Source organism: Pinus tabuliformis, chromosome 4_2, assembly GCF_031772625.1.
Source record: "Pinus tabuliformis cultivar Carrire ecotype Pingquan chromosome 4_2, CPIR1, whole genome shotgun sequence".
Taxonomy (NCBI): domain Eukaryota; kingdom Viridiplantae; phylum Streptophyta; class Pinopsida; order Pinales; family Pinaceae; genus Pinus; species Pinus tabuliformis.
This window is the reverse complement of record NC_142304.1, coordinates 17,266,844-17,338,932: the sequence shown is the minus strand read 5'-3', so window position 1 is coordinate 17,338,932 and position 72,089 is coordinate 17,266,844. Positions and strand designations below refer to the sequence as shown.

General features: G+C 40.2%; 1 protein-coding gene across 1 annotated transcript; it reads right to left on the bottom strand.

The window, feature by feature from the left end:
- Positions 1 to 40,875: 40,875 nt before the first annotated feature.
- LOC149168148 (uncharacterized) lies at positions 40,876 to 44,258 on the bottom strand. The gene is made up of 3 exons (XM_089424830.1): positions 44,151 to 44,258; positions 42,594 to 43,458; positions 40,876 to 41,084 (listed from the first exon to the last, which is right to left on the bottom strand). Exons 1-3 carry the CDS (start codon positions 44,256 to 44,258, stop codon positions 40,876 to 40,878), a joined length of 1,182 nt encoding a protein of 393 aa, XP_089280956.1.
- Between the last annotated feature and the right edge of the window lie 27,831 nt (positions 44,259 to 72,089).

Here is a 72,089-nt window from a genome sequence, read left to right as displayed (position 1 = left end):
ATTCCGCGAGGTGGAAAGACAATGGAAGCTTCCAGAATCTTCTCCAATGACATTTGCCTCACTGAATTCGACCAAGGATGAGTAAGAGGCTCTCAGTCTCCAAGTGGAAGCAAGAACTGATAGAGAGAAGACACTAGTCAAATCATAAGCTGACTCATCCTCCTTGCATACATCTATATATGGATCCCTCATCCCAGAGATCCAGAGGCTGGAATTTTGTATATTGTAAAGAATTGTTGTTGGTTTTGAGATAGATATCAGAGTATTGGGTGATTTATGCTTTGTTGGAGGTGAAGAGGGGCTTCTTTGCTGGGAGGTTGATGCTGGATCAGGAATCATCGGTTGTAACTCCTCCTGGATCTTCTTGTTATATCAATAAAACTATTTGAGTTTCTCCTACATGCTTGTGTATCATTGATGCTTGTTACATTTGTATGTTTAGCTTAAATCTGATCCTAAGCTGTTTATGAATATAGATCCATGTCTTTGTGTAGTTTTCTTCTTCTGTGATCTTACAGGAACTTGGTGAAGCTGGGCAAGTAAGGAAGCAGGTAGCTGGAAGCTGTCAAAGAAGAGAGGGATTGGATCAAAGGATTAGCGCAAGACACAGGTCGGTTCTTTCTATCCCCCTCTATATGTAATTCATAAAGGAAATACAAAAGTAGTTTTCTCTGTTTGTTTCTAAGGTAACTGTCACACCTTAGTGGGATAGAGTTGTTCTAAATAGATACTTTTCCCGGTAACACTAGGGATGCTAGAAGCCTCAACTGGCATTGGGATCCAGGAGGGACCATCTATCATTTCCCAGGTATACCAGTTGACTATGACTTAGAGGGTATAGTTGACTTAGAAATCGAGCGTGCACCTCCACTAGGAGAGTTTCAGTCAGCACCAGTGGCCAACCAGTTTATGGACAGGTTTCTTGGGTTGACTTGGTACAGTGTTTGTACACAGGATCACGAGGTGATCAGCACACTCTAGCAGGAGTTTGTTGGAGGAGGTGGCATTGGCAAGCCACCTGACGGCGCCTTGTATGGAGTTGGGGATTCTTCACTTTTATGTGGGACACAAAGGATGCAAAGGAGCAGTGCCGGGGTAGCATCACTGCTGACACATAGGGAGATTCACTTCTCGGATCTCTCAGGGAGTATTTGGAGTGAAGATCCATTCACTTGAGGGTATGATGATGTGACGATGGAGGTGATGATACCGATCAAGTGTGGACTGACGCATAGGGACACGGCTTTAGGCCACCTCATTCGGGGATGGGTATGAGCATCTAGCGTGGAGCATTGGTCTGCAGATGGGCATGGAGATGCATGGGGGAGTGCCTCACATCACATTGAGTACATGCGGGGAGTAATCGGTGCAGTGACATAGGATGGTACAGGATGGCATAGCTGTATTTGGGGGTATCCAGTGGTGTATAGGGACAAGTTGCGGCATACAGTGGCATGTCGAGGAATGTGGTGTTGCTTGGTGGTGTGCAGTGACACGTGGTGTGATGTAGTAGGCTCATGGAGCGTTGCCTCCAAGGAGGCGTATGGGTAGGGTCATTAGGTGTACCGTTGGATGCAACTCACCTAGGATCGATGAGGACATTATTAAGCATCTAGGGACACCATGCTTAGCGGAGACAGGGCTTCGAGGGAGTTATCAGCAAATCCGAGGTGGAGAGAGTGTCGTATGTAGGATCACCTCTTGCGCATTCTGGCATAATGTTGATCATACCGTTTGGGACATACTCGCCATCATCCTCCAGTGTTGCTTACAGTCACAGAGTGTTTGGTTGTCTCCCCTTGACACTCTCCATTTAGGTAGCAGGGTATGGTAGGCTCACCCTATATAGTTGGATGAGACACTGCGTGCCATTAGTTGGGAGGAGACTCTTTAGTTGAGACCCTTGGTAGGAGCACGAGTTATTGGATATAGACTTAGGGATGGCATGGTTGATAGTAGAGGTAGCATATATTCCACCCCTGAGCTCACACTTGAGGGACGGTGGATGGTAGACTTCGTCTATAGGAGGGTACCCAAACTCCGAACAGTGTCAAGGAGTATCATCAGGAGTTGGGATAGCGGATTTCACTGTGTGGTCTAGCAAGATCAAGGCAAGCTCACAGGAATGAGGCCTACTCCTGATACTTGGGGTCCACCCAGGGAATACATACAAGGATCAGAGATGAGGGCTAGATGGGTTCTAGCTGGTAACGACGTTACACAGCGACATCCTATGAGGAGTGGGAGTTATGAGCTCCCCATATGTTTGGGGAATCACGGGATCTAGTTGGCAGGAAGATCACTCCACTTTGTGACGAGTAGGGTCATAGCAGAGGATGATCCAGTTGACTTTGGGTTTGAAACATGGGGGATCACTGAAACCTCCACTGCATGGCGAGGCATATTTGTCCTTTTATGGTTCAGAGTTGAGATTGGCAATGGAGGGGTAAATATTGGCATCATGGAGATGCCCGGGCAAGATGAGATTAACTCTCATAGATTTTTCACCACTAGGCCTCAGGATGGGAGGATATTGTCTGCGCATGATGGGGAGTATGTCATAGTCAGAGCAGCACAGCATCAGCATGGTGGCACCATTCTAGGACTAGTGGGAAGCTGGGGCATCACAACTCTTCACAGCTCAATAACCTTTAGGGATGCATTAGCTACTACAGGGGGAAATCATACAAATCTTCCATTGGGCTTTAGCGAGTCACTGATGGAGCAGGGGACTTCTAGTACTTGCACAAGGCAAAATAATGAGTGGAGCAAGAGGAGCTTCATGTTGGACATGATGGCCTGGGATCCTGGTATTGAAGGATTCTTTCATATCATGACAGTGCAGAGGTCAGGCACGATCCAGTGGCACATTTGGGACCCTAACACATTTTACAGTGACAGTGGGGAGCAGCAATTAGAGAGGGTGCTTGCTCAAGCATTTCTTGAGGATAAGTAATTTTTTTGGTGCATTGGAGGAGCTTGTCGGATGAGGATGCTGCTTGGGAGGGCGAGCACATACTTGAGAATCCAACACTGAAGTTGCTTAGGGACAAGCAACATTTGGGAGAGGAGGACTGTAATGTCCCTTCTAAATTATTTTGGAACATGATTAATTTCTATATTTTGGGGCCGATTTTGGAGGTGATGGGGCCCATTCAATTTTTATTAGGAGATTAAACTTAGGATAAGTTATTTTGTTGTGGTTAAATTACACAGGGGAGCCACCCACACTAGGGGAAGAGACACTTCCTAGTTCAACTTGCATGAAGGTGGTTAAGTTTTTCATGTAGGTGGTTAAATGAGGGCCCACGATGGAGGTAAAATTGGATGGAAAAGTGATCCACGAAATCTATATAAGGAAGGTAGCTCTCCTCATTTTATTCATCTTATTGAAGTATATCGATTTTTCTTTGGTTGCTTGAGTTGCTTGGCCAAGTCACTAGTTGATTAGCACGAGTTCTTCAAGCAAAGAGCTCACACTTTCTTCAGGGGACTTTGAGTGCCACCCTAGGAAGGTTTTCTTCATTTCTTCAGAGGAGGATCACATTGTGATTCCCAGTAGTAGCATTCCCTTGCAGGTTGTGCATATTACTGGGGGACACAGTGGAGAGGAGGTTGAGTTCATTGGTGGTGCTTAGCAATGGATATTTGACGTGAGATTTTCCAGAGAGGAGGTTAGGGAGGATTGTCAGCATCTATGAGATTTTGGGAGCTCATTGAGCTTCTGGCTTGGCAGTGTGACTTTCGCACTACCTGGGCTAGCGTAGAGGTAGTGTGTGGGAGCTCATTTGGTGGGTAGAGTATCAATCCTTCACGTTGAGCTTTGTCATGGAGGTTAGAGGATATATTTGGAGTGGTGTTTTCTTCCATTTCAGAGCTTGGAGGAGGACTTTGTGGTCATTCTTTGCAGGTCGTATTTTTGGAGTTGTTTGGAGGGCATGAGCCATAGAAGAGGTCGAATTTGGGAGGTCAAAATCTGGCCAAACCATTTCTGGGTTTTTCTGGGTTTTTGACCAGCATCATAGATATAAAGTTTTAGAATTGTCTAAGCATCGAAAGTGGGATTTTCAGCCGTAACTTTGCAGCATAAAATGTAGAATTTTTCGGGATTGCACAGTGCCTTTGGGGGTCGATTTTGGGAGGTCAAAATCGGGCCAAACCATTTCTGGGTTTTTGTGGGTTTTGGCCAAGGAGTTTGTGGCTGAAGTTTCATCACTTTTTGAGCACCAGAGGTGGGGTTTCTTGCAGCTCCTTTCCAACGAGCAGTTGTAGTTATTGGGAGACAGCGCAGAGCATTAGAAGAGCAATTATTTCCAGCATTGAGATTACAGTTTGACACCTGAGTTCTGTCAAGCTTGCCCTTGAGGCAAGCCCAGGTGCATTTTCCACACTATTGTACTTGCTCCACTCCATTAATAAAATGGCGAAGTTGGTTCACATTTATGTTGTGTATTGAGCATTTGTTGTTCATTTAACTTTTGTGTATGAATCGCATTTGCTTTTGTATATCACTGTTTGTTCCAAATTTTCTGCATTTGGGACATTACAAAATCTACCTTTTGAGATATTACGGGTACAAATGTTAGATATCAAATCCAGCTTTTGATCTGCAAAATATTTCGGGTACAAATTTTGGATATCATATCTAGCTTTTTAGATCTGTAACTGATTCCCAGTACAAAGGTTGGATACCATATCTATCTTATTTGTCGAATCAGGAATAGGGGAGAAGGACCCATAGCTTTTGTAACTTCTCTATATAAGGGAAAGAGGACTCTTCCCTAACCACTTGTAATTTTCAGAGAATTTCTATAATAGAAAACTTGTCTGTGTGCATTGTTTTTATGAGATCTGTCTATGAGAAGTAAGTGTTTGTGATATATCTATCTTTGGGATGTTTTCGTTCTGAAATTGATATGAGAATTAAGTGTTTCTGAGAACCCTTCTTGGAGGAGTTCTTATAGCATCCAAACCTATAAGTCTCTGTAAAGGAGTCACAAAATACTGGGGTTAAAATGCAACTGCTTTTTCACATTCTTCTTTGTTTTATATGCAACACGTTCTTTTCTAAGAATAGTGAGTATATGTTGATGCAATTCAGCCAGTGAAAGTGTTTCCATAGAAATTCCTTAAGCAAAGAGAGACTGATGAACTAACTAGGGAATTTTCCCTGGCATAGAAGCAAGATAATGTCTTAGGTAGGCGACATTCTTGTAATCAGAAATCTTGTAGAAGAGAGTTTGCATGGTGCAATAGTAGTCTGAAAACAAGTCAAGACTACATAACATTTAGCTCATAAATAGCTTAACATAATGGTCTGCATCAGTTAATATGATCCCAAGAAATTCATGAAAGAAAGCCAAAATAAAATATATATATATATATATATATTAATTATATAATATAATGATAATAAATATATAAATTAATATGTAAATATATGGATAAATTACACTTAATTTAAATAATAATAACAAAGAAAATTTTATTGTTAAAAAATATCTTTCATTTTAAATATATTAAAATTTTAGGGAAAAATCAAAATAAAGTTGGTTTAAAAAAATATTCTCTTAAAAAAAATTAAATTGGTCCCATTATTAACACATTCCATCCATTCACAAAAGGGTAATGGCAATGTTGCAAAATCGTTATCATCCATTCACAAAAGGATAATCGCAATGTTGAAAAATCGTTATCATTGCCATTAAGGGTGGTTGGCCATATGCCCTTTTCTCATCACATGAAACCATATGAGAAAATGGACAATTTATTTCCAACTTATTTAGAATTCATAGCCGTAAATCATGTTTCCCATATATGGGGCCCGGATTTCACCCACGCAATTTCCAAAATTCATTCATCATTCCATAGCGTACCAATCTAATCTTTTCTGGGAAGAAGAGACCATGGAAATAAATTCAATCATTCGTTTTTTATCTTCACTTTAAAAAATAATGTCAATGAACAACAAGAACCAATTATTGTCACGTAAGATTCACGGAAGTAATGGTTATTACTGATAGGAAGGAAAGTGCATCCATCACAACAATGAATGATGACGGCCCCCTTCCCAAAAACAAATCAAAATCTACTTTAAACTTTATTGTTTTTACACTTAATTATACTTTTAATTAACGAAAATTAAATTCACATATTTAATTAGGATTTTTAAAAATTGATTAGCATATTTTTAAAAGTGAAAAAATTACCAAATCATATGATTCCTTGTCTTAATTATAATTCTTCATTATATAATTCTCTTTGATAATGGTGTTAATCATGGGTGGTAATGTGTTTTCTAGAAGTTGGGCCAAGGTTTCAAACTTCCTGCCTCCTAACATGTCAACTCATCAACAAAAGCAGTTAACACAATTTTGGTCGACTTGCCACCCTCCTCATGCAATGAACTTCATTAACTTCACTCATGTCAGTGCCTCCAAGGCCTTTGAATGGGGTGATATCTCCAAGTTGGCAGCTATGTTTCTCATTCTTACTCTATTTATCTCTTCCCAACTCTATCCTCCTCCCACCATGACTCTGAGTTGTAATTCCTTGTTCCTTGGTTCTCTGTCGGAAAATCTCTCCCTAGCTTTTCTCCTGCCATTGCCAACATTAATGGATAACGGAGGGCATGCACAAGTGATTGGAGACTCAACTTTTTTTATGTTCTTCGTCATGCGCTTCACTTGCCCCTCAACTATAAATCTCCTTGGTCCTAACGGGTTTTTCTTCCACCGGACATCAGTTTTCACGCAGCCGAAGGGGTGTTGGAGGTTGTGCGAATGTTGGAACCGCTCGAGCTTGATTCTAAGTTGATTCCTCTAGTCATAATTATCATATTCATACTCTTATAGAAATCCAAGCAGAAATCAATGCAGCTAAAGAAGAAGTACGCCATGAATGCCAAGGCATATTGGACTTTGAGGTGGTGGACGACATTGCAGCTTGGATCTCAAATACTAGGAATATGAAATACGATTAGAACCATTGTTTACATATTGTTAATCTTAAATTATTGACATGTTAAATTAGTATTGGGAAAGGTCTTGGTCGATGGAAGGGATGCCCGGGACAACTTCATGCACAAGTTGGCATAGTTGAAGTTGTTGTTGAAAGACATGGAAGGACATCAAGCATGCCTTGAAATGGGCTCGCCTCCTAACCCAACGACGATTCCACACTACAAGGATGCAATCCACCCCATCAACCTTGACACCTCTTTGTCTTCATGATTCACAAGTTCTTCTCAATGGTTGCTTTGTTCACTATATCTAGAATTTTGGCTTTTATCACTGAGGTTCTATATGTTGGCTTTCGCATTTATGGGATAACATTTTTCTTTCTTAAACCACTATTTCTAGTTCTTGGCATCCATTTTCAAACTCTAGACTATGCTTCTAGTTTTATTTTGGTTGGTTTACCCTCATAGGGACAACTAATCTTTATGTTTGTTGGCTACTCCTTTTTGCAACCTATATATGGACTTTGAATGACCAACAATTATTTTGTCTCTAGTCTAGTGTCCCATGTTGCAAACCAAAGACAAATAACAAAACATGATGGTTGCGATTTTCTAAATTGGCAATAGAAATTTAACTTATCAAGAAACAACTCTTCATTATATAATTCCACCACAACATTTTACTACTATTTTTATTTTATTTTAAACTAAAGGATTCCATAACTAGGTAGACTTATAGTTCCATGATATGAGGTTGACTCTGATTGCTACCACTATAACTACTAGGTGCCCAGAACTGCCACGGACACGAGTAAATCAGGGTTTGAACCTACGAACTTTACTCAAGGAGTGCCTTAATAGTACACCCTATCACCAACTAATCGACACCCCAAGGCATTGAACTTTTTATTAATATCAACATTTCACTATTATTACTAACAAAAAATACTTATGATATTTCATGATAAAAATCTTATTACCTAAAATTTAATATCACAAATTACTAAAATAGTATAGTGTTTCTTATTATTAAAATAACATTTCTATGTTCAAGCAATGCCTAATGTGAACTTTTATGTCATATTATATGAGTTAAGTAAGGGTGTCTCATGTCTCCTAATCTTCTTTTAGGTATATGCATCAACAAATTAAAAGGTCATTTGGAAGAAGTGAGTTGTGTAATTATTACTCTAACTAATGTAGCCATCATACCTATTATTTATGTTGATGACTTGTGGTGAAGAGTCCTTATGATCTCAACAAGCAACTAAAAATTCTCAAAAAAAAATTACTATACTGTGTTGACAAAAACAAAAATCATAATAATCAAATCTGAAAAACTAATTATACTAACTTTTTGTGTGCCCACAATAATTCAGACTACTAATATTTAACACAAACTTATCTAAAACTATAACATTAAAAATTGATAAATAAGAAGTTAAAAGTTATTAATCTAAAACTATAACATTGAAAAATTGATAAATAAGAGGTTAAAAATTATTATCAATCACAAATTGTAAATTAACAAAACACTCCAGTGTTAATAAAAAACCAAAAACCAAAAAAAAAACTACTCATATTTACCCTTATCACTTCTGATATTTTATAGAGTTATAAAATTTAGAATTATATCATCTTAAAAAATCATAAAAGATTAAAAAACATTCAAACACATTTTATAAAGTATTTTGTAATTTTTATGGCTATTCGAATCAACTACCAAAAAAATGGTGTGCCTCTGGAATGGAATTATGCATTCAATAACAATTGTGAAGGCATTATATGATGTGAAATAAACCACTTGAATAACCATTATTAAATCATTATATGATGTGATATAAACTCCATATTGTTCAAATGTGTATGACATTTTCGCGTAACAGATAATGAGGTGAAGGGTATATAGAAGAGTTCTTTCAACCTTCTTTGATCAGATAGAATGAAGGAAGTTTCACGTCACTCATATGTCCCCTTATTGTGATCGTTCACTTTTAACTAAGTCTTATTAAAAAACCAAGAAAACTTCAACCTTTTCACAATGGTAATTTTATCGACAACATTCCTCTCGGATAATATAAATCATGTATACTAATAGTGAAATTTAATCGTTAGTAGTTTAGGGATACTAATAGTGAAAATAGTTTTGGAATTAGTCACCGGAGAATCCACAGTAAGAATCATTTTCTGCCAACGTTTCAAATTCCAACCGGGATCCATTATCAGGACAACTTGAATGCTTGATAGAAGAAGAGCTGATTTTAGGGTTTAAATAGAAATGAGGAGAGAAAAAAAAGATGAATGTCGGCTCTCAAATTTTGAAAAAATAATTTTTGAGGAGAAGTTAGCTGTCTCTAATTTAATAAATTAATTTATTTATTTATTTATTTTTTATTTAATTATTTATTAATTAATTAATTTTTTTAAATTAATTAATAATAATAATAGTTAGTATTATAATAATTAATGATAATTAGAATTGATCATAGTTAATGTTAAAAAATATTAATTCTAGAAAATTGAATTAATATTTAATATTTATAAATGATTGATCATTAATATTTATTATTATTAAAATTAATTGAAATTATTATTATTATTTTAATTATTATTATTAATATACTACTTAGTAATTAGTAATAATAATTATAATGATCATAATTAATGATGAAAATATTAAACTTCGTATATTGAATTAGTTTTTATTTATTATAATATATGTTGGTATAATTTTTATTTATTTATTTATTAATTTTTAGAATAGGTTATAGTTTTAGAAAGGAAATTAATAAAGAAATAATTGTTAATAGAAAATATTATTGTTATTAATAATTATTATTTATTAATCTAATAAATAATAATAATAATTAGAATTAATAATATTTAATAATTTAGAATTGATTAAATAAATCCTAAAATTTTGTATTAAGAATAATATTGAAAATATTAATCCTAGCATATTGAATTCAGTATTTAATATTTTTTATTTTTTATTATTTATTATTTATTTAATTATATATAATAAATCTGTTAGTACAATGTTTTTTATATTCTTAATTAGAATTATTATTAATATAAATTGGGATAATATTAAAATTGGTTAAAATTTTATTATTATTTCAAAGAATAAATATTAATAATTATTATTATTATATTAAAATAGATATTTTCAATATTAAGAAACGAAGTAATTAATATGGGTGATTATTAAATTGATTAATTAATTAATTAATATTGTAAATGCTTAATTGTGAATTGTTATTATTATTATTATTATTATACTGATAGCGGGTTAATTTTTCTGATTAGGGGAAACCAGCTTCCACTAATCTCCATACCATTGTCTCTGTTGAGATTATGCGGGTGTTTGATAATTTCAAGAGCTTCTCTGATCTTTCGCCTATGGTGTTGCTCTTCCTTAGCGATAATAGAGGCGCTTTCCAAGCAGACATGGTGCTTAGTTTTTGACGAGTGTTCTGCGAGGGCGGAAGAACGAGACCTTTCATTCTTAATATCAGCTCCATGTTCCTTGAGTCTGGTCTGCAGGGAGCGACCTGTTTCACCAATGTAGCTTTTCCCACATGAGCAATCAATTTTATAGACCCCTTTAAGTTGATGTCTATCAATATTATCCTTGACAGATCTCATACCTTGCCTAATCGTTCCAGGGGCTGAGAATTGCGTGCTTATGTTTTTCCTTCTTAGGACTTTCGCAATCTTATCTGTAACTCCATGAATGTAAGGTAGAAAAACCCTACCACCCTCAGGTTGATCTCGGGCCAATAGTTCTTATTATGAGTTTTTTTTTTATTTTTTCTTTTTTGGTAAATTAGAGGAATTGATAATTAGGCATTTTATACTCATGTGACACAGTGTTGATTCTGATCATTATTACTATAATCTCTAGGTGAAACGGATTGCCCCATTATGTGGCCATGGGTTATACATTCCATGTACTCACATTTACTTTAATTTTCATTGGCTTGCCAAATGAGCTCTCCAAGGGAGACTTCAAACTATACTAAGTTATAATCATTTTACCATCATGGTTTTATAAAACGATGTAGTATATTTGCTATCATGTATTCTTGGTATTTACTTTTATGTGTGTGCGCGCGCACATGTGTTTTTTTTTCATATAACATACTTTGAAGGTAGTTTTAAATTTCAAATATATTCAATTAAAATTAAGGAAAGTGACAAAATAGTTGTTTAAGGAGATGATTTGTGTAGTTTGATATTTATGACATATGAATATATATGAAAAGATGTATGTTAACATAATTTTCAATCTTACATGTTAATGGAATTTCCAATCTTACATGGATGAGATTGCTTTCTAAATTTTGATTTTTAATGCTAATACAGAACTACCAAATGATAAGAGGTGAGAACTACCGAATGATAAGAGGTGGTAGGTAGAGGAATCATTATAGATCAAAGAGGAAATTAAGAAAATTGCTTTGAATCAGGTATGGGTAGAGCATCAAACAACTATGTGGAGACATTAGCTCTATTCCAGGGGCGAAGGCTCATCAATAAAAGTTACATCAACAAACTTATTGTAATTGGGGATTCAATATTAATTATCAATTTGATGCTTAGGGCTTCCTCATTGTGTGATGATTAGCTTGTAAGAACTATTAAGAAAATAAGAAAGGAAGTTGTTAGTTTTGAAAATGTTGAATACTTTCATATCCTACAAGAGCTCAACCAGAAATAAAACTATACAAGGTCATAATAAACTACAACATTTAAGAACAAAATTAAGCTTTCATTCTTCCCCAACCTTACGTTGTAATCCAAAATCATGAATTGGACTTGCATGAATTAAAAATGACATATTAATCCACAAGGGTGGGTTAACAATGTAACACAATGACCAAGGAGCAATATACTTGTCATACCTTCACACAATGAATGTTTAATGTGAGAGTAGGCTCATTAATTTTTTTCAGCTTTGAATTTTATTACAAGTGGGACAATGGATTGGGTTTTAGGTTTGATCTTTGGGGATTTTCTTTGATTTCTAATCTTCTGGTACCTTGCTCTCTTCCATCTTGGTTCAAATTGAGGCTTGAAAATCATTATGATTCCCTTTTCTAGGTTTTTGTATTACCTTCATGGGAACCTAGATCTAGTTGGCATGGCACAATCTGGAAGTTCCATGGGTCTAGTATGCTAAGCCTGTAATGCTCCCTCCCACTCCTTAGACATCCCAATACAAGTGGTAACCCAACTTCCATGGATTCCTTATGGAGATGTTGTTACAAAGATTTCCTTCCTTCTTGAAGTTGGCGGAATCAACTTTGGATGAAATCAACATGTCCATCTCATCAAGAGATTTTTGGCGATATAAATTTTATCACGATCTGACTCCTAGATCAAAATTTATGGTCATTTGAACTTGACCCTCTTAAACCCCTTGCCACATCAACAAGTCACCTGCCATCTAGTACCCGCATGACATTACCACCTCACACGAGGCCCATAGTGGCACTAGACACATCATGGCATTACAATACTATTGTGCCACTACTCCAAGCTGTAGGAGTGTTCTGCTCCCAAACATCTGTGGCGCGACAAAAAATTTCACGTTAAACGATGGGACAACATCCATCATGTAGCTTTTGTCTCCTCTGCAACATATGAAAACCATGCCCCGCCTATGAAGTGCACTACAAGCATCTTTGGGGACCTGAGCTCCGACATAATGTGGCTTTGTGAAATGTCAACACCATGTAGCACCCCCCATGCCAAGTCCCACCACTAACCACCACCATATGTCACCTAGGTGCCATGTTAGCACAAGCTTCCAGGTAATTTGCTTACGTTAACCTGATGATTTCATGATGATGTCATGGTGACATCGTCCTACCAAGTCACGTGTCTACACCATCCAGAACCTTATGTGGCATCCATGTAGTCTCACCCACCTACGTGGCCTCTAACACATCAGCTTAAGTTAAGGGTCCTACCGGGTCTCGAACCTTCATGCAAAACAATACCTTCTCAACTAGATATAGAGAGGGTGTCCTAGCATTCCCTCCATCAACAGTGTCTATGTGTCCACATTCATAGAAACATCTACCACACATCTGTGGCACAACGTGAATAAACCATGGTAGGTAACAGGGATTTTCCCATCACATGGGCTCGTTAACTCCACACCCTTTGCAAAATTCCCAATTTTTCTTTATCATTTCATCAAGCTCATTCAACCCAAACACAAGCCTATCACCCTACAATGCACCGCTTAGGAACTTAAGGATTTCAAGGAGTTTCCCAAGCATCCTTAAAGGCTCTAGTGTTGCTCATAACATTGTTCCTTACATATATGAATCCTCCATTTCCACATTAGCATTCAACATCACCATGGACATAATGCAACACAATAAAGCTATGAACCTGCATTTTTCCAGGCATAGAAACAAGCCAAGTCGTGGTTAATATTGCTCTGCATTTTAAGCATAGTAACAACATTCCACACCCTAGGATGGGTGCAACACAATACCATCAAACCCAATGATAAAACATGCAATGTAGCATAAAAATAGTCAAAGGTATTAATCAGTTGGCCATGCCAACAATGAAATCCACACATTATAATTTATCTCTGTAACCAGAAAAGTATCAACAAACCTAGGAGTCTCCAAGCCCTTCAAACCATGAGAACAATCACATATACATCTCATTAAGACAACCAGGAATAACACAATTCTTCCATAAACAATGTTAATACAACCATTGTTATGGCCCATAACAACATCATTCAACATTTTTAACGCAACAGAAATATCGATGAATAAACTAATCTATATAGCTTAATGACTGGAAACTGAGTAAGAGAATTCAACTCACCACCCAACCATAGGCCAACTGCATTGCAATATTTATTACAATTGGCCACCTTCGATACAGATTGAGAGTATGAGGAGTAATTTCTTAAGGATATTTAAACCAATGTCAATTAATCTAATCACATAGGAATCCAAAAACCATGTCGTCTACACCTACATAGTACATGATCATTTCCCACAGTGTCTCCACATGTTCAACCAAGGATCTATAGCACACTAACCTCCATTTGCTAACCCCGCAGATATCAAAACACACAGAGTCTTCCCTTTGTTAACCAAGAATCTAGAGCACATTGTGTTCTACCTGCTCAACTTGAAGGATTCTAGAACGCACAATGTCTCCACCTGATTCTTCTCTTCACCCACGCTCCTCGGCATGCTCCCACAGTTGTGCCAACGCTTGTGCCCAATGCTCTTCTTCTACCCCATGAGTTCACTTGCAATTCTCGTATGCTTATCTCTACATGCGCGCGTCTATAGCACACAAGTCATGCCTATGAATCATTGTTAATCACAACCACTCCTTTTTTGGAAAAGCAACTAAGTTCGGTCATCATATTTATTTTTTTACTTGTATCACTTTGTATTATATATACATATAAGCATGGGTTTCATGCTTAAGTCTAGTTCAAGCATGTTCTTCATGCTTTTAGGATTTGTTGAGTCAAAGAAGTCAAAGTCCTATTTGGACCTCTTGAAAAGAAAAGGAAAAAATGAATTTTTAGTATGTAATTTTGGTCAAAAATGCCTCTAGATGTCAAGTCGGCCCTGCCCTAAAGGACACTTCTGTTCAAACCCCTCTTGACAAGTATAAATAGAGGTAAGTTGGAGCTCATTTAGACATAAGAATTTTGATGGATTTGATCTAAAAGTTTGCAGAATTATGGAGGGCCAAAGTTTTAATATGAAGAAAGGTTTTCTCTTGAAGTTAAGAGTTTAGAAGCTCTGCCATATTACAACTTTTGTTGAAGATATTTTGTTGGTCTCTTGCTGATGGATTTGTTGTGAATAAGGAAGGTTTGACTTGGCTTCTAGAGGGATAGTTATTGGTCTTGGATATCTTTCTTTGATCTAATTCTATATGAAGAGAATATTATGGGTTTTCCCCTTGGAGGGGTTTTTCCCTGGCTTGGAGCCTATATCTTGTGTTCCTTGTTTTCTTGTGATCTTCATGTTTACGTTTTACTAATTTTTTGATGAAGAAGAACATAATTAAATAAATAGAAGCCAACAAATTTCACAAGCAGTTATCAAAGAAAGAAAAATTTATTATAATCATAAAGCCTCCCTATTTTCCAACATGGTATCACAGCTTTGGTTTGGTAAGAGGAGGCCTGAAGATAATGAGATTATATGGCTTTTATACTACTATGAATTGAATAAAATTCTAGGCTCAACTTTGGTGTGGTTTTGAGACTCTAAAACTACTTTGTGACAACACATAACCCTACAACTCTGATGATCTTCTAAAGGACTTTGGATCTCTAATAGGATTGCTTTATAGATACCTTATATGATGAACAATTTTTTTGTACATGAGACAGTTGAATCTCATATCTTAGTATATGGTTAATGGTATGAATGTGATTCTTAAATATAACCATGCTTATGTGTTTACAGTAGCTCATATACTGTGAACTGAAGAAGCTTGTACCATGGCTCATCACCTCAATAGTATGTTTTCTCTCCGAAGCACAATTCTGAAGCTCGCATCGAGTGACCAATCACTGAGGTTTGTAACTACATTAAGGATAGTGTGGATGAAATGGCTCTTTCTTACAATGGCATGCATGATTGTGCTAATGGGTTAGATCAATACCTATGATACAAATTCTTGTTTAAATAAGGACTCTCTCGCTTTGTTCCTAAGGCTCACTCTTATAATGGTTTTATAATGTAATAGCACACTGACACGCTAATATCTCACACTTATGCATAAAGTGACTATGGTTGCTATACTTTTTTCGATACATGTTGTGACCACCATATTCATGATCTCACAATGAACATAGTTTCATCTTAATATGCATATAGTACAACCTCATTCTAGCATGTGATCGCATGACAGTTATAAAGGCTCGATTCTCGTGAATGTACCATACACACTGTGGTAGTTCACATTACTCTAGCTCGCAATAGCTTACTCATAATGAATAGAATCTTGTGATTGTATGATTTGACATGTATGACACAATAAGACAGTAATGATATATGGCTCACATCGAACAACTTTCCATTACAAAGGTTTTCTATAATCTCTGTGATTCACTACGAAATTTGTCTTGGTTAAATCTTGATGCTCGCTATGGAAATTGAATTTGAATTGTTGGCTACGATTTATGATCTCACACATATTGTCACACTATTGCTATTAGTTATGGACTCACATGGATATCGCACGTGAAAAATGGATTTGGCATTTGTAGCATGACTTTCGATATATGGATGAACTCCTATAGTGGATGGTCTCGTTCTTCAAATGAGGTAAACAATGTATAATAAATACTCTTACACTACAATGTCAATAAAACACAATTGTGGAACTCGGAAAGCAATGATCGTTGAAACAATAACTCATTATTCATGTATGGAAGTGATATTCTACAAGACCTTTGACATTTTAGTAGTAGCCATTTATCAGAGAACCCGTGATAGAGGAAAATGATAGTATTGTTGATGACTTTAGTGATTGGGAATTGGACTAGGATGAGACTTATTAACTTCGGAGAAGTTCACATTGATTGTATTTTTCATGTAAACAAAATTCATTAATAGTCTTAAGAAGTCAAAATCTGAAGGCATCCCTGAAAATCCAAAGTTTGTGGAGCACAATAGAATCCTTAAAACTTGACAAAGAAACTTTGTTGAAGTGACCAAGGTAAAAAATTGTAAGAGGACAAAGAGAAACTAGATGGACAAGTTAGAAGGAAAAATTGGGCACGTGTTGAGGAGCAGACTCTCTGCTATAAAGACCAAGGATATTTGGCCATTGTAGGAAGGTCGAAAGACCTGTTACGGAGGCCGAGAAGCCTAGCAAAATGCTAGTGCAAGGCCACATCCTCCAAAATCAATGAGATCAGGGTCCAAGGAGAATATTGTTGCTAGTTTTTGGCTATCCAAGATTGGGTCAAGAACCTCATTAAGGAGAGTGCTCATATCCAAAGTAGTTTTGAGGCCTTGCGGGGAACTTTCATGGAGAAACTAATGCAAAGTAACATGGTTTATTGGTTTTAACATAGTTACCGATCAAACGAGAACTATTACCTCAAATGAGAACTCTAGCAAAAAAACCCCAAAAAACATGAAAAAACGACCCAAAAACAAAAAGTGTTGATTTTTCATCTTCACTTCTTCTTTTCTCAGAGTAAATTTTCAATATTTTTTAAAAATAACAGTAAAAAACAACGAAAATCCCTTTTGTTTGGAACAAAAAACACCTTGAAATTGAAAAGTGTTGGGCATGGAATCCCCCCAAGGCATGTTTTGGGGCTCAAAGCCCAAGTTTTGACTGAATCTTGTTGTAAAGCTTCGCGAATTGCGGGCGCGGGGCACAAAAGTATGATAGAGTCACAGGATTGTCCACCTTAGTTTTGTAATGTAATGTCCGCTGGATAGACCTACCCATGGTCCGTGGACCATGGGATTGTATAAATAAAGCGAGGCTCTAAGTGTAAAAGAAGAGGAAGAGGAAAAAGAGTCTGAGTGACTGTGTCATAAGTTGAAGTGTGTCTTCGGGTCATAGAATAGGACAAGGCTCTGCAGCTGAGTGCGAAGAGGCCTAATAGTCCGCAGTTGAGTGCTCGGACCCCTGCAGCTGAGTGCGCAGGGCGAGTCGAGTCTGTAACTGAGGAAGGAATTAATAAAGAGAAGTTTTTCCATAATTTTGTGTATCTATTCTTGGGTTAATGCATGTTTGATATAATTTGCAAATATACTATTTATTTACTGCGCGCACCTGTGTGAATGGTTTATGTTGTTAAGTATAACTTAAAGCACGCAAGTAGGCTAAGATCATCAACTAACATTGGAATACCAGTAAAGTCTTTGGGAATAATGCAGAGCGCGGCGTTCAGCCCCTGGATAGGGTTGCGCAAAGGAAATATATCAAGCTGTGAGGTACGGGAAAGTGCGTGAAGCAACCTGCACGCAGGGGAAAACCGCAGACCACTTGAACTCATCAGACATCTCCAGGGTGTGGAAACATGGTTCTAGCACCCTCCCATACTACTTCAGGTGAGACCTTAGTCCACGCTCCGCGGACTATTGCCGAAAGGGCCAGTAGTACCAGGATTTGTTTAGCTAACTTAACTTCGAACCTGGGTTAGGCCCCAATAAGAAAACAAATGGTTCCATTGCCAGGACCAGGATCTGCATAGAGATGTCTGATGTCATATCACTGGAATCTGACAAAGAAAGGAATTGAAGAGTGGTTGGACAGAAAGATTCACGAGTTCGCGGTGCAGGAAAACAAGAATCTGCAATTATCAAAGGAAGAGTGGTTAGATTTCTACTTATATATGGAAATCCACGAAATTTTCTTTGCATCCTTCCCCTCTAAGTTGTACGAGTGGAACGTGAAGCTAGCAAACAGTCAAGGAAGGTGTAGGCTCGACGAACCTATCGTATGGACTCCAGAGTTGGTGCACAGACTAGAAGCATCGGAATATAAGATCGCACGCACTGTGGATCATTGGCTCAACTGAATTATAGGAGGATTTATCACCAAGTTCGCGGTAGACACTTCAGTCAGCTATAGCAAGGCGGAACGATGTTTCCTCAAAGGACCGCGAGGTAAGTACGTTAAATCTTTGAACACTTTGATTAAAATGCTACTGTGTGAAAAGCGGGTTATGTGAATAAATTGATGTTTGGGGCTACACGAAGTGGGAGGATCTACAGAAACGAAGGTAGCGTAGAACTAGAAGCTAACCCCTTGATTTCACCTCCGCGAGAAAGCGAGGAAGAACTCGCGAAGGTTTCACCAAGAAGTTTGATCAGTTTGATAAAGCAGCAAATTCCGCGCATACCACTTCCACCTACACCACCACCAGTTTCACCATCTTCACCCCCATCTTCACCCACACCACCTTCTCCACCACCACAGTTCAATATGGAAAGCGTGATAAAGTTGTCGGTGTTCAAAGGAGTAGGGAATGAAGATCCAGACCAGTTTTGGTTCGTGGTAAGGGTTGTATGGGAAGTGCAGGGAGTCACAGATGAAAATATAAGGAAAGTAACGCTGGTCAGCACTCTGCAGGATCACGCACTGACTTGGTACATTAGGCATTCCAATGACAATCCGAATGCTGGGATTGCGAATATCCAAGCTGCGCTAAACAAGGAATTTAGCAGGCCAAAATTAAAGACACAATCGATCATTGGATTTAAGGAAATCACGATGCTTCCAGGAGAGACCCCCTGGGAGCTAGATTAGAGACTGAAGTGTACAATTCGTGAAGCCAATATGACCTTGATGGATGGGCAACACCGCACATGGTTTGTAGCATCGCTAACGACGCATCTAAGAAACGTTTTGTCACAATAGAAGCTAACCACTCAGGTCGAGGCCTTGGAGATCGCAATGAGACTGCACGAGACCCTGATACAAGATCCTAACCTAGGAGTTCAACAGATCCATGTGCAGTTGAAAAACTTGTGCCTTGAGATGCAGAGTTTGAAACAAGACAGAACGGCTCACCAAGAGGAGTGCAAGGAGCTATGGTGCATAAAATACAAAGGCCAAGGACATGACAAGGGCCATTGTCCAGTCTTCGCGAACTACCTGGCGAGAGGAGGACCAATGCCATTGAGACCATAGGCATAAGCAGGACCGAGCATGGCGCCTACATTATGGTGCGCGATTTGTCAGATAGGATGGAAGCATGCTACAGATAACTGCCATCTATTACAGAAGTATACGCGAAATTCCCAGCAATTTTTATGTAATTTCTGCAGGTCAGTAGGCCACGATGAGTGAGCTGCCATCTATTACAGAAGTATACGTAGAATTTCCAGCAGTTGTTCTATAATTTCTGCAGGTCAATAGGCCACGATGAGCACACCTGTAGAAGTTATGAACTGATGATGGATCAAACTCCTACCTATAGAGTTCAGACTGAAACACGGGCCCTCGATCAAAATGCAAGGATGGCGCACACTGGATTTCAGGGGCACGGATGAGGTCGAGGTGGAATGGGACCAGGAAGAGGTCGCGAACAACTGATATGTTACAATTGCGGAGGACCGGGGCATTATGCCCACGATTGTAAAAATCCGACGAGACCATCATGCTTATATTGTACCCAGTTTGATCATGAGATAGAGGATTGTCCCACACCAACAGCGAGGTTGCATGATAAAGGAACACTCCAACCTCCCACGACTCAGAACCTATGAATGATGAGGTTTGAGCCACGCGAGGAAGACCCGGATGTAAATATCATGCTCCGAAGTGGTATAACGACAGGAGATGACAAAGGCAAGCAACCCGAAGAGAGTGTCTAGGTTCGCAGGGCTCCAACAAAAGAACCAGAATTTGATTTAGAGTGCGCTAAGGAGACATCCATGGAAGCTAAGAAGAGCTTCGTGGATGCCTCTACTTTAGGAAGTAAAGACAAACTGGACCCAGAAATGGACCCATCGATGCTTACTACATTCTTAGAGACATGCATGAAGTTGTTGCGCGACAGCAAGGCTGTGAAGGGGCTACAAGAACTCATAACTAGATGTGCTGGGACCACTCCAGGAGAACCGCGCGTAGTTCAGAAGCTCGGAAAGCACATGATGTGAACAGGAAGGGAGATGAGATTAACCGCGCAGATCGGGGAATATGAGATGGATCAAGTGATTTTGGATATAGAATCAGACTTGAACGACCTGCCAAAGCAAACACGGGAGCACATGGGCAGGCATGCATTGCAATGGTCTCATATTCAATTGTGAATGGCAAACTAGCAAAAGATCCTACCTATGGGAAGATTGCAGGGAATAACAGTAGATATCGAAGGTGCGAGCGCGCTTGCAGATTTCGAAGTAATAGAGATTGTTGATGACAACAATCCCTATCCTGCACTACTGGGAATAGATTGGGCCACTGACATGAATGGAGTGATAAATATAAAGAAGCGCAAGATGATTTTTGAGAAAAAGTCACTACGCATAGTGGTACCTTTAGACCCTGCGGAAGGATCACGCTACACAGAGCCAGTGCGCGACTATGATAGCGACGATGATCTAGACTATATCTACAAGATAACCGCACGGGAGAAGGACTGGGTGAATCCAACAGCGGATGGCAGACTCTCGTGGGAGTGCGAAAGCTCCTGCACCTCAGATTCGGATGAGGAAATAGACGATGGCATAACTGGCTACACGAGGTGACCACGCTCAACTGTAACATGATGATAAGGTCACTGCACTGCGTAGCAATGGAAACAAGAGACCTGCCTACGTATGACAGGTTAAGTGAGGTAGAGGAGTTCCTGAATAAATTTGAAAAAGAAGTGTCAGAACAACAGCGGTTCGATGCTCTGAAATGGGTACTGCGTGCTACGCCTGCAAGGTGGTGGGGTACGCACCAGCAGAATTTTGAGGACTGGCATGAATGCAGAAGGATGATGCGCCTATGATTTGGGAAGCCCCTGATGTGGATAAAAGCCAAGTATGCCGGACAAAACAGCCCGCGCGTCCAAATTTCCAGATGGATACAGGCATATGATGCACAACCTGCACGAAGGCACACCATCCGCACGGTAGGAAACTCGACCGGCAAGCAGGAGCGGGAAAAATAGTGGCACGAACAACCCCTCTGTTTGGGACCAGGAGGTATGATAAGACCAAGCGCGCAGAAGGTTATCTGCATGGAAACCTTTGACAAAGTGTGCGAAGTACTGAACAAGGTCGACAACGCGAAACGGACTGACTAGGACCTACACGTACCAGCAGTTCTATGGGTGTATAGGACCACGTGCAAGAACCTGACCATGCAGGCACTGCCAAGGCTAGAATTAATAAAGGTTGTTATATAGAGTGAAGGGTTGAGTTATAAGTTTCTACGGCAAAGGATTACCAAAGGGTTAGACTGGGGTTAGTTAATAATTCGTTCCGCATGAGATTTAATTAAGGGGCTTTAAACCTTAATTTATGAAGGTTTGACTAGGCAGGTCAATGAAATTCCTGGGATATATGAGATTATGCATTTTATATGCATACTATGGGCATTGTAGGTTTTTCCTGCGTCATTTTGGTATCAGAGCTGAATTGTGGCTTAAACGTTTGATATTAAAGAAGCACAAAGAAATTATGTGTGAAAATTTCTTTGAAAAGAATTTAGAACAGGGTTATGTTTTGAAGGTGTGTATATAGGTGAATGGTGATGAAATCAAGCAAGAGGAGATCAGATTCTAATCTGAGAAATAGTAAGCACATGGAGATAAAGTATAGCAGAATGTTAGGAGAATTGCAGATGCAAGGGAACAGAGGACAATCCATTCAAAGTGCAGGTGAATGGTAGAGCAAGATCGTGCATAAGTCTTGAAGGTGAGATGGTATGTTTTTATTTTAATTTGATTTGAAGATTGGAGAGAGTGTGTTCTTTATATTGATACACAGGTAACAGCAAAAGAAGGTGAGAATATTGCAACGACCTAAAGCAAGAAGTTCTCAATTGGTTCCAGAGGAAAGAACCAGAGAGATGCTAAAAGACTGAGCTCAGAGGAGAGAAGCTTAATGAGGCATATGTAGCAAGAAGGAGACTTGTTACTGCAAAGGTATTTTTGCAACTCACAAGAAGATCATAAGGGTAATTCCACAGAGGATGTGGGTAGAATTTTTAAGTAATGAAGGAAGCTGATAAGACTTTCTAAGTGAAAGAAGAAGTGGTTAGAACCAAGTATTTCATTGCGATTGAAATACAAGAGGACAGTTGTGTTCTTAGAATATGTAGATGAGTTGAAGCCTAAAGGAGCAGAGAGAAGTGCTCAAAAGAGGTTCCAGAGATAGAGAACAAAGGGCTTGCCAAAAGACCAGGTACTAAGGAAAGCTTGGTGAGGTAAGTGGGAGTAGGGAGGACTTTTTGTTGCAGAGGATTTAATGCAGCTCATAGTGAGTGAGTGAGGAACTCATAGAGATGGAGGAGAAAATGACTACTAATAGTCATAGCAGAGGTTTTGAGGAAGACCACGGTAGAAGAAAAGTGAAGAAGGAGGATGCCAAGGCAAAAGGCAAGAGAATGAGTCAAGAGGAGTTTGACAAGGAGATGGCTGAGATAAGAGAAGAACTCGATGTGTTAACAATGTTGCTAGAAGAAAACCAGAGACTAGGTTGGTATTAAAGAAGAAACCAGTAAAGTGGCATAAGCTACAAAGAAGGCTACAGCAGAAGCCAGTAAAGTGGCTAATGGGAAAACTCAGAGAAGCTGAGTTGGAAATGGAAGTTTCCATTTGTGAACCAGAACAGGGTGAAATTCTGAGTGAAGATGAAGAATGGAGATTGGTGAGCTATTGGGATAGTTCAGAGCAGCATACTGAAGTGTTGCCAAAGGAAGAAGAGACACTAAGGTCTTTCGTTTTTAATTATAATGATTGTTTTGTGAGTGCAAGTTTTGCAGAGGATTGGCAACCTTATGAAGCTGTCATAAAACTTGATAAAAATTACCAGAGTTCAAAACAGAACTTGGATTAGCATACTGATGTACTGACCGAGGATGAAGAGTACCTTTCAAAGGATAAGTATTCTAGAGCAGAGTATGATGAAGAATGCCTCTTGAACGAGGAAAATATTGAATTTTTGTAGCATAAAGAAGTTATTGATGAATTGATATTTGGGACTGTTACAAAACAAGGACAATTCCTTATGAAGAAGGAGATGAGGACCAGCCTGAAAAGATGATATATGAAACGTTAGTTGAGGCTGCTGAGCCGTACATTTTTCAAACTGACAATTTTTGTGTGAATACAGGGATTATAAGTGTTGAATGGGAACCTATTTCTATGGAGATAAATGAGATAGAATTGTCTATGGAAGGCAATCCAATTAAATCATTGGGTAATAGTGACCATGTAAAGGATGAAGTTGGAAATGAAGAGCATTGTGATAAGACACTTGCTAAATGTAAGGAGGAAATTGAACTGTTAGAGAAGTTGCTAGGAGTAAATGGAAATAGAAAAGAAATGGTTATGGCAGTACTTAAGAGTAGCAGAGGGTCTTTAAAAGACATGGAGACAGAAGAGTGTTTTGATGCACAAGCCAATAGTTTGTTTGCAGGAACAATGCATAGAATGAATGAGTGCGATGCTGTGATCGAAGAAATTGAAAAGAAGTTATTTAGAGATGAAATGGAAGTTCGGAAGCAACAAGAGGGTAAGGATGTAAGGGTGGCAGTAAGGAACCAGCAATTACAAAGTGAAAGTAACCAGCAGAAGATTAAAGGAAAATTTAAAGAAGAGACTATGTTAGCTGAAAACATAGTAAAGGATCATCATTCCATCATGATGATAGGCATAGTGGAGATAACCAGGGAAGCTGTTGAGGCAGTCAATAAAGAAGAAGGACTAAACTCTCATCAAAGGATCAGTGAATGGGAGGAAGAATTGGAGCTACTGGAGAAATGGCTGAAAGGACCAGTAGTGAAGAAAGAACTTGATAAAGATTGCAAAGGATACGCAAGAGAGAAAGAGGGAAGAATCCAGTAAAGAAGTGAGTTGGACATAGAAATTGAATTGATGATGGATTTGATGAGAAAAGAGTCTCAAAGGGAGAAGACAACAAAAAGAAAGCAAAGAAGCAACAAGAAAAAGACAACAGTAGACTGTGAAAGCATAGCTAGTGGGGCAATGCAGCATAAAGTGTGGAGACCTGGAGAACAACAACAAACAACAGAAGCAACCAAGGACAGACTATAGAACAAAGTATGGGATCCAGGAGGACACAAATCAGAAGCACATGATCAGGAGACCATAATAATTTTAAACCTTGAGAGTCTGATACAGGAGCATTCAACTCAATAATATCATTATATCTTAGTAGACATAGGGGGTCTTTTGTTTTCAAGGAAGTTGGTTTCCTATTTTTTGAATTAATGTAATTATTAATGTTTTGAGTGATTTTAATGAGAGAAGCTAGAATAGGGATTTAATTTAGTGAGCCATATTAGTATATATTCTCGAATGTAGGAGAACATGAGAGAATTGGAATAGTTGAGAGATTGAAAGAATTGAGAATTAATTGTAAAACTTATATTAGGAGTTAGTTCATGATTTTGTGGATTAGAGAGGATCCTTGGAGATAAGGAAGAGATTTTAGGGTTTTGTTGAGAAGATTATGGATCTAAACCAGGAATTGGTTGTAGAATCCTTTTGTATAAATGTAAGCCTAAAAGGCATAGTCAGGGGTTAGCTAGTTAGTCAAGTTAAGTTACTAGTTAGAAGTTTGATTGTATGCCTAGGGGCATATTGTGAAACAGAGGCCACTGATATTGGAAATCAGGCCTGAGTGAAGAAACTGTGTAAATACCTGTTTATTAATACAAACAACTTGATTATGAGTTTATGTGTGTGTATGGAGTAATTTAGTTATAATCTATGCGTGAACTAGAATAATGTATATGTAACAGAAGTTGCATGTGTAGAATCAGAGGCGGAAAACAAAGAAGAATAACAGAGAGGTGTTACGGCTTTGTACACACTGAAAGTACAGGAGGAAGCCTTTAGTGTTACAGGGAAGGTGGAGGAGCATAAAGGCATGAGCGGAGCTAAGGAGGAAGTTATGTGGCAAAACAATGAAGGACCAGAACCCTGAAGAAAGCGAAACCACAGAAGTTCATTGAAGGAATGGCAAAAAAACAAAGTAAAGAGAAGGACGAAGGAAGTGAGGTAACGATGCATAGGATTCGTTGGATCTATAGATCAACGAACGAGGCTGAAGGCGATGGGCGACCAAATTTAAGTCATACAACATAAGAGGAAGAAATGAACAATGGAGACTAATTCCAAGTACTTGCGGAAGGTGAAAGGCGAGAATCGATTTGGATCATCAAATCGACAGTGATTAGTAACCATAGCAGGGGTAGAGAGTACGTGATGCCTTAACCGCGGTTGAAGGCCTGCAATTGTTCTTAACCGTCGACTGCAAAAGTTAATGCTTACATCACAGTCAACTACCATATTAGACCTGTAATTAACCTGTGTGCTAGTTGAAGGGTCGCAGACCGTCGGATCAATCGGGTTTTGATCTACGGCATAGGATCATCGAGCAACTCTATTGATCGGGGAAGACATCAACCGTCGGATTCAAGACAAGATTGATGGTGGATATTGAAGTGATAAGATTTGTGGAGAGCAGGCCCGAGAAGGTTATAGGCGCAATTTCATTTATTTGAAGTTTGGTTGTGTTATCGCATATCGCATGCGAGAGGAGGAGCCTTAAGAATGTGATGGAGTGTTATGCTCTTAACCTGCAAAATGATACCCAAATACAGAATATGCGAAGAAAATATACCCAAAACACAGAATAGCAATGATTTTATTATTCAGAGAGTAATGTTCACTTGCCTCTTCGAGGGGGCAACCTCCAATAGAGCAGAGCTCGATTACAAAATAAGACACGATGCTCCTCGCAGGGAGTCTCTATCCTTTATATATGACTCATACATGCAATACCACGGGCCAATACCGTGGGTTTTATTAATACCATCTATCTAATACTACGGCCCATTTGCAACTAATTGTGGTTCCGTCATTAAATGTGGATTAACCACTTACAATTATTAATATGGGCTTTATTGACTCTTGACTATGACGTGATCCCATTACATAAATAAGGGGGTTAGGGTGGGACCCTAACATGCCCTCCCCCTTAAGACTAGCCTTGTCCTCAAGGCTGAAGCTGCGGAAACTGCTGAAGAATAGTGGTTGGTTCCCAAGTTGCATCTTCCAGAGAGGTGTCTTTCCATTTGACGAGGACTTCCTTAATCATGCGGCCGCGCAGTTGCTTGTCTCGTGTGTCTAGGACCTATTCGGGTTGAAGCCAGATGGACCCTTCTTAGTCCAATTCAAGTAGACTGGTCTGAATTCTGCAATTGTTCCCAATCACTTTCTTGAGGCATGAGACATGGAAAACTGGATGGATTTTTATAGTAGGTGGCAAGGCCAACTTGTAGGCCACTTCTCCAATGCGCTGAAGTACTTGATATGGTCCGTAGAATTTGGGAGAGAGTTTCTGACACCCCTTGTCTTTGAGTGATGTTTGCTTATATGGTTGGAGCCGTAAAAAGACCTGATCCCCTTCTTGAAATTGGCGCTCTGAGTGATGCTGGTCTAACTGTTGCTTCATGCAGTTCTGAGCTTGATGAAGATTCTCTCGAAGATGGGCGAGCATGGTTGCGCGGTGTTGTAGGAGTTGATCCACTGCTTGTACTTTTGAGCATCCCTTGAGATACGAAGTAGGTGAAGGCGGGAGTTGACCATATACTGCTTCATAGGGAGTCATTTTGGTGGTGGCATGATAGTTGGTGTTATACCACCATTCAGCCAGAGGTAGCCACTGTACCCAAAGGTGTTGCTTTTCTGAAGTGAAACACCTAAGGTAGGTTTCTAGACATTTGTTGACGGCTTCGGTTTGACCATCTGTTTGCGGATGATAGGAAGTACTGAGTTTTAGTTGAGTGCCTTGTATTCTGAAGAGTTCCTGCCAAAAATTACTGGTGAAGATTGGGTCGCGGTCGGACACAATAGAAGTGGGCATGCCATGCAATTTGAAGATCTGATCCATGAAAGATTGAGCAATCAAAGTTGGTGTAAACGGGTGGGGTAGGGCGCAGAAATGAGCATACTTCGACAGTCGGTCCACAACCATCATGATGACTGACTTGTTCCCTGACTTTGGAAGACCTGTAATGAAATCCATAGAAACCTCCGTCCAAATTGATTCCGGAATGGGCAATGGTTGTAATGTGCCTGGTGTGTTGACGGTTTCCCCTTTGTGGCGTTAACAGACATCGCATTCTGCTACGAAAGTAAGGATGTTCTTTTTCATGCCTGTCCAAAAAAATGATCTTCTTGTGCGAGCATACGTCTTCTGAAAGCCCGAATGTCCTGCAATGGGAGATGAGTGCAATTCTGCCAAAATGTGACTTTTGAGGGTGGATGTTGGTGATATTACGACTCTGTCCTTGTAGCGAAGAATATCATCCTGCCACGAGTAGCCCTTGGTGGAATTTTTGATCTACCTGCAATTGAGAAATGAGTTGGGAGAGCCCGGGGTGTGAAAACCATTCCCTGCGAGCCTCTTCAATCCATTCTGGAATGGGGAGGGAAATTGCTAGCAGAGTACTTTCCTCCTCAAATTGGCAAGATAATGCATCTGCTACACTATTGTCTTTCCCTTTCTTGTAAATGATCTCATAATCATATCCCAGCATTTTGGCTAGCCATTTATTTTGTTGTGGGGAGGATAGGCGTTGCTCCAAAAAATATTTAAGACTGTGATGATCTGTGCGGATTTGGAAACGTCGCCCCAATAAGTAAGGTCGCCAGGTCTCGACTGCATGTAAGATGGCCATCATTTCCTTCTCATAGGTAGATTGGCCCAAATTCCTCCCACTGAGTTGTTGGCTTGTGAAGGCCAACGGTCGCCCTTCCTGCATTAAGACCGCCCCAATACCTGTACCCCAAGCATCACATTCAATGACAAAAGATTTGGTGAAGTCAGGTAGTGCTAAGACTGGAGTGGAACACATGGCATTTTTTAGAGCTGTAAAGGCCTGTTGTGCTTCCTCATTCCAGAAGAATGAATTTTTCTTTAGGAGTTGGGTGAGGGGCTTCGCTATGCGACCATAGTTGTGACAAATTTACGATAATAGCCTGTGAGACCCAAAAATCCTCTCAAGCTCTTCAAGGTCTTAGGTTGAGGCCATTCCTGCATTGCCTGGATCTTTTTGGGGTCCACCTTGACACCTTCACGCCCCACAATGTGGCCCAAATACTCTACTTCTGCCATGCCAAACGAACACTTGGACATCTTGAGAAATTATTTATGCTTGCGGAGCAGTTGCAAGAGTAGATCTACATGCTGAAGATGTGCGTCCCAAGTGCAACTATAGATGAGGATGTCATCGAAGAAGACAAGGACAAATTTCCTGAGATATGGTTTGAGAATGTGGTTCATAAGGCTCTGAAATGTAGAGGGGGCATTACAAAGACCAAATGGCATGACCAGGAATTCATAATGGCCTTCATGAGTTCTGAAAGCAGTCTTGGGGATGTCGACTTCCTTCATGCGAATTTGGTGGTAGCCTGAGCGAAGATCGAGCTTAGTGAAGAATTGAGCCCCATTGAGTTCATCCAACAAATCATCAACCACCGGGATGGGAAATTTATCTTTGACTGTCAACTTATTGAGGGCCCTGAAGTTGGGACACATCCACCACTCCCCATCTTTCTTGAGCACCATGACCACTGGGGATGAATAAGGACTAATGCTGGGACGAATGGCACCTGCTTCCAAAAGTTCCTTGATGATTTTTTCTATTTCATTCTTTTGGGTGAACGGATATCTATATGGGTGCATATTTGGGGGTTGGGCCCCTGGAACCAAGGTGATGCTATGATCATGTTCCCCTCGTGAGGGTGGAAGCTCATGAGGCTTGTCAAATACTGACAGATGGTTATTTAAAATCTGTTGCATCTCAGGATGAATTGGAAGAGGCTTGGTTTCGACTGCCTGGATGGCATTAAATTGAGCTACAACTCCATGATTGCCCTTTTTTAACAATTTTTCCATCCTATGCGAGCTGATGATAGAGGGGGCTCCCGCCTGGAGTCCATGGAAGGTATGTGTGTAGTTGTTCTGCTTAAAACTCATATATAACTCCTGGAAATCCATTGTGATTGGCCCAAGAGTGCGGAGCCATTCAGTGCCGAGGACAATGTCGCAACCCCCCATGTGTATGGCAAACATGTGGGTTTTCAACTAATAATCCCCCATTTGAAGTTTGACATTTTCACAGCGGCCTTCACATTTCATTGTGCCTCCATCCGCAATTTGAACTTGGAAGTTAGAAACTGCTCGTACAAAACAATGCACTGCTTCTGCAACTTTTTGATGGATGAAATTATGTGTACTTCCACTATCAATCAAGACTACTACTGGGCGATGTTTAATAAAACCTATGATTTTGAGAGTTTGAGGGGAATAAATACCCGCCAAAGCATGCAACGAAATAACTGGTTCGTCAGAGACATTGTCCTTTTGGTTGTCTTCTTCTAGCGGCTCATGTTCCTCCAGTGGTGGATCTTCCTCTGTTGAGCTGTAGTCAGTAGCATCAATTTGAAAAAATTTGGGCTCCTTGCATTTATGACCTGGGGAGTATTTTTCATCACAGTAGTAACATAGGCCTTGCTTTCTTCTTTCGACCATTTCCGCAAGTCACACCTTTTGGACCTTAAGTGTTTGAGTCGTGTTGTGAGCCTGTGGGGGGCGACCTTTAGCGGAGAAATTTGGGCGACTGTATTGGGCTGCTAATGCACGTTCCATGTTACGAGCTACCTTGCAAGCCTCCGTCCGTGTGGGAGGGTGGTGCAGTAGGACTTGGGCTTTGATAGCTTCTTTAAGACCGCTGATAAAACATTCCGTGTAGAACACATCTGAGAGACCCCAAGTGCGGAAGGCTAAGGCTTCAAAATCTGTAATATATTCATCCACTGTGTTAGAGTCGGTCTAGTAGCCCTCCATCAGCGATCAAAGCTCTTTGCATTTGCATAAGTAGGTGTCTCATCAGTGTCATCTTATTGCATTCCATTAGGCATGCCATAACCCTAATGGAGGGGCTTGTGTCATTTATTCCCCTCTTGGCATTGCTGGATCAAGTTTGTTTCAGTCAATAAATTCCTTACAGGGTCATTGGTCTTGTCTTGAAATCAAGGTCCTAGGTCTAGGGTTTAGTCCAATTTTGTCTTTTGAGGTCATGTCTTTTGAGGTCAATAAATTCCCAGTAGGCCAGAGGGATGTCCAGCAAAGCATCACTTCAAATGATTTCATATTGTACAGCTAATTTTTACCTTGAGTTCAAAAACCCTGTTTTTGAAGGCAAGGTCATTTTCTCGTTTTTTGTAAAAATGTGTAAAAAATTCAAACTCTCTAGAAGTTGGCATGCAGCCTTGGTCTCCTTTGCCAAGACTCTTCAGAAGCTATCCCTGCAAAAATTTGCAAGAAAAGCATCATTTCAACCAATTTCATGTCAAAAAGGAAACCACAAGTCAGCAGCAATTAGTTTCAAAAACTGTCATTTTATAAACATTATAAAGTGAGTTTGAGGGGAAATAAATTTAAATCAAGCTTATAAAAGCCCCTCTCTCTTCATTTTGTCATTCATTTGCCTCCAAGACTCCAAGAGAAAGTGTGAAAGGCAATTTAGTGTGCAACTGGGCGAATTGAGAAACAGAGCCTGCGTGCTACGCATCAGAGCCTGCGCGCTACGCGTCAGGGCACACTCTGCAGTGGAAGAATTGGTCGGGCACTACGCGTTGGGCGCGCGCTACGCGTCAGGGCCCGCGTGCTACGCGTTGGGTTTCACCCACAACAATTTGCCAACAAGCTTCAAAACGACCTCAAATCTCTTAAGTTTTACAGGTAGGCCTCAAATCATCAATGTTTTTTGCTTGCTAAAGAAAAATGAGCATGGAAAATGTGTCAAATTCCATCAAGTGTGAAGCATGAAATTCATATATATTATGTTTAAAAATTTCATATTGCAAGTGAAGCTAGGGTTTTGAGTTCGCTGCACAAGGTCATCTTTTTCACTCCCTCATTTCCCCACATTCCCATTATCACTTCCCTTGTCACTTTCACACAATTTCCTTAACAAAAATATCAAAAGCCCTAAAACCCTACCCCTATCCCTAAAATTCAATAAAATCTCCCTAAATCCTACCTCCTATCAAACCCCTACAAATTATGATTATGTGATGATGTATGTGTCATAATTCCTTCCCTAAATTCCCTTTTTTATATATTTTCCCTAAATCCCCTCAAAAGTCCCCCTCCCTAACATCTCCCTTGTGTTTTTTGTCCCCTTGGAGCAGCATTCAAACAGTCAAAACAGCAGGCCATTTGTGCAGAAGCAGCAGTACATTTCAGCCATTTTGCTCTTGAAACCATGTCAAAAACCGAAACAGACTATGAGCAAAGCGATGACCGTGAATCAACAACGGAGGTTGAGGTTCCAAGAAGGCCTCACAGGGGTGGTAAGGGTGGTCAGCATGTGAGAGAGGAGCCCATCTCTTTGGCCTATTTGCAAGCTTGTCCACTTGCAGTCACATGTTTCCGTCATCAATCATGCTATGGATATTGCGAGAGAATTTCCCAAATTCAACACCACAGGGAATTGGTCCGCTTGTTTGTTTTGCATTTGCACAACGGGCATGTGAATCTTGCAGGGGTGGATTTTACATTGTCACCTGAGATTGTTGATCAAGCAACAAGGATACCCAATGTTGGAGAAGAGTGGAACAAGCGCCAGCTGTTGGACAGATTCCAGTATGAGCCCTACATTAAACCTGTATATGTGAGGCACCTAACTGGTGTGTTTCCTTTCAGATTCTTGAGGGATGAGTATGCGCCCTTGATGAGGCTCATCATTCGCTATTTCACCTGTGAGGGCAGATTTTCACGTTTGTATTCGTATCATATCCGCTTGTTGATGCATTTCACACGCGTACGGATGATGAACATTCCTTTCTTCATGTGCCGGAATATTGAGAGGATGGTGCCCTTAGTGCAGAGAAAGAGCCCAGCACAGCAACACAAGAGCATCTACCATTATGCTTTGATCAAGATTGTGGTCATGCATCAGTTGGCCCAGCAGGGTATTCCATGGGAGGATTTCATCTCTCGAGATTTCTTCACAGCGCCACCACCCCCTGAGGTTGTTCATGAGGAGGGAGGACCTTCACAGCAGTATGACATCCCTGAGCCCAGACATGTCAGCTCCCCTCCATTGGTCACATATCAGAGAGGCCACAGGGCCTTATTTGCATCAGCTCAGCGAGTATTTTCTCCACATTAGGTGGAAGGGGTCTCGCCTTCTTCATCAGCCCATGATTGAGGAGGGATTGTCAGGTGATCCAGATATTGACATCATTGATCTTGACACCCGTTCTCCTAGCTCGGAGCTTAAGGAGATCATTCAGCAACGGGAGGCTGAAAATCGCTTGTTGCAAGAAAAATTAGAGAGGGCACAATGGACAATCACATATTTAGAGCAACGCAACAAGCAATTAGAGGATGAGCACACTCTCGATGAGTTGCGGAGGATCCATGAAGACCGCAACTTGGCTCGCAAGAGACCCGGTGATTTGATACCCATTGAGCGAGAGGCTATGATTCTCCGGATCAATGCTCATTTGGAGAGGTTTCTGGCCAAGGCTAACAAAGATAAGGACATGCTCCGAAACATGAAAAACCATTATTGGGCTCAAATGCACGTATGTAAGGCAAAAATGAAGGTGCTCAAAGGACGATTGGCAAAGGCACTAAAACGAAGAAAAAGGCCCGATCCCCTCCACATCTTGGCTGAGGCTTTCTTGAAGGAGCATGGTGCTAAATGACTTACCTTCTGCACAAATTTCAAAAAAATTTGAGCATTTTTGGTCATTTGTGAATTTCTTGGGCAAAAAAACTGGTTTTCTTCCCCAACGCGTAGCGCGCCGCGCGCTACCCTAAAGATGGGCAACTCCTTTTCATGAAAGCTCAGCATTTTTGGATTTTTCATTCAAAAACACATTTTCTCAGCAATTGCCAAGAAATTTCACCAAGTTTTGAGCCTCCAGAAGGTCAAAAAACATGCAAAAAATGACTTTCTGCCACTTTTTTGACACACAGGAAGCAGTCTTGGGAGATTGCAATTTTGGAGGGGCAAATGGTCAGAAAATTTAGAAATTCCACTTGGGTTGGAAAGTAGACATCCAGACCTTTCCAACAAGCCCACTTTTGCCTCATTTGGACTCCGGGAAGTGCCTCAAAAGCAGGCCCAAAGGCACGCTACGCGTTGAGATTCAGGGCGCTACGCATCAAGCTATTTTCACGGAAATGCACCTACAGCTCAGCAAAACGCAGTTTTGACTAGGTTTGACTTTTTGGAGTGGGTTTTGATCCTCCTTGATGTAAATGATGTAATTTTATGATACTTCGACACTTATTTATCTCTTCTAGAAGATTCATTCATGAACTAGGCAAAAATTTAATGAATGAATTGGTTTCCTAGCTTATAGAGGCAAGTTGTTTTGACTCCCTAGATTCTAGTGCTCAGTTTGGAGTTGGTTGAAATAGCTCCTAGGATAGTGAGCTAGACTCCTAGAGGCAAGGAAAGATGTTAGATTGCCTATATTATGTACTTTCTTGGTCATTTTCATGGTTGGACTCTTGAGGGAGAAAACTTCTATTGTATTACTCATTGTATCTCTGCAATTTTGGCAAAGGAAGAAATACCAGGGTTTTGCAGTCCTTTTTGGGATTCCTGTGGTTACATGTATTGATGGTGTGTTTCTCTTTGTACTTGTAAGTTTGTTATGTGAATCATCTTCTTACTTTTCCTTCTGCAAATTAGGCAAATGAAGTGTTAAAGTAGAATTCATGATTGTCATGCTCTACTTTTAAGTTTGCTTAATATCAATGTTTTCATCTGTTTAAGGGGAATTCAAGGTGATTGCTTGCTCTCCTTAGCTCCTCACCAGTCATTCTCATCCATCCAACTCTTTCAAAGGCATCAATACAGTCTCCTATCTTGCCCCAAAGAGCCCCCTGCAAAAACTGTGTCCAATCCCTGCACCCAAAATTGCCTTTCCCCGATTTTCCACCAAAATCCTAAAAATCTCAAACCAAACCTTTTATCAGTTTACTAGCCTAAAATCAGTGTTCTTTATTGGTTATCTCCACCCTTTGAAGATCTTTGCCGAGATATACCGGAGAGAGCTCTCTCCTGCCCCGTAGGGCTAGCTACGAGGCTAAGTGGTTTGATGTTGCCTTGGAGTTTGCCTTTCTCAGCCTGAGGTGAAATTTCATGCGCTAACACATTGTACCAGTCTATCGGAGCTTAGTAAGACGACTCAAAAAAGATGATTCCTGGTCAAAGCGGTCTTGAAGAGCTTTGGTGAATTTGGTCCAAGTCCTAAAAGGTCCAGTGCAACGTTGATGCCATTCCCACCATTTCCACCTTTCATTGTCCAAGTACATGCTCCCCAACATAAGCTGAGTCTCATCATCGAAGATGTGATTCAGTTTGAAATACTGCTCCATTTGTGCTATCCATGCTGACGGGTGAGAACCGTCAAATTTATGCATATCCAACTTGGGAGGTCGCTGACTCGGTGGTGGGTGGGTGTGCCAGACGTGAGGAGAGTGGCTAGACTCACCCTCATTGTGTTCATTGCCATTATACGCCTCCTCGTGGGCTTGCTCCTTGCCCTTCGTGACTATTTTCTCGACCATGCTACATAGTCCGGTAAGCTGAATGTGGAGGTTTTGCACTGATTCTTCAAGTTTGTCCATCCTTTCATTGGCCATCGCTTGAGCTCTAGTTTCTACCATACACCAACCGGATTTTTTTGAAAATTGGGACCGCCTAAAAAAAAATTTCACTAAGAAGTGAATGGTACCACCGTGCTCAGCTCGTCGTCCTGATTCTGATGGGCTAGATCACCAATAAGCGCCCCGAAAGACTTCCTTATCAATACTGCAGTGGCCAAATCCTCAAAATGTCAATGCGACCAAAAGTCCTGCGAAAATTATACCCCGGTATAGGAACCCTTCACAACGACTCCGATCTGGTGGATCTGAGAGATCTGAATGGCGGATCTGATAGCTTTGGGTGGCGGAACAGACTGCTTCTGCGGATGTAATGGATCTAATAGATCGGAATGGCTGATCTACGAACTCGAGACTGCGGGACTGATGTCTGCTGCTACTGCACCCCTTTGCACAAGCGGATCTGGAAGAGATGATGTGTGATCCCCCGATAGAAAAGGGAACTATGGTCTTGAGGAGTGTCAGGTGCTACAGATCGCAATATACATAAGGGTCTGGCAGTAGTACTCAACCCAATGTTTCAGGGCTCTAACTAAGGAGGATCGACCGTACCCTTAGCTGTACAACCCGACTACCCTATCGTACGGGCGAGTAATCTCTCCGAGTGCTGTTCTCGGTGTACTGTAGCCGCAAGGCGGCCAACGGTTTATCTATGGAGAGGTTTCAAGGGAGCCTAGGGGGCTTCCGATATACCCAGAGGGTACGTGGAAGACAGTCCGTGCGCAGTTCTGTCTAATGCGCTACTACTCGAAGGGGTACCCACAGGGGTTACAAGGGAGTCCAACAGACGTGACCACCTCTTGTATTTCCTGCGTGCATGCCTCCCCAAATCCGCAGGTTTATGCGCTCAACGACAGATCCCATGGTTTAAAGACGTCGGAACACGTCTCTAGCCAAAAAAAAATTTGCTAAGAAATGGAGATCCCACCGGCCCTGGAAAGTGCTCTGATACCACTTGTTATGCTCTTAACCTGCAAAATGATACCCAAATATAGAATATGCGAAGAAAATATACCCAGAACACAGAATAGCAATGATTTTATTATTCAGAGAGTAATGTTCACTTGCCTCTTCGAGGGGGCAACCTCCAATAGAGCAGAGCTCGATTACAAAATAAGACACGATGCTCCTCGCAGAGAGTCTCTATCCTTTATATATGACTCATACATGCAATACCACGGGCCAATACTGTGGGTTTTATTAATACCATATATCTAATACTACGGCCCATTTGCAACTAACTGTGGTTCCGTCATTAATTGCGGATTAACCACTTACAATTATTAATATGGGATTTATTGACTCTTGACTATGACGTGATCCCATTACATAAATAAGGGGGTTAGGGTGGGACCCTAAAATGGAGTCACATGTTGGTGTGATGCGATATTACGACAATCGTTGATCTGATGGATGAAATCAATGGTGGAAAGAGCAATCACATATCGCAAATTGGGAGTTTTGAATGCACATTCTATTGAGTCCTTTAAACTTCGCGATTGCAATAAAGGATGAGCTGGCACATAGAGCGGAGTTTGGTTAACATGCGCGGTTATAGAATTAACCAAGGTTATTATAAAGAGTGAAGGGTTGAGTTATAAGGTTTCGTGGCAAAGGATTACCAAAGGGTCAGACTGGGGTTAGTTAATAATTCGTTCCGCATGAGATTTAATTAAGGGGCTTTAAACCTTAATTTATGAAGGTTTGACTAGGTAGGTCAATGGAATTCCTGGGATAGATGAGATTATGCATTTTATATGCATACTGTGGGTATCGTAGGTTTTTCCTGCGTCATTGATGTAGAGAAGCACTCCCAACACAGAGGTCAAGGAACAGTGTATGCAGCAGATCCAACAAGCAGCAACTTAGTGTGTTGCTGACCTCCACGCAATTCGAGAACAGTTGAAGGGACTCCGCACAAAGATCGTCGTGTCGATAGAGTGACTCGACGACGAGTCACGATGTTTGCATTGGGGGCTTGTTGGGCATGGAATCCCCCCAAGGCATGTTTTGGGGCTCAAAGCCCAAGTTTTAACCGAATCTTGTTGTAAAGCTCCGCGAATTGCGGGCGTGGGGCGCGAAAGTATGATAGAGTCACAGGATTGTCCGCCCTAGTTTTGTAATGTAATGTCCACTGGATAGACCTACCCATGGTCCGTGGACCATGGGATTGTATAAATAGAGCGAGGCTCTAAGTGTAAAAGAAGAGGAAGAGGAAAAATAGTCTCAGTGACTGTGTCGTAAGTTGAAGTGTGTCTTTGGGTCATTGAATAGGAGAAGGCTCTGCAGCTGAGTGCGAAGAGGCCTAATAGTCCGTAGCTGAGTGCGCAGACCCCTGCAGCTGAGTGCGCGGGGCGAGTCGAGTCTGTAACCGAGGAAGGAATTAATAAAGAAAAGTTTTGTCATAATTTTGTGTATCTGTTCTTAGGTTAATGCATGATTGATATAATTTGCAAATATATTGTTTATTTACTGTGTGCACCTGTGTGAATGGTTTATGTTGTCAAGTATAACTTAAAGCACGCAAGTAGGCTAAGATAATCAACTAACATTGGAATACCAATAAAGTCTTGGGGAATAACGCAGAGCGCGGTGTTCAACCCCTGGATAGGGCTGCACAAAGGCAGTATATTAGGCTGCGAGTTACGGGAAAGTGCATGAAGCAACTTGCGCGCAAGGTCAAACCGCGGACCACTTGAACTCATCATATATCTATAGGGTGTGGAAACCTGGTTCTAGCACCCTCCCATACTACTTCGGGTGAGACCTCAGTCCGCGCTCCGCGGACTATTGCTGAAAGGGCCAGTAGTACTGGAATTTGTTTGGCTAACTTAACTCCAAACCTGGGTCAGGCCCCAATAAGCCAACAAAAAGTGTTGATGCTGGAATAATTTTTTTTGGGGGTAAATTTTCAACCATTTTTTAGCAATGGCATTAAAGATAAAATATCAATACTCCGAAAAACCTTAAAATTAAAACAATTTTCAAGCATGGCATTAAAGATAAAATATCATGTCTCTGAAAAGCCTTAAAATTCAAACAATTTTCAATCATCACGTTAAAGATAAAATACTTATAATTGTTTTCAACCATAGCATTAAAGATAAAATATCGTGACTTAGAAAAACCTTAAAATTTTGACAATTCTTCAACCATGGAATTAAAACCAAATATCACGACTGCAAAAAACCTTAAGTTTTCAATATATTTCAACCATGACATTATCGAAAAATTATATGACTAAAAAATATTTAAAAATGAACACCTGAATAAAGAGTCATTATACCAAGAGTAATTTCTTTTTTAAATGCTAAAAGTATAGCTATTTTAAAATCTTAGCCTAAGACAACTTGACACATTGCAACAAAAATTTAAAAATCAACCATCAAATTAACTTGTGGTGGAGGCGAACTCGACCTATCGCAATGAAATCTTAAAAATCAATCATGAAATTGATACACTATGGGGAAAGCTTGTCCATTAAAAATATAACTTTAAAATCAACTATCGAATTGACACATAATGATGTCGGGTTGCTAGTTGATGATCCACACGAACCCTACAAAAAAAATAAAATAAAACAAAATAATAAATAAGTAGATAAATAAATAAAAATGAAAAATACAAAACAGAGCAAAAATTAAAAGTAGAACAAAAAAACAAAGGGTTTTTTTTTATGTTAAGCTTGGTAGGTCCTCCTTTTTCATTAGTTTATGAAACAAATTTACACCATAGAGATTGGCTAGGTTGCCTCAACTTTCCCAGTGGGAAACCAAGTATGTTGGCCACCTATCTGCGTTGTATGCCATCCAGTAACAAAAGAGTTTTGGTCTTTCTATCCAAGCTATATAAGTCTCAGATTCATGTCCATACTCTAGATATCTACCTATACATATACTTGCATAAGGAAATGTAAAAGTTATCCGCATATATAAATAAAACTAACAAGAGAGTTTGTCTAGTCATGTTGCTTAGCAGAAGCCGATTCCATTGGCATTGGGTCTTTAGCGTTCATTCCCGGCATTTCGGTCGGTTCCAAGATACAAGGGATGTGCCTCTCAATTCTGCCCAAGTCTAACATCCTGCTTGTGCAGTTGAAACTGCACCTTCTAAAATTCCTGTTTATAATTTGGCATGCCTTGAACAGTGACAACCATGCCCACCGAAATATGCTCCATAGCCTTTCCTCGCAAGCTTTTCATCAGCCATTACAGGTATATGGTCTATTTTAATTGAGTGATCCTACCTTTAGTGTTGCCAGGGTCCAGGACAAGGGTCCTCCATTCCTCCATTTTCATGTATGTCTCGCTTCCCTATTTAACTTCATCTTCCCATTCCTCTAGAATTTTATGGATACCTTTATTCGTGCCTTCATGATATGCCTATGTCACCTCACTAATAAGTCTTTCCACAGATTTCCTACCTCTATGGACCTCCTATGTGCCTGGGCTCGTGTCCCTTATAATCGCTTGGGCCCGTCTCCCACGACCATGGATTTTTGTAGGATGAGTCATGGTTATGTTGTCCCAACCCTGTTCATTGAAACAATTCGTTAACTGGTGACAGTTAAACGAAATATAACATCAGTCTTGCCCCCAGGTCGTAGTATTACAACTTGCCAACCCGCCTTGTTCCTCCTCTTCCCCTTCAATTACAGTGTCGAGGTCGTCATGGTCGTCTGTCAATTCCCCGGACGGGGCCGACCCACTTCCATCCCCAGTGGTACCCCTTCGCCACAAACACCTCCTCTCGGCCTCAAGCAGGTTAGCTTCCACTCTTCAATTACAAGTTGGTGATCGCTACCACATTCCCTCGTTCAGCCAACCAAGGCATGCATACCCTTTCCCCTCTACTAGGACGCAATCAGAGAGCCCAACCATTCATCCCTTCATCCCTGTGCCCCGTGGCGCCGCCATTGCCTATCTGCCTGTCACAGCTAGCTTCATTCCCTTGTCAGACTTCCTGCCCATAATTCTTGACCTTTCCCCTTCTGCTAAGGTTTCTACCTATCTCCCAGTAGCTACACATGCCTCTAAAGCAAGGGCCATCTCCCAGACTGCAGGTGGATTGGCAAACTCTATCCCTAATGCTTGTCTCTCTACCTATACCCGCAGGACCCCTACGAGTTTCCCCACTCGACGCTCTTTCCAGTATTCCTAGGGTTCCCATGCGAGACAGAAGAATTTTGAAGCTAAGGGAAATGGATACAATACCAAACAGGTGCAAGAGACAGATGCAAGACCAGGCAAATGCTACTAGCCTCCACCCCCAATTCCTTGAGCGCTGCTTAATTTCATAGTTTTCACACATTTTACTCCCCCTCTCCATCAAGCGAAAATCAGAACAGGTCAACATTGAGAGGGTTGAGAGATATCGAAGTACATACCCGTTAACTCCTGTCGGCTGTAGATGTGCTTGGTGTTTTGGATGGCATCGCAGAACCCATCTGTAGCACCAGCCTCCTCGTCCACGAGCGCTCTAAACTACAACACCCAATTGCCTACCTTCACTATTATTAATGCCATCACTAACATAACTCTCATTGTCACCTTTCCCACCTTCCCTGCATGCCATCATGCAAAGGGCCACCGCACCCATCGCCTCGAGCGTGTGGGAAGCGGTGGTACTGTACTCGGAGGTACAGTCCATTAAACCTATATTCGACTTCCCAACTACCGGCTCGCACCCTGATCGGGGTAAAAAAACAAAATGTTTTAAAATAAAACTAATAAATAAAATAATATATTAAAACATTAAACAAAAGGTAAAAAATGACCAAAAAATCAAACATAAAAAAATAAATATAAAATATATTTTAGATCATTGTAGAATTTAGACTTTTGTGATCCATATTAATTGTAACAGCATTTTCGGTAAAAATCACATAAAATAGAATCCTGTTGACACGTTTTGAACCAACCAGTGTGGTTCATCTTCAAGACAAGATGAGGAATCAGATCTAGGAGATGGAATAATTAGATGATGAGAGCAGCTAAATAGCCGTTAGAAATAACAGCTAGTTTGACTAAAAAATTGAAATAACTAATTAAGCCTTTGACCTAGAATTAAAAAGAATTTTAAATTAATAGTTAATATTATTTTTGAATTAATAAATAAATAAGATCATAAATAATTTCATTTTAATATTAAATAATATCAGTATTATTATATTACATATATAATATCAATCAATAAGAATTTTGAGATACAAAAAAAAAATTATTTAATTAATTAAATAAATAAATAAAACTATATATATATATATATATATATATATATATATATATATATATATAGATATAGATATATAGATAGATAGATATATATATATATATATATAGATATCAATAACAATAATAATAATAATAATAGTAATAAAACCTGAATAAATAATAATAAAAATAATAATAAGACTAAAAAAGTAATGAATAGGAAGAAAACAAGGAAAACAAGAAAAATCTAGAAAGAAAGAGCAGGGATCCAACACCTGCTAATACTCCAACCATCATCTCTATTCATAATGACGGGCCTTCGTTCGATCTCTAAGGCCTCTCTAAATTTCCGATGATGAAAGTGGTCAATCCTAGCAATGACCTTCGCCTCTTCTATGCAAATGTGATGATTGGTTTTTTCCACATGTTCAACCGATGCGGAGGAGTGATACCTTCCATGCTTTGTGTCTGCAGCATGCTCACAAATCCTTTGATTGATTGACCGACCAGTCTCACCAATATAAGGAGTCCCACATGAACAAGGAACCATATAAACACCCTTCCCATCCTTAAGGTTAATAGGGTCCTTGGCCGACCGAAGAGAACTTCAAATAGTGCGAAGGGGTCTAAAATAACAATGAATATTATGCTTTTTCAGGATCCTCGCGATTTTATCCGTGGTCCCTTGAATAAAAGGAAGATGAAGCCTGGAAGATCGATCCTTGGGATCAATCCTCTTCTTAGGACCTCTTTCTGCATTAAGCAAAGCTTTACGACCCCAGGACTTACTATAGCCATTATTAATGAAGACCTTAAGGAGGTGAGCTTTTTCATCATCAAGATGATATTCATCAGAAACTCTCAATGCCCAAGTGGCTAAGGTGTTGAGAACACCTAGCTTCTGAGCAAGGAAATGATGGGAATTAGCATGAAGGTATTGCTCTATGTGAGTTTTCTTTCGAAAAACTTGATGAGAGAAAGAACTGTCATCCTTTTTTGAAATGTGAACATCGAGGAAAGGAAGGTTGCCATTAACTTCAACTTCCATGGTGAACTTTATGGAATTTGATTGATTATTAAGATGCTGGTAAAACAACTCTAACTTCTCTTTCCCATGAGACCAGACGGCACAAGTGTCGTCTGCAAACCTTTTCCACAGCTTAGATTGAAAAACAGCTGATGATAAAGCCTTAGATTCAAAGAACTCCATAAAGAGATTGGCAACAACGGGGGAAAGGGGAGAACCCATGGCAACACCACAGGTTTGCTCATAAAATTCACCTTCGAAACTAAAGAAAGTGGAGGTGAGGCAAATCTTAACCAAGAGAGCAGTATCAGGATCCATAATACGATTAATAACATCAATGGCCTCATTAATCGGGATATTCGTGAATAATGAGACCACATCAAAACTAACCAGCATGTCTTTTGGATCAATTCTGATATCCTTTAACTCATTAACAAAGGAGGATGAATCTTTAACAAAGGATTCAGTTCGACCAACAAGAGGCTTGAGCTTGTTAGCAAGATATTTAGCAAGAAGATAAGTCGGCCCTCCTATAGTGTTGACTATGGGGCGAAGGGGTGCCCCTTCCTTATGGATCTTAGGGAGACCATAAATCCTAGGAGTGAGAGGGTTGCTCTCAATAAGCTTCTTACTCAGGGAGCTAACAGTGCTACTAGATTTTATGGCTAGCGCAACTATTTTAGAAATCTTTTTTAAGGGATTCTTATCAAGCTTTCTGTAGCTTCCACTATTACAAAGGTGATCCAACATCTTATTCTGGTAATCCTCCCTATTAAGAATAACAGCTGCACCTCCTTTATCATCTTTAAGAACAATAATGTCCTTGTTATTGTTCAAGGATTTTAGAGCTTCGAACTCAAGTAGTTTTTAGAGTTGAGATGCTTCAAACCACTTACTATGACATCAAGCAGTTGAGCTACCCATGTTGTCCAACTAAGTAGACCCATCACAATAATCATCCATCCTCATCCAAGTTTGCAATCCGGTCTAGTGAACTCGGTCACCCAAACCATATCATCGTCACATGAGCCTCTCCCACCATGGCTCCCCCACTGAAGGTTCCACCAAGACTTCCTCATGGTCTCGGCATGAGAAGTCCACCCAAGTGTCATCAAACTCCAGTGTGTGCCCTTCTCCAATCTGTCCATGAGTCATGCCACGCACTTAGCCAATTTTTCCATATGGCTAAAGCATGACCCATTCCCCCGCAATGATCATCATGTTCCTCCCTTGTTACAGGCATTTGCACCTTCTTCCATAAGGTCACAAACAACCCAAAAAATTTATGCAATAGCCAATGGTACTTGCCTTTCCATACAAGGCTTCATCACAGATATCCATGGTATGATCCTCCATCTCATCGGTAAACTGATTTTTCCCTTCCCTGCATATGTCCCATCTACCAAAAGCTCGAATGAAACACAAGTATAAGTAGTACTTGCTTCATCATGAGGCTCCTTCATGTGAGTATCCTCATCCACCAATGTTTGCAAACTACACGATCCTGGTCCAACTTGAACAATTTCAAGTTCATCCTCCTTCACTCTCATATCTGCAACATCATCAAACATCACGGCGTCTTCTTCTTCATCATCGCAATCTACAGCTACAACTTGCTCCATTTCCCAACCAAGTCGAAGAAGTTCGTCTTCAACATTCCTTTCCAAGACTTCAAGTTCATCTCGAATCCGTGAGTTCTCCTCTTTCATCAGCTTCAACCTGTACAAGGTCAGCAAGAGCTTCCCTTCGCATTCTTCCAAACCTACCATGTCTTATCATTCAGCTTGGCCTAAGCACGATACTTCACCCCTGCTAAACCTGTCACGAAGTATTACACTTCCTTCGATATGCCTGGTTTGACTAAATCAACCTTTGATACCATCTATCATGCAATGAAGTTGTGCTTCAACTCGTTCTCTAGATCCACCTATCACACCCCTACCCTGGTGGTATTCTTCCAACTGCACGATCGGGGATGCGGCACCACCAACCACTTTATTTTTAACAATACTTGTGATTGTGGACTACGCCTACTTTCTATACTTAGTTTATTTTTCAACTTTCCTAAGTATAACATTCATATACACAGCGGAAACATTCAATTATTCATATTCATCGTTATTACCATTTACGCATATCAAATTAGAACCTGGTGATTTGTTAGTTAGTTTTGACATCGTATCCCTATACACCAAAATCCCCATCCAAGAGGCCATTGATATCATTAATTGCATCACCGATGAAAAAACTTCCAAGCTTGTCAGCCTCTGCCTCACCTCAACTTTCTTCAGTTTCCAGGGTGAGTTCTATGAGCAAACTTGCGGTGTTGCGATGGGCTCCCCTCTTTCCCCTATCGTAGCAAACTTGTTTATGGAAGATTTTGAGACCAAGGCCTTAGCCTCCGCTCAATTTCTCCCTAAAAAATGGAAGAGATTTGTTGATGACACTTGTGTCATCTGGCCTCATGGTCGTGAGAAACTTGATCTATTTCTTAACCACCTTAATTCTCAATTAAAATCCATCAAGTTCACAATGGAAATTGAGGAGAATGGTCGCCTTCCCTTTCTCGACATTCTCCTTTCTAGAAAGGAAGATGGTTCCGTTTGTCACCAAGTTTTTTGGAAGAAGACCCACATGGAACAGTATCTCCATGCCAGTTCTCATCACTTCCCTGCTCAGAAATTCGGGGTTCTCAGCACTCTTGCTACCCGTGCTCTAATCTGATGATATCTACCCTAATGGGTATAGCAGGCCCAAGAGCCTCAAGGCCTTTCACCAAGCCAGCAAAGAGCCTAGAGTAAAGCCCGCATGTGTTGATCCTATCGCTAAAGTTCATCTCCCCTATATCCAGGGGACCACAGATAAGATTTCATTCTTAAAAAGATGAATGTATCTTCTTCTTTCAAACCTCTCAAAACCATTAAAAATTCCCTTAGATCTGTTAAAGACCCTATTGACCCCAAATACACGAAAGGGGTCTACCTTACTCCTTGCTCCTGTGGTACCCCCTACATTGGAGAGACAGGTAGGTCTATTAAGCAGAGAATCAGTGAACATGCGGCTAACATTAGACACAGTCGCTCTCGCACATTAGCCCTTGCCGAGCATTCTGTGAAATCGAAACACCATGTCTACATTGAAGATTCCAAAGTCATTGCTAGGATTGATCATTTCCACCACAAGAAGCTCAGAGAAGCGATTGAGATTGAGAGGCATCCCAAAAACCTCAATAAGGATGATGGTTGGAAATTAAGTAAAAGTTGGATTCCAGCTCTCTCCTCTTGACCCTTCGTCCCCTCCCTCTGCTTTTCCCTTTCCATTCTTGTTGGATCTCCCTTCTCGCCTTCTGGTTTTCCCCCTCGATCCTGCATTAGTTCTCTTTAATTTCTTTGTGTGCTGTCGAAGTATATCTCTGATCTAATATTATCTTTTCCCTTCCTCCTTTTTAATCTGATTAGTTTTCCTCCTGCATATTATAGTATTTTATTTTTAGTCATTAAAGTAATAGATTAAAATTACTTCTTATTAATCAATATATTGTATTATAAGTGAATTTAGATATTAAGATAAGAATTTTTTACTAATCTCTATAATATCTATAATAATAGAAATACCATCTTCAGCGATCATCCATTATTTTTCCTCCTTCCATTCTTAGTCTTTTTATGTTATTGATTCTAAATTAAAATTATTATCATAAAATTTTAATATTAAAATAATGTATTTAATATCATTATTAATCTTTATAATAATATTAATCTCTATAATAGGTGATTATTTAACTAAAAATGTCGATCTATGCTCTGCAAATGCTCTGTTAGGTCATGCCACTGTTGAATGCTCTTTCGGCCTCGGCCCTTAGCCATGGCCCCTCCGGATGCAACCCTGGAGGAAGCTGCCGCCCAACAGGCCTTCTCTGCCCTTGTCAAATCCTTACCCCCTCAGCGCCCTCGCCCAGAGATCTCTAAGTTTGTGAAGAAGCTAGATGTTCTGCAAGAAGTGATCCTTCCTCCAGCTCTTCTTGGCATGGAAACTCTTTCATTAGCAGAATGAGGTCTCATCGGAAAATTCACTGGTCTCTGGCCCTCTTCAAAGACAGTGTAAAGGTGGGTCGAACAAAACTGGTCTGATAAAATACAAGGCAAAATCTCCATCCGCTTTTGTGGGAAAGGGTACTTCACCTTCCATTTTGAATCAAGAGAAGACAAGGATCTAATCTTTAGAAATGGACCATATTTCATGGACTCCATAGGCTTATACCTCAACAAATGGACTCCAGATTTCGACCCCGAATTGGATGTCCCTAGTGCAGTCTCGTTCTGGGTTTGGCTCCCTCACCTTCCTCTCCACTATTGGAGAGACGAATCAGTTCGATCCATTGGGAATGCTATTGGAAAATTTATTGATTGTAGTGAGCCAAAAGATAACATGCAAGCCTGCGCCCGCATATGTGTTGAAGTTGATCTCGACAAAGGCCTCACTGAGGCCATCAAACTCAAAGTGGATGACTGGACGCACATCCAACAATTGGACTACGAGCAGATCTCGTTCAAATGCAAGGTATGTCACGAATATGGCCATTTTGCCAATCGCTGCTCTAAATTAGTTGATGTTGAAAATGTTTCACAAGATGAGCAATGGGAAATGGTCAAGAAAAAGAACACTGCCCCCAAGTCAAACCCTGAAGCTACCCCTCCCAATACTAATACAGCCATCCCCTCCACCTCATCTCTCCTAAACTCTTCCACCCCCTCCCTTGCCCATCCACTCCCTCCCCCTACTTCATCCAATCCTTTTTCTGCCATTTCCCCCCCTGAAGACAACCCCCCTTCCATGTCCCAAGCTGATGCCATTGAACCCACCTCCCCTGCTTATCTCCTCCTCCTTTTCCCACGATCCTCCCTCTTCTAGATCTACCAAGAGTTCTTCTAAAGAGAACGGTGTAACTATAGACACACAAAAAAAACAAGGGCCAGGAAGGAAGTCTTCAAAGCAACAGAGAGATGAAAATGCTCAAAAGGATATTGCCATGGGTACGCAGAACCCCATAGAAACCTACATTTTGGGGCACAATAATAAAGAAGCAGTGCACAAGGAACAAGGAGGGCGAGCAACTCTCCGTACCCCTCACACTCAAGGATGAAAGTTCTACCCTGGAATAGTAGGGGACTAGGGCACCCCTCCAAAATGGTTTCCCTAAAAGATCTAATAATACATGAAAAACCAGAAATCCTATTGCTATAAGAAACAAAACAAGGACACCAAGAAATGAAAGGAATCATTGGTCAGCTAAAGCAGTATAATGGATGCATAAGCGAATCAAGGGGTGCCTTCGGGGGAATTGCAACCCTCTGGAATCACAGCATTTGGAAACACATAACAGATACAGTCAGCCAGTACTAGATTAAAATCGCTCTAGAGAGATTAACAGATAACCAAAGGATTGTCATCTATAACATCTATGCACCAATACATTATAGAGACAAAGAGCAGTGTTGGACTTCCCTCAAAAAAAACATAGATGAAGAAGCAAGTAGCAATATTATTCTCGGTGGAGACCTCAATCTCATACTCCACTCCAATGAGAAAAGAGGAGGCTGTTTTTCTCATGACCCCTACAGATCACAGTTGGAGACCATCATGCAGGATCATGATCTAGTTGACGTTGTTCCAAAAAATCGCAGATTCACTTGGAAAAATTGCAGATTGGGCAAGGGTAATATCATGGAAAGGCTTGACAAGATTTTGGTGAATGTCATGCTCCTCTCATCTTACTCCACTACTTATGCCATCGTTCTCCCCCACTCAACGTCTGATCATTACCCCACAACTCTTGTTCTCGAAGCACACTGCCCTTTAGGGCCCATACCTTTTAAATACAACCCACTGTGGAGCAACATTCCTACTGTCAAAGAGATTGTCAAAAACACATGGTGTCAACACATAGAAGGATCGTCGGGATACATATGGGAAAACAAGTTAAAAAGGACCAAATACGCCTTGAAGGAATGGGCAAAAAACTACTACACAGAACCTGAGAAGGACAAAATTGAGATTAAAAAGAAATTTGTAAAAATTCACAGCATAACAGAGGAACGTGTGCTCTCCCAGGAATACAAAGCACTCGAAGGCGATCTCTACTTCCAGCTATATTGTTCCAATAGAGCAGAGGAGCAAAAGGGGAGAATAAAATCAAGGCAGCTATGGTTGCAAGGAGGAGACAAAAATTCTGCTTTCTTTCATAAGCATGCCACTGTCAGGAAAATTAGGAATAATGTTACCTCCATCATTGATGTTGAAGGCAATCTCCAAACCACTCAAGGTGCTATCAGAAAGGCTGCCTCATATCATTACAATCCTCTTTTAATAGAAACGAAAGAGGTGGAAGATTACTCAGATCTACTGCAACACCCCCCCATTGAGATCAATAAGGAAATCAATGAAAACCTGATCAAGGAGATCAAAGAAGAAGAAATAAGAAGAGCTATCTGGATGCTCCAACTAGACAAAACTCATGGCCCAGATGGTTTCCCCATTTTATTCTTCCAAGCTTATTGGGGAATAATCAAAAAGATCTTGTCAAAATGATAAATTGGACTCAACACAAGGGTAAAATTGGAGGTTTCACCAATGCCACCCATCTTTCCCTCCATCCTAATGAGAATCGACCTTCATCCTTCTCCCAATTTTGACCCGTTTATCTTTGCAATTCATCTTACAAAATTCTGACAAAAATCCTCGCCTCTCATCTTAAACCTCTCCTCCCCTCGCTCATCTCTGAAAATCAAGGAGGCTTCTTGGCCAATAGGCAAATTTCCAACTCAATTCTCCTCGTCCAAGAAGCTATACACTCCAGCCAATATAGAAAGGAAAAAGGTTTCATTCTTAAATTGGACTTAGCCAATGCCTTCGACAGAGTCAGACAATCATTCCTCCTTGTTGTTCTACAGAAAATGGGGTTTGTTGCGCCCTTCCTTGACCTCGTCAAAGCTTGCATTTCAGGTCCTTAGATCTCTCCTTTCATTAATGGCAGACTAGGGCCATCCTTTCAATCCTCTCGAGGGCTAAGACAAGGTTGTCCCCTTTCTCCTTACATGTTCATCTTGATTGGCTGAGTCCTTTGGTAAGGCCTTGGATTACAATCGGCGTTTTGGTCTTATCACAGATACTAATTTTGGGAATGGAGTTAAAAACATAAACCACTCTCAATTTTTTGACGATACACTGTTAATGGGAGGAGCCTCCAATATAATAGCTTGTCATTTCAAAGCCCTCTTAGACAAATACATGAGCTACTCAAGAGGTATGGTCAACCATCTCAAAAGTTGCATCTATGGTTGGAACACTTCTACTCAAGTCCTTCATAACATCACCAGCACTTTTGGGGTCCCTTGCAAATTAGACTGGGGGCATTTCACTTATCTGGGCATGCCAGTGAGTGTTGGTACTCTGAAAGCTGAAGTATGGGACACTATCATAGATAAAATGAAAAGGAAAGTGCAGGAATGGGGCTCCTCTTGGCTCAATCTAGCAGGCCGCCTAGTTCTCCTAAAAACAGGCCTTTCTTCTTTTCCCTTATACCAATTCACTCTTCTGCAAGCTCCTGCTATTTTTCATCACAAAATGGAAGCCATCCTCCATCATTTTCTTTGGCAAGGGGGGGAAATTGAAAAAAAGAAGTACAATCTTATAATCTAGAAGTAGGTCATTCAAACATAGGAACGTGGAGGCTTAGGAATTAGATCTCCCAAGGTCCTAAATTTGGCATTTGGTGGCAAGATTGTTTGGAGATTCATTAGCGGCCAATCTGCTTGGTGGAAAAGTGTGTTGGAAGCCAAATATCTAAACTCTCCAAGATAGCACCTTTCGGATTATGATATCCCTAATAGAGTTTGCTCTAAAATCTGGAAGTTGTGCCAGAAAACAATCCCTTTCTTGCCCAAAACATTTCCAAAGTCCCCAAGGGTGGCGCCAACATAAAACTCGGAGCAGACAGAATAATGGGACAACAGCCTATCAGCAGCAAACCTGGAACTAATCAGATCCTCTCCTTCTTTGACAGCATAGGGCTTCATTACTTGGACCAGATATCTCAGTGGGATACCCAATCTTATACTTGGACAGGATGGACCTTTCCAGCCATACCCATAGACCTCGAAGCAAGTTTTGTTAATCTCCAAGCCCACCTCCATAGCATTGCTCCAATTAAAAAAATGGCAACGATGGCTTCTGTTGGGATCCTTCAAGCTCCAATTACACAATCAAAGCTACCCACCAACATATCTATAAAAATGAATACCCCATGCCCATTTGGTTGCATTAGAAAATTGTCTGGAAATCAAAGACCATTCTAAAAATAAAATTCTTCATTTGGGTCCTCCTAAAAGGGAAAGTTCTCACATCTGATAATTTGCAAAAACGAGGCATAATTGGTCCATCCCGTTGCCCAAACTACCAAGCAGCTGAAGAAACCATCCAGCACCTCTTCATCGTTTTCCCCTTTGCCACTGCCTGTTGGAAAGAAATCTATCATAACACCCATCTCCCTTGGAGCCCCATAACTCCATTGTTGAAATTCTGCATCTTTGGAAGAATAACTATCCGTGGCAACGAAAGAAGAACAATATTGCCAAAAGAGTTTGATATGCTCTTCCTATTCTCTCCTGTGGAACATATGGTTGGCAAGAAACCACATGGTCTTCAAATACAAAGAAACCAACACAAGGAAATTATGTAACAAAGCAAGGAGCCTTACATTGGAAACCATCTCAGTCAAAATTCAAAAGAAAATTGACATCGCTGATCTCTGTGTTGAAGAAAGGAATTTCATAAGGTATTTGTTGGATAAAAGTAATAGCGACCAAAGCAAGAGTAACATTAGCAACTAGTGCAACAAATCTAATCATAGTTGGAAAATAAGATTGAAAGATAAGGAGCTTTCCATGTGGCTCAAAAACTGTAACACCCACTATCTCTTCTTCGATGGGGCCTCCAAATCTAATCCAGGAACGATAGGGGCTGGTGGAATCTTCTACAATGCCAACAGAGATATCAGAATGACTTATGAATGGGGATTAGGCCCCCTCTCCAAAAACAGGGCCGAAGCTCTCGCACTATACCAAGGGGTCATCTAGCTTCAAAAACTTGGCATAAACACTGCAATGGTCCTTGGAGACTCGGCCACCATCATAAGTCTAATGGTTTACAACCGAAGTGCCTCTAATGTGCTCTTGCAACAAACTATCAATCGGTGTCAAGTTCTTACCCAGCAAATGATAGATATCTGTTTCTTCCATGTTCTTCGATCCCTCAACAAGGAGGCCGACACTTGTGCCAATAGAGCTTGCACCAGATCCATAGGCAGTCTCCTATGCAACTCCATCGAATCCCAAAATTATCTGCCATGATCAGAAGTAAATCAATTCCCAAACTAGCTGCCAAATTTATTAATAATATTGAGTACTTTTTCACTCCCACTCACAGTGACCTCAAGCAGAATCAGATCTTGGTCACTGCAAAAATCCACATTGAAATTCTCCATTATGATGAAGTTATCACCATATCTCTGAAAATGATCCGCCAATCTCCCTTCTATCCCATCACCCATGCTGCTCTGTTCCACTCATTCCTCTCCTGTGATCCTTCTCCCATTTTTCCTGTGACTCCCTCCCCATTCTTCCCTACCCCCTTTCCAGAGCCCACCTACATAATCGCGCTATCCTTCTCTCAGAATCGCATCTCCGCTTTTCCCTGGCTGCATCCGCTCCTTCAATCGTTTGCTCTCAGTCGATCTTCTACTACGAGCCTTTGTTCCCCTTCCCTCATTTATGTTAATCCTCCTCCAAGTTTCTTCTTCCTAGGCTCGTTGGATCAACAATATTGTAGCACACTGACCTCACTGTGCAAGGAGAACTTAGATTGGCCATACGCAATGGCGAGAAATGAGGACTGCTTACACTGTGCCGATCTACAAGAGAAACGGAACAAATCTGAGCTCACCAGAAGATTTTGGACACCAAAATCGACACCCAAGCCCAGATCACTAAGGAGAATCATGAGCCCAACCTCAATCTCTTTCTCCACAGAGTTTCTTCCCTTCAGGAGCAGTTCAATGACCTCTCAAACAAATGCAGTCATATCCAAGAGTCCATCGACATTCTGAAGTTCATCATGGAAAAAGTAACGCTCCCAACACCAGCTCTTCAAATTTAAGGAATGAAAAAGCTGAAGGCAACCCTGAAGAATCTACATCCCACCAAATTAGTCATATAAACATAGACTAAGTATGACTTGCAAATTATGTTTCTTACTATTTCAGTTTATTAGAATCTACACTTGTTTAGGTTTTCCAAAAGCCATGAATGACAGAAGCAAAGAGGAATTTTGTCTTCCTTGTAATATTTCCTTACTTTTCTTCCCAAGCATAATGCCTTGTAACACTGGAGCTTAGCCTCCCCAATCTTTTTTGGAATACAAACAACAACCGATTATGTAAAAAAAAATATATTAATCTATATAATAATATTTCGGTACATTATTGATAGGATTCAATATTACAGTCTATCTATAAGATTATAATAATGACTAATAATATCAAATTATTAATAAATTAAATTAAATACTTTTCCAATCAATAAGATAGGGTCAGACCCTAACACATTACACTATTTAAACTAACTATTTAACTTAGGATTTCTAAATAATAACACTTCTTAACAACTATATTATTACAATAGTTAATATTATATATATATATATATAAATATATATATATATATAAATATATATATATATAGATATATATATATATATATATATATATATATATATATATATATATATATATATATATATATATATATAATATTCCATTTATAATATTGAAATTCAAAATTTATTTATTACACAACAACTATTTTATAACTAAATTTTAAAATATTAAAACTAAATATTTATTTATTACATAACAAATTACCTAACGGCTATTTCCCAACGACTATTTTCCAACAGCAAACTCTGGGCAGTGATGCATCCTTGCTATCTATTCCCTAAGATCTATTGATTTATCACCTTGTCCTGAGGATGAATCACATTAGTTGGTTCGAAACGTCGACCAAATCCTAGCGATGTGATTAATCCGAAAGACTAATATCAACATTATGGATCACAAAAGTCTTAGATCTAACAAGCTAGAAGGTTGTTTAGAGGAAGCAGGTTGTGCTGGCACGATCTTAGCTGGGATAATCATCATCCTTCCCATCCGATCTTGATAAGAAACTTAGACTTCTTAAGGGTTTCTGCTCTACCATGGGTATGATTGTTAACACTGACAAAACAAAAGTTATGATTATCAAATCCAAGAAGGACACTTACGCTAATTTTATGTATGACAATAGTAACTTGGAGGAAGTGCCTTCTTACAAGTACCTAGGAATTGATATTCATCACAAGCTCAACTGGAACTATAACATTGAGAAAAGGATTAATGGGGGGTGGAAAGCTTATTTTGGTCTTGAAAATAATTTCAAAACAGCAAAGCTCGTAATGTGGGATAGAAAGAAGTTCATCTTTGAAACTTTAGTCACTCCTGTTATCTTATATGGATGTGAGGTTTGGGGTTGCAGCATCTTTAGAGAATCCTGGAGAAATATTGAGCAAATCCAGAAGCATTTTATAACGTATAACCTCAAAATTAAAAGCAATACACCCTATCCTATTCTCCTTATTGAAGTGGGTCTTTCCCCTATCGAGATCCTAGCTATGACTACGCTTCTGTTGTACAAGCACAAACTCAATAACATAGGAGACCATAGACTTCCTAAGCTAGCTTTAAATTCAAGCGAAAACCACCTAAGGCTCAAATGAGGTTGGTATAAAGATACCAGGCCTGGTTAAACCATTAGGAGATCGACGAGAATGTTCCATTGCAAAACATTAAAAATATTATTACTTCTAAGTTCAAAGAAAAAATGTGGTGAGAGAAAGATTTAGCAAGTAAAAGAAAATTAAGATATTATAAGGAGGTCATCAACCCCACCTGTTATCGGGAAATCTAGTGTCCACTCGGAGCTGCTAGTCCCACTAAGACTGGTATCTCTCTTAGAAACAAACAAACTAAAACCACTTTCGTTTTCCTTTATGGGAAGTAGATAAGAGGGGAATGAAGGACACCAACCTCAATCTTGCACTTGGTTCCTTGTTCGGTTCCTCTCCCTTATGACAGATCCTTGCTGCTTCTCCTTCATCTACCCAGCTTCAAAGAGCACCTATGGAATCAAAACCGCATAATACTATCGAAGAACAGAGATCTACAATCATAAACAATATAGGACCAAATATATATTGACCACACAAATGCATATATCATAAAACATACAAGAATGTGGAGGAAAACTTGAATAGCTTTATTAATATCAAGAATAGCAAAGAGGATTACAACCAATTTTTCTGACCCAGCGTCATCCTCCAGCATGAAATCCCTTCTTTCACTTCATGAAAATCTTAGATCACCCAACACTATGATATTCCAACAAGAAACCAACAACACTTCCTTACAAGATACAAAATTCCAGCCTTTGGGATCTCTGGGATGAGGGATCCATATATAGATGATTGTAGGGGGGTGAATCAGCTTCTGGGATTTTGATTAGTGTCCTCTCTCTGGTAGTTCTTGATTCCACTTGGAGATTGATGATCTCCTACTCATCCCTGGGCGAATTCAGAGAGGCAAGTGTCATAGGAGAAGTTTCTAGAAGATTCCATGATCATCCACCTCGCAAACTGTCTCTTCCATTTGTCCATTCTCGCCCATCGCACCCTACAGAAGGGCTTTTTAGTATGCATCGCACCCTTTTCACTGGGCAGGTGGGATGCATCGCACCCTTAGCACTAAGCAACCTGTATGGTCTAGTTTTGACCAGTTCTGAGCAGTTTTCTGTGGAGAACTTCTGGGAGATGATGTAATCAGTGGACCTTGTTCTTTTAGGGTATGGAACAACACTTTTAGGGACTTAGGAGCCCTTGGTTTATGGACATGTTTGATTGGGTTTACAGTGCCCAAAAATGTCTATAACAGTTGCCCCCTAAAGCATGAAGTCGTTAATCTTTTTATGTCGGGTGAAATGCTTTATCATGAGGATCCGAAGTTTTTTCGAGCTCGAAGGCGACCTATAATAAGATACAATACAATACATTATCTTCATAATATTTTTCATGCTCTAGCTGAGGCGGGCATTCCCATGCTCAGCTTTATAAATTCATTTTCATGTACATGAGGCAGACAACCGTCTGTCTGGTAGACTGATGATTCTGATAGAGTCATCATCCTTTGGATCAGATCATCATCTGTGTAGCAACAATGTACATTTGATGTTTTTATTTTCCTGAATATATCACATCCCGGATGGATGAAACTAGATCCGGGTCTTCAAACTCGTTAAATCTTCACTCAGAGTATAAGTCGATCCATGAGAAAGATGTTCTGGAGTCGAACATGGAAATACATCGCCTGATTGCCAGCGAATGATGTAAGCTGTTAACAGGCGCGAGAGGAATCACCGATAATGATGATGACCCTCAAGGTACTATAGTATAGTTCGCGTGGTGTGAAAAGGGACTTGGTGTCGAACACCATGCAAAATCTTTCGATCTAAGGCCATTGATGTAAACCTATCGCTGAAAGTGAGAAACTTGCCATTGAGGCATGCAAGCTTCAAAGTACCGAAAGGGTTGTTCCTAAGTCGACTTCTTGGATAATGAGCAGATGTCGACAAGAAGTGACCTGTCGTAGGAGGGCCTTAATGAATCCCACATCTACGACACGGAACGGAGTAAATGATTTTGGAGGTGAAAACAATCAGATGATACAGGGTTCAGGGTGGCGGTCATGAAAGAATGGAGCGTGAATGTATTGCAATAGATGAGACATAGGCGAATCCTCTGAGCGACTTCTCTTGAACATACCGGCGACACTGACATGGATTGGTAGTGTTAACCCCAAATATGGATGGTGTGATGGACCAATGGTGATATGACCAGTGAATGGAACAAACCAACCTGACTCGGATGCGGAGTGAAAGTTTCATATTCGAGAGCGACTTCCTACCAATAAAGTTTCTTCAAGTTTTCTTCCCAATTTTTCCCCATTCATTACTGACCAGTACCTCTTTATTTTTGTCAAGCTTGAGGAGGATAACATATGCTTGTTCTATAATTCTCCCTTTGGGCAAACCCGTCGCTATGTTTTAACGAGCCTAGCGACAGTGAAACACGTTCTTGTTTGTATGGACAAGTTTGTCGCTATTCAGTTTTAACGAGTTTAACGACAAAGATAACTCAATCCTTTTCAATTTTAGAGAGCCTGAAAGGGACGTAAAGGAAACTCCAATAATTATTTTTCGTCATATAATCCCTTAAGTCCAAAAAAGTATAAAATAATACGAAAGGGATGAATTTTTGGTAATTTTAACGAGCCGAACAAAACAAGCGCTCGATCTTTTTGTGTAATAATCCCTCAAGTCCAAAAATATTAAAATTTAGAGGAGGGATAGCACTTGCGTTCGCTTCAACGAGCTGGAGAGGCCAATCGCTCAGCAATCTTTTCATATTTTACGAGTCAAGTGAAAAGAGCTTAAAGGAGACTCGTTTTAGAGGAACGAGTGATAATTTCAAGTAGCAGCTGATTCCAGGCAAGGTTTGGAATTTTCCAATCACAGCAGTGTAACAAGGATGGCTAACAGGATCACTCTTCGCAGTTGTTCCACAAAAGGGGTAAACAATCAAATGGAGGTGAATGATCGGCTAAAACAAAGTGGAGGTGATGATGAGAACATGACCGGGGCTCAAAAGCTGATGATAATGCATTCACAATGGTTATTTACCGGAAATTGGTTCATTTTTTATGAGCTTAAACTTTGGGGGAACGTTTTCTCATTGCTTAGGTTTAATATTTAATGAGCTTGAACTCCACATAAAAACTCCTCGTGCCAGTCGTATAATAAGGATGTCTCATCGATAGGTTCAATTTTTAGGGAGCTTGCACCATTCGAAACTTTGCTCTGGATCCTTTCATTATGAAAGCTAGGAATGACCAATCCTACGAGTTTAAAGGGTTGAGAAACTACAAACTAAGAAAATAAATGGTCGCTCTTCGCTTGCATGCAAAAAGGTTTGCATGCCCCCAGGTATAGCGAAAAGTTTCCAGGTTACCATATGAAAGCTCTCCATCCGCGTTGCAGACAAAATGCTTCCTTGGCGATGTCTACCGAAATAGACAAAGGTGAGTGGCGCGGTCACCTCCACTCACATAACTTTGACGAGGGAATCTTATTCCAATCTAATCCAATTTTCCTAAACGGACGGGTGTGTCAGACTAGTCATATATCCTCAGCGGAAACCTACCCTATACCCAAGGTTTTCCTACCGAAACAGACCAGGGTGCATGCCCCCTCGGTTTCAGTCATGTCCTCCCGAATCGCTCGCGCTCTTCAGGTGGACAGATTGGAGATTGATGAGACATTCCTTCCATGAAAATACCATTTAGGGATGGAATTTGACTATTATCTATGTGTGAGCCGGGGAACGAAAGCTGGTCTATGAGCTTGACCACTTGGCCTTCATGCGGAAAACACATTACTCTGAAGAGTGAGGAGACAATGGCTCCCATGCTATAAATATATTCGCGTCCAAGGAGTAGATTATAATCTAGAGGTCCTCAGACTACCATTACCACGTAAACGGTTTTCATTCTTAATGTTATGTGCACATTGGGAAGGATCCCTAACGGTCGACTGGTTCCTATGTGGAAGCCTGTCAGATTTCTCATCTCAGGCAGAAGCGATGGCGAGCCAAGCGCTTCCCAAGCAGTTGAGGAAAGGATACTCGCAGAAGCCCCTTCATCTATGATGGTACCGACCATGATCATTTTGTAAGCATTTACAATGATTTGGAATGGTACATTAGCCGGCACACAAGGTCTGCATAGTAGATTCCAATCGAAGGAAACGACTAGGTTTAGACAACCGGATATGACTCTGACGAACTTCCTTCCTGTGGGAAAGGAACGGGTAGACTGCCCCCATTTTCATCGGAGTCTGCGTTTACGAAAATAATTTGAGCGGTGTCGTTCTCATTCTCTTCAGTGATTGTGTCATCTGAAGATGGACCTTCCGAAGGCAAGACCGGGTCGACTGCTGCCTCAACCTTTTGACTTTCTTCTGGTATGGATTCAATGGGTTTATCTTCAATGACAGATGCTGCAACCGACCACAATGGCGTGTCGGTCGGATTTTCAACTAGCGATGGACTTGGAAAGAGTTTCTTGTATCTAGGAGGAAGCCGTAGCGGCGAAGCCGTAGCGGCGAAGCCGGACGGTTATCCAAAACTCTTTTAGCTTCGTCTAGGAAGGGACAACAGTGGACGGTGTGATCGCCTTCACACAGTTTAGAAGGAAATTTACATTTCCTTTTTTGTCCAAATGCTTCGCTTTCACTAGTTGATGGTGTACTTTCAACATGGTCTTCAGAGGTTGATGACACCGAGTTGTGTAAACGAGGAGACCAATCCCTTAAGATCCAAGGGATGTAAGGACAATCTCGATGATAGTGGTCTCCTTTGCAAATGACACATGGAGATTTAGGCTTGGATGGCGCAGTGTGTGGATTTTCACTAGACGATGCCTGGTTACCCCTTTTCGCCTTTGGCTCCTTCTTCTTCTTCTCTTTCTTCTCCTTCCCCTTCTTCTCCTTCTTAGTTACTTGATTTTTGGCCTTACCAGCTTTATCAAGCAAAGAGGAAGGAGGAGATGGAGAATTGGATGAAGTAGGAGGTTGGGGGGTAACTTTAGTATCATCCAGTTGCTGACTTGATTGCTCAGGAATCACAGTGTTTTGAATGAAAAAGGTCAAGAAGATCCATATTGGAAAACCAATCGTCAATCCTGGAAGTGACAATGTGGTCATATGAGGTGCACCAACATCTCCCCAAGAGGAGAAAGGACTAGGATTTCCCCCAAGGGGAAATCCTTGGTTGGTGGACTCCATTTTTCTCAACCTAAGACCAACGCAGGAATGGTGATATTATTCCGATTAAAATAAATTTTAGACGCTTTGACACAACTTTTTTTTCAATTTTTAAGAGTCGAGAAAAAACAAAAGATGACTCTAGTCGCCTTTGATTTTTAATGAGCCTGAAGTGACAAGTGCTCAAATGGACCTTTTCCTTTAAGAAGTCTGAAAAGGAACAAAAGAGACTACTCTGGAAATCTAGACAGAGGGATTACCAAACCAATCGTAAAACTGTAGAATACTTTTTACGATATGGTAGTCAATCTTCCCGAATGCTTGGTTCAGTGCATTGCGATCGATAGGGCGGCAGACACATCTTCCTATGGATAAAGGATATAGCCTATTGTGGTCTCCCAATATATACTCGACAGTACGTGGGAGCACAAGTCCGTACTAGCACTTGTCGTCTCAAAGAGGAGGAATCACCCAACCAACAGTGAAAGCGACAGTTAACAGGCTTTACGACGCCGGAATACGTCTCTATCCTAGACTTCTAGATGTTGTGCTTTAGGTTCCAAAGCATTTTTAGGTTCATTTAATTTATTTTACAGTTGATCTTTCTTAAGAAATTTGCCTTTCAAGTTCACCGCGTGATGTAGATATAATTCCTAAAATGCAATATAAGATGATAAACAATCGTTTAATCTTCTTTTTGCAATGAAAATCCTAGCTACTAAAGAAAGAGAGACGATATTCTTTCAACATAGAGCAGAGAGCACACACTAGATGCACTGTCCTAAATCAAACCAACAAGCAGTCTAAATGAAAATGCACATGCATGTATTTGTTTTCAGCTTTCTTAATGTGTGAATGACAAGAAGAATGCTAATTACAATTATGAATTATCTTTTCAAAGCGACAGTATAACAAATTTCTTTTCAAAAACGAAAGGAAGATAACGACGACACTTTGCTATTTTGAATTGAAAACTGCTTTCGACACTTGAAAAACTACTAATTCAAATTGAATACAAGAGTAACCGTATAATCGACCATCGAGAACAATAGAATTCTTTTCTTTGACTGAAAACGACACTTGCGACACTTTCAAATCAAAAAACGACAGTTTGATTATGCTACTTCTTTGTAAAAGAGAATTGAAAATGGCACACAGTACATAAAAACATTCACAATTCTTTGCACAATGGAGGCAGAATGATGGAAAGGAAGGGGGTTTCCACAGTGGTATACTGATCACAGACAGTAAAACTCCTAAATAGAGCTGAAGAGTGTGAACACAGAAACCAAAAAATGAGAGCAGAAGAGGTCTTGTCTGATCAGCGCACCTGTAACACAGAGAAAGTGCGATGCAGCGCACCTACTGCACATGGGAGGTGCGATGCATCCAGATTCCCAAGAGGATAAGGTGCGATGGTCCAGGGACGAGACTTCAACTGGGTTCCGGGTCACAGTTTGTAGCGCAATTCAGAGATTTAGGCCGAGCAAGTGATGTTCAGTAAATATAAATCACAGGGGTTGATCTAATGAGGTTACTAGAGCCACCACTAGGGCAATTAGAAGGTTTGAAAATTGATTGTTTAGTTTATAAAAAAACCCAGAGATAGGTTGAAGCAGCATTGATCTACTTTGCACTTGCATAGCAAATGCAGTTCGAAGGCTAGCTGGCTTGACTTCAGGCTCCATCTGTAAGTTTATAAAACAAACAAATATAGACAAACAAACAATCTATTCGCTCCCCAGTGGAGTCGCCATTTTTTTATCGAGAAATCTAGTGTCCACTCGGAGCTGCTAGTCCCACTAAGACTGGTAGCTATCTTAGAAACAAACAAACTAAAACCACTTCGTTTTCCTTTATGGGAAGTAGATAAGAGGGGAATGAAGGACACCAACCTCAGTCTTGCACTTGGTTCCTTGCTCGGTTCCTCCCTTCTGACAGATCCTTGCCGCTTCTCCTTTGTCTACCCAGCTTCAAAGAGCACCTGTGGAATCAAAGCAGCATAATACTATCGAAGAACAGAGATCCACAATCATGAACAATATAGGACCAGATATATATTGACCACACAAATGCATATATCATCAAACATACAGGAATGTGGAGGAAAACTTGAATAGCTTTATTAATATCAAGAATAGCAAAGAGGATTACAACCAATTGTTCTGACCCAGCATCATCCTCCAGCATGAAAGCCCTTCTTTCACCTCATGAAAAGCTTAGATCACCCAACACTATGATATTCCAACAAGAAACCAACAACACTTCCTTACAAGATACAAAATTCTAGCCTTTGGATCTCTGGGATGAGGGATCCATATATAAATGATTGTAGGGGGTGAGTCAGCTTCTGTGATTTTGATTAGTGCCCTCTCTCTGATAGTTCTTGATTCCACTTGGAGATTGATGATCTCCTACTCATCCCTGGGCAAATTCAGAGAGGCAAGTGTCATAGGAGAAGTTTCTGGAAGATTCCATGATCATCCACCTCGCAAACTGTCTTTGTCGTTTTTCCACTCTTGCCCATCGCACCCTATAGAAGGGCTTTTCAGTATGCATCGCACCCTTTTCACTGGGCAGGTGAGATGCATCGCACCCTTATCACTGAGCAACCTGTATGGTCCAGTTTTGACCAGTTCTGAGCAGTTTTCTGTGGAGAACTTCTGGGAGATGATGTAATCAGCTGACCTTGTTCTTTTAGGGTATGGAACAACACTTTAGGGACTTAGGATCCCTTGTTTTATGGACATGTTTGATTGGGGTTGCAGTGCCCAAAAATGTCTATAACACCACCCTAGAAGATCAAAAGTATCTCTCTATTTTGACTAGCTCAAAGAAGAAAATTAATATAGCCAAGATTAGAACGAACTCTCATGAGCTCCATAGTGAAACAGTGTTATAGACATATTTGGGCACTACAACCCCAGTCACATATGTCCATAAATCAAGGTCTTCTAAGTCTCTAAAAGTGTTTTTTCATACCCTAAAGGAGCAAGGTCAGCTGATTACATCATCTCCCAGAAGTTTTCCATGAAAAACCACTTAGAACTCGTCAAAGCAGGACCATACAAACTACCCAGTGCAAAGGGTGCGATGCATCTCACCTGCCACATGCAAAAAGTGTGATGCATACTAAAAATCCCTTCTGTAGGGTGCGATGAGCGAGAGAAGACAAATGGCACAAGCAGTTTGCTAAGTGGAAACCCAGAGAATCTTCTAGAAACTACTCATTTGACACGTGCCTCTCTGAGTTTGCCCATGGATGAGTAAGAGATCTAAAATCTCCATGTGGAACTAAGAACTATCAGAGAGATGACACTAATCAAAATCCCAGAAGCTGACTCACCCCCCTGCAAATATCTATAAATGGATCCCTCATCCAAGAGATCCAAAGGTTGGAATTTGGTAAGTTGCAAAGAGGTGTTGTTGGTTTCTCTTTGAAGACATTGTTGGGTGATCTTTCTTTGTGTGAGGTGAAGAGGGCTTTCAAGCTGGGAGGATGGCACTGGGTCAGACCAATTGGTTGTAATCTTCTCTTCTACGACTTTTACTAATAAAGCTATTTGAGTTTTCCTCCATATTCTTGTGTATCTCTGAATATTGTGTTGATATATGCATTTGTATGGTCAATATATATCTGATCCTATATTGTTTATAGTGAAAGATCTCTATGCTTTGATGGTATTATGTTGCTGTGAATCTACAGGTGCTCTTTGAAGTGGGACAAGTAAGGCAGCAGTGGCGAGATTCTGTCAAAAGGGAAAGGAAACAAGCAAGGAGCCAAGCGGAAGACTGAGTTTGGTAAATTTTTCTTCTTTCTCATCTCTCTCTCGTAAAGGAAAAACAAGTGACTTTAATCTGTTTGTTTCTAAGATAGCTACCCGTCTTAGTGGGACTAGAAGCTCTGAATAGACACTAGATTTCCTGATAACAAAACGGCGACTCCATACTGGGGAGCGATTAGTTTGATTGCTTGTCTCTATTTGTTTGATTCATAAACTACAGACGGAGCTTGAAGTCAAGCCAGCTAGCCTTCGAACTGCATTTGCTATGCAAGTGCAAAGTAGATCAACGTTGCTTCAGTCAATCTCCGAGTTTGTTTATGAACTGAACAATTGACTTGTAAACAGCCTAAGTGCCCTAAAGGTAGCTTGAGTAACCTCATTAGATCAACCCTATACTTTGTAGCTACTGACTATCATTTGCTCGGCCTAAATCCCTAAAATAAACTGCAAACTGTGACCAAAAACCAAGTTAAAGTCTCATTCCTTGACCATCGCACCCTCTCCTTTAGGAAATCTGGATGCATCGCACCTCCCGTGTGCAGTAGGTGGGATGCATCCATGTTTCCCTGTGTTACAGGTGCGATGATCAGACAAGACTAGATCTGCCTCCAGATTTTGGTTTTTTCTTCACTCTCTACAGTGTTATTCAGGAGTTTTGTTGTCTATGATCAGTAGACCACTGTTGAAACCCCTTCTTTGCATCATCCAACCTCTATTGTACGAAGAATTGTGAATTTTTTTATGTATTGTGTGCCATTTACAGTTCTCTTTTACGAAGAAGTAGCTTAATCGAACTATCATCTTTTGATTTGGAAGTGTCGCAAGTGTCATTTTCAGTCAAAGAAAAGAATCATACTTTTCTTGATAGTCAATTACATTGTTACTCTTGTGTTTGATCTGGATTTATAAGTATTTCAAGTGTCGAAAGCAGTTTTCAAATCAAAATCGCAAAGTGTCGTCTTGCCTTCCTGTCGTTTTTTGAAAAGAAAATCGTTAGTACTGTCGCTTTGAAGAAGAAATAATTCAGATTTGTATTTAGCATTCCTTTTTACATTCACACATTAAGAAAGTGGAAAACAAATACATGTACGTGCATTTGCATTTAGACTTCTTGTTGATTTTGATTTAGGACAGTGCATCTAGTGTGTGCTCTCTGCTCTATGTTGAAAGGATTTCATTTCTCTTTCCTTAGTAGCTAGGATTTTCATTGCAAAAAGAAGATTAAACGATTGTTTATCATCTTAGATTGCATTTTAGGAATTGTATATCTACATCACGCAGTGAACCTGAAAGGCAAATTTCTTAAGAAAGATCAACTGTAAAATAAATTTAATGAACATAAAAACGCTTTGGAACCTAACGCACAACATCTAGAAGTCTAGGCTAGAGATGTATTCCGGCGTCGTAATGCCTGGTAACTGTCGCTTTCACCGTAGGTAGGGTGATTCCTCCTCTTTGAGACAACAAGTGCCAGTACGAACTTGTGCTCCCACGTACCGTCGAGTATATATTGGGAGACCACAATAGGCTATATCCTTTATCCTTAGGAAGTTGTGTCTGCCACCCTATCGATCGTAATGCACTGAAAACGGCATTCGAGAAGATTCATTGTTGTACCATAAAAAGTATTCTGCAGTTTTGCAATTGGTTTGGTAATCCCTCTATCTAGATTTCCAGAGTAGTCTCTTTCACTCCTTTTTAGACTCCTTAAAGGAAAAGGTCCATCTGAGCACTTGTCACTTCAGGCTCATTAAAAATTGAAGGCAACTAGAGTCATCTTTAGCTTTTTCTCGACTCTTAAAAATTGAAAAAGCAAGTTGCGTCAAAGCGTCTAAAATTTATTTTAATCGAAATAATGTCACTATTCCCTCGTTGGTCTTAGGTTAAGAAAATGGATTCCACCAACCAAGGATTTCCCCTTGGGGGAAGTCCTAGCCCTTTCTCCTCTTGGGGAGATGTTGGTGCACCTCATATGGCCACATTGTCCCTTCCAGGACTGACAATTGGCCTGTCGGTATGGCTTTTCTCGACCTCTGTCGTTCAAAGCACCGTGATTCCTGAACAATCGAATCAGCAACTAGATGATACCAGAGTTTCCCCCCCAACCTTATACTTCGTTTGTCTCTCCCTCTCCTTCTTCCTCTTCACTTGGTAGAGTTAGTAAAACTAAAAACCAAGTAACTGAGAAGAAGAAGAAGGGGAAGGAGAAGAAGAAGAAGGATCCAACGGCAAAAAGGGGCAACCGTACATTGTCTAGCGAAAATCCACACACTACACCATCCAAACCTAAATCTCCATGTGTCATCTACAAAGGAGACCACTATCATCGAGATTGTCCTTGCATCCCACGGATCCTAAGGGACTGGTCTCCCCGCTTGCACAATCCAGTGTCGTCAACCTTTAACGATCATGTTGAAAGTACACCGTCAACTAGTGAAAGTGAAGTCACTGGAAAAAAAGGAAAATCTAAATTTCCCTGCAGATTGTGTGAAGGCAATCATTCCCTCCACAATTGTCCCTTCTTGGACGAAGCTAAAAGAGTCTTGGATAATCATCCTGTGTCACCGCAAAGACTCCCTCCTGGGTACAAGAAACTCTTGCCGAATCCATTGCTAGTTGAAAATCTGACTAACCCACCTTTGGATTTGGCCGAATCATCTATCATTGAAGATAAACCCTCTGAGTCCAAATCGGACCAAAGTCAACAGGTCAAGATGGCAGTCGACCCCATCTTGACTTCAGAAGATTTACCTTCAGATGATACAGTCACTGAATAGAATGAGAATGACACCGTTCAAATTCTTTCCGTAAACACAGACTCCGATGAACATGGGGGCAATCTGACCATTCCTTTATTGCAGGAAGGAAATTCGTCAGAGTTGTATCCGGTCGTTTATTCAGTCTCACCTCCGAGCAACCTAGTCGTTTCCTTCGATTGGAATCTACTAGGCAGACCCCGTTTACCATCTAATGTACCATTTCGAATCATAGTGCAAACTTACAAAATGGTCATGGTTGGTACCATCATAGATGAAGGGGCTTCTGTGAGTATCCTTTCCTCAACTGCTTGGAAAGCGCTTGGTTCGCCATCAATTTTACCTGAGATGCGAAATCTAACAGGCTTCGATAAAGGAACCAATCGGCCGTTAGGGATCCTTCCAAGTTTTCCTATAACTTTGAGAAGGAAAATCATTTATCTGAATGTAATGGTAGTCCAAGGACCTTTAGATTACAATCTAATCCTTGGGCGCGACTACATTTATAGCATGGGAGCCATCGTCTCCTCACTCTTTCAAGTAATGTGTTTTCCGCATGAAGGCAGAGTGGTCCAGCTCATAGACCAGCTTTCATTCCCCGGTTCACACATAGCTAATAGTCAAATGCCATCCCTAACAGGTCTTTTTGTACAAGGAATATCTCATCAATCTCCAGTTCATCCACCTGATGAACGCGAGTGATTCGGTGGTTGTGACTGAAACCCAGGGGGCATGCACCCTAGTCTGCTTCAGCACGGCAACTTCAGGTATAGGGTAGGTTTTCGCAGAGGATATATGACTGGTCTGACACACCCGTCTATTTAGGAAAATGGGATTAGACCGGAATAAGATACCTATGTTAGAAGGTAGGCCTTTCCCGATTGAAAAAATGTTTTGTCTGCAAATTGAAGGGTAACCTGGAAAGGTAGGCCTTTCCCGATAGAACAAGTGTTTTGTCTGTAAATTGAGGGGTAACCTGGGAAACTCTACTTCGTTGTACCTGGGGCATACAAACTTTTTGCGTGAAACTGAAAAGCGACCATTTATTTTCTTAGTTTGTAGGTTCTTAACCCTTTAAACTTGTAGGATTGGTCGTTCCTAGCTTACATAATGAAAGGAGTCGGAGCATAATTTCGAATGGTGCAAGTTCCCTAAAAAATGAACCTATCGATGAGACATCCTTATTATACGACTACCATGAGCAGTTTTATGCGAAGTTCAAGCTCGTTAAAAATTAAACCTAGCAATGAGCATATGTTCCACCAGAGTTTAAGCTCATTAAAAAATGAACCCACCTCCGGTAAATAACCATTGTGAATGCATTTTCATCAGCTTTTGAGCCTTGGTCATGTTCTTACCATCACCTCCACTCTGTTGTTGTTGATCATTCACCTCCATTTGATTGTTTACCCTTTTTGAGGAACAGCTGCGACGAGTGATCCTATTAGCCACCTTTTTACACTGCCGTGATTGGAAAGTTCCAAACCTCACCTGGAACCATCTGCTATATGAAAACATCACTCGTTCCTCAAAAAACGAGTCTCCTTTAAGCTCTTTTCATCTGACTCGTAAAATATGAAAATATTTCCGAGCAATTGGCCTCTCCAGCTCGTTAAAGTGACTGGAAGTTCTATCCCTCCTCTATGTTTTAATCTTTTTGGACCTAAGGGATTATTACACAAAAAGATCGAGCGTTTGTCTTGTTCAGCTCGTTAAAGCTATCAAAAATTCATCCCTTTCGCATTGTTTTATACTTTTTCGGACTTAAGGGATTATGTTACGAAAAAGGAATATTGGAGTCTTCTTTCCGTCTCTTTTCAGACTCTCTAAAATTGAAAAGGACCGAGTTATCCTTGTCGTTAAACTCATTAAAACAATAGTGACAAACTTGTCCATTCAGACAAGAGCGAGTTTCACTGTCGCTAGGCTCGTTAAAACATAGCGACGGGTTTGTCCGAAGGGAAAATTATAGAACAAGCATATGTTATCCTCCTCAAGCTTGACAAAAATAAAGAGGTACTGGTCAGAAATGACTGGGTAAAATTGGGAAGAAAACTTGAAGAATCTTTATTGGTAGCAGGTCGCTCTTGAACATGACACTTTCACTCCATCACCATGATTGAGTCGGGTTGGGTTATTCCGTTCACCGGTCATATCACCATTGGTCCACCGTACCATCCACTTTTGGGGTTAACACTACCAATCCATTTCAAATTCGTCGATATGTTCAAGAGAAGTCGCTCAGAGAATTCACCTACCCAGCTTTTGTCTCATCCGCTACAATACCTTCACGCTTCATTCTTTCGTGACCACCACCCTGAACCTTGTATCATCAGATTGTTTTCAACTCTACAAAATCATTTGCTTCGTTCCATGTCATAGATGTGGGATCCATTAATTCCTTCCTATGACGGGTCACTTCTTGTCTACATCAACTCATTATCCAAGAAGCCGACCCAGGGACAACCCTTCCAGTACTTTGAAGCTTGCATGCCTCAATGGCAAGTTTCTCACTTCCAGCGACAAGTTTACACTAATGGCCTTCGACCGAAAGACTTTGCGTGGTGTTTGACATCAACTCATGTATTCACACCACGTGAATTATACTGCAGTACCTTGAGGGTCATCATCATCATCGATGATTCCTCTCACGCCTGTTAACAGTTTACATCATTGACTGGTAATCAGGCGATGTCTTTCCATGTTCGACATCAGAACATCTTTTCACGTGGATCGACTTGTACTTTCGAGTGAAGATTGAACAAGTTTTGAAGACCCCGGATCTAGTTTCATCCATCCGGGCTACGATATAATCAGGAAAATAAAGGCATCAAATATACATCATTGCTGCATAGATAATCATCCAAACTAAGGGATGATGGCTCTACCAGAATCATCAGTCTGCACACAGACGGTTGTCTGTCCTATGTACATGAAAATGAATTTATCAAGCTGAGCATGGGAATGCCCGCCTCAGCTAGATCATGAAAATATTATGAAGATAATGTATTGTATTGTATCTTATTACAGGTCACCTTCCAGAGTGAAAAACCTTGGATCCTCATTATAAAGCATTTCACCCGACATCAAAACATTTACGACCTCATGCTTTAGGGGGCAACTGTTATAGACATATTTGGGCACTGCAACCCCAACCACATATGTCCATAAATCAAGGGCTTCTAAGTCCCTAAAAGTGTTGTTTCATACCCTAAAGGAGCAAGGTCAGCTGATTACATCATCTCCCAGAAGTTTTCCATGAAAAACCACTTAGAACTGGTCAAAACAGGACCATACAGACTGCCCAGTGCAAAGGGTGCGATGCATCTCACCTGCCACATGCAAAAAGTGCGATGCATACTGAAAATCCCTTCTGTAGGGTGCGATGAGCGAGAGCAGACAAATGGCACAAGCAGTTTGCTAGGTGGAAACCCAGAGAATCTTCTAGAAACTGCTCATTTGACACATGCCTCTCTTAGTTCACCCAAGGATGAGTAAGAGATCTAAAATCTCCATGTGGAACTAGGAATTATCAGAGAGATGACACTAATCAAAATCCCAGAAGCTGGCTCACCCCCCTGCAAATATCTATAAATGGATCCCTCATCCAAGAGATCCAAAGGTTGAAATTTGGTAATTTGCAAAGAGGTGCTGTTGGTTTCTCTTTGAAGACATTGTTGGGTGATCTTGCTTTGTGTGAGGTGAAGAGGGCTTTCAATCTGGGAGGATGGCGCTGGGTCAGACCAAGTGGTTGTAATCCTCTCTTCTACGACTTTTACTAATAAAGCTATTTGAGTTTTCCTCCATATTCTTGTGTATCTCTGAATATTGTGTTGATATATGCATTTGTATGGTCAATATATATCTGATCCTATATTGTTTACAGTGAAAGATCTCTATGCTTTGATGGTATTATGTTGTTGTGAATCTACAGGTGCTCTTTAAAGCAGGACAAGGAAGCAGTGGCGAGATTCTGTCAAAGGGGAAAAGAAACAAGCAAGGAGCCAAGCGGAAGACTGAGGTTGGTACTCTTTGCTTCTTTCCCATCTCTCTCTCGTAAAGGAAAAACAAGTGACTTTAATATGTTTGTTTCTAAGATAGCTACACGTCTTAGTGCGACTAGCAGCTCTGAATAGACACTAGATTTCCCGATAACAAACAGGTCGTTGGGCAGTTCCTAAAACACCATGGATGGAAAGGATCTGCCATCTCTGTGAGAATACGAACAACGAGGATGAAAATCACTTCCTCTTAGAGTGTCCCGCATACAACCACATTAGATCTTAGTTCCATAATCGTTGTTGCAATACTGACCTTCCTAGCCTTTTATTGTCAAATTTATAGTGAGCTTGGGAGGTGTCTCTCCAAGCTTTTTGAGCATACGAATAAAATCTTAAATCAAACTAAATAGTTTGTTTCTTTAGGTTCGATAGACCAAAGTTTGGTCTCAGTGGACGTTAACCATCATCATCATCATCATCATCATCATATATATATAAATATAACCATTATCTTTGGTGTATTAAAGTATTAATTAACTATAAATAAATTTATAAAAAATCTTAACCTCAAAATATTAATGTCATTATTTTTTTTTATTTTGCAAAAACAATTAAAATTTTCATTATAAAAAAACATTACAAAAAAAATAAAAAATAAAACATATATTTTGAAATCCCTTAAAAAAACAAACATCATAGAATGAAAAACAAGAAGAGTAATAAGATCACTTGAACAATTGTTAAATAATCAACATTGAAAAAAAAAATGTGCATACTTAGGATATCACAAAATTAGTGTAAAAAATATGCCTTAAAAAAATAATGATTTTCAAAATTCGCATGAAAATCACAAACATTTAAAAAAAATTATCCACACTCAATACATTAGAAAATTTAAAGTGTCAAAAATAAGCCCTCTAAAAAAAGGGGTTGATGGTGGCACCATAGTTCGCAATCCCCTCTCAACAGGTTGCATAAGTGCAGTTCTAACAAATTCGTCAGGAGTGTGACTTACTTTGGAGGGAAACTATACAACTTACCAAGGTCACATCTCTGGAACGCATACAAATACCTAGAGGATGCAACCTACTCATGATGCAACTCTATTGAGTATGACCTTGTCCAAATCACATTCCCCAAACGCAGCCTCTGCCTCAGTCAAATCTCCCTAAGTTGACTCAGTCGCAGTTTAGTCCCGATAAACAATCCAAGGGTGTGCCCTATTTATATATTGCCACTGGGTGACCTCATAGGATGCTATTCCTCCCCAAATCACATGGTCGCATTTCAATGCCCCGAGTAGGCTTACAAAAGTGTGACCTGACCAACACGCAATTGTGCGACCTCCAAAGAGTCACAGTTCTTCCAGGTTGCGTCATCGCATTCTTATACCTCAGAGAAAGTAGCCAAATGATGTGATTCTATTATAGCGTGACTATATGATACCCATGAGTCGAAAACTACCCATAGGTCGTTGTTTCTCTCGGAGGTCATGATGTATTTATGGGTCGTATTTTCATTAAGCTTTTTTGAGTTGCACCTATGAATGAGATTGGTCCAATTATTGTAACAATTCCACGACCACTATGTTAATTCTTACATCCGGTAACACAACCATTTATTATGCAACCAATTCCTCAAGATAGTTTAATAGGAAAATGTATATTGCATGTACTCCATAACTACTACTTCGATAAGAAACACAATAATAACATTTGCAGTATAGAAGTGTTTAAGATGAAGCAATCCTGGCTTAGAAATATATTGGGTAGGAGTTCGTTTATTGTCTTAAATGTTGCTAGAATCCAGAGGAAACACGAGATAAACCTTGTTAAGCTGCACACTCTTTATGGAAAAGGACTCTCTTACCCCAAGTAGACTCATAGTTTCATA

Excerpts from the sequence above, each read along its gene's own strand:
- LOC149168148 (XM_089424830.1), bottom strand. The coding sequence starts at position 44,258 with ATGGAGCAAGTTGTAGCTGTAGATTGCGATGATGAAGAAGAAGACGCC. Across the intron at positions 43,459-44,150 it reads ATGAACTTGAAATTGTTCAA|GACATTATTGTTCTTAAAGA; the intron begins GTTGGACCAGGA and ends AACAATAACAAG. Across the intron at positions 41,085-42,593 it reads CATTTCAAAAAAGGATGACA|GGTGCGAGCCGGTAGTTGGG; the intron begins GTTCTTTCTCTC and ends TACCCCGATCAG.